The sequence below is a fragment of the Prionailurus bengalensis genome, chromosome B4 (assembly GCF_016509475.1).
Source record: "Prionailurus bengalensis isolate Pbe53 chromosome B4, Fcat_Pben_1.1_paternal_pri, whole genome shotgun sequence".
NCBI classification, from domain to species: Eukaryota; Metazoa; Chordata; class Mammalia; order Carnivora; family Felidae; genus Prionailurus; species Prionailurus bengalensis.
The window spans coordinates 121624125-121685072 of record NC_057358.1 but is presented as its reverse complement, the minus strand read 5'-3'; the positions used below and the strand labels follow the sequence as shown (position 1 = coordinate 121685072).

Below are 60948 nucleotides of genomic sequence, written 5' to 3'. Positions count from 1 at the left end.
GAACCTCAGCTCACTGCACACTGTCACCTGAAACGCCCATCAAGTTATCAAAGAAGGCAATGTAAAAACCCCAGGTGTATCTTCTTGTAAGGACCCGGACTGTTGAACCGGAAAGCGAAAAGTACAAGTGTTACGACTGACCTTCGACCCGCGCTCCCCCATCGGTCGCCTGTTTATTTAAATGGTGCGTCCCCTCGGGTGCCACCTGGTAACATTTAGGCCCAGCGCTCCCGGCGGATTTGCGGGACGCGGCTGGAGGCGCCAGTTCTCCCAGGTGTCCGCGGCGCCCGGCGACCCCGGCCACCCCGAGCCCGGCACCCCGGTGAGGGCTTGGCGTGGCTAGACGAGCTCGGCCGGCTGCGGTGGGTGCAGAGGCCTCCGCGCCTAGCCACGTCCCACCCTTCGCGGGGCGCTCGGAGCCGGCGGGGACCGATACCTGGAGGACGCCTCCAATCCCCGCGGGCGCCACGCCTGCCGCGCCCGCGGCGCGGGGAATAAGAAGTGAGCGCCCGGCCGCAGAGGTAAAGCTCGGGCTCGGGCTGTGCGCCGCGGGGCCACGGTTGGAACGCAGGACCCGGGAGACCGAGCGACCATGGACGCGCCGCGGGGCATCGGCACCTTTGTGGTGTGGGACTACGTGGTGTTCGCCGCGATGCTGCTCATCTCCGCCGCCATCGGCATCTACTACGCCTTCGTGGGGGGCGGCCAGCAGACCTCCAAGGACTTCTTGATGGGCGGCCGCAGCATGACAGCCGTGCCCGTGGCGCTGTCCCTCACCGCCAGCTTCATGTCGGCCGTCACCGTCCTGGGCACCCCCTCGGAGGTCTACCGTTTTGGGGCCATATTCAGCATCTTTGCCATCACTTACTTCTTCGTGGTGGCCATCAGCGCGGAGGTCTTCCTCCCGGTGTTCTACAAACTGGGAATTACCAGCACCTACGAGGTAAAGGGTGAGGGTGGGTTGGGGGGGAGCGGAGGGGGCAGGACTTTTCAGGCTCTTGCAGGGATTTTCCTGGGGGCAGACTCACCACCACCACATCGAAATATCTCCCTGTCCAGGTCCATTACCTCCCCTGCCCTCCCCTTTTGGGGAGAGGTGTCCTGTGAAGGCCACAAAAATCTTGGAATTTGCTCTCAGGAGCTCACTGACAAAGAGAGGCTTCCAAAGTAAACGGAGTGATTTGGATTAGTGCTCACTAAGGCGCTTTCTGCTTTAACATCTTTGATTCCGAGTCAAGGGGAAAGATTTAAAAACTTTTTATCTGGGGGAGGGTAAGTTGTTCAAATCTCAGCCTCTCCTCCTTGAAAGGAATCCCCTTGTTCCAGGTCCATAGGCACCACTCACTTTCCCAGGATCGTCTGGGAAGAATTTGCGCACTCTCCCCTCCTTGCCCCTCCACACACACACACACACACACACACACACACGCACGCACACCCTCCAGAGGCACATGCCCAAGTGGGTAAGGTGCTGTAACTCCTGTCCCAGTACCTACATTTGAGATCAGAGTCTACCCCTTACTAGCTGGGTAACCTTGAATGATTTATTGAACCTTTTGTGCCCATTTCTTTCATCTCAAAATGAAAATAATAATACCAACTACCTCATCTAGTTGTTGGGAGGATTAAATGAGATGATGCAAGGGTAACATTCAGAATAGTGTCAGGGGCTGGGTGAGTGCTGGAAAAACGTGGGCCATAAATATTTGTGGTGACAGTAGCAGACATGGTTATCTTGGGATAGCTGGGAAGATTTGGCTGAAAAGTTCTTAAACAGTTCTGCCTTTTCTCTCAGTGGAAAAATGATTAAGGAAGGCACTTGTTGGGGTGAGCACTGGGTGTTATATGTAAGTGATGAATCACTGGGTTCTACTCCTGAAACCAATACTACACTGTATGTTAACTAACTCCAATTTAAATCAATAAATAAAACCATCTTTCCTGCTGCACAGCTCCATTGGTTATAGGTTTTCTCCAGTTGTCTGCAGGAAAGGGCTTTGGAGAGGGAGGGAATGTTTGGTTTAATTTAAAGAACTGTTGAATGTGAGCGGGGTGGGGGTGCAGTTCAGCACCCTTAGTGGTCTCTTTATCCAGGCACTAACCCATGAGGCACATGGGCAAACCTGCAGAAGTTTCCTCTCGCACAGGTCATTATCCAGAGGGCTCTGACACTCATTCTTAGCCTTAAGTTCAGGTATTTTTTGCTCCAGTCCAGAGCCACTGGAAGGTGGTTTCCTAGTGAGGCTGGTTCAACTGGTGCTGGCTGCGGGGCCTCAATGGCACAACAAGTGTTAGTGACAAACTGCCTGGGCTGTGGTGATGCCATCCAGGGCGAGGCACCCCTGGGGCAGCAATGCCTTCCACTCACTCTGGTCATTGTGTTTGGGAGAGTTCGGTCATCATCCCAGAAGGGAGCAGAATGGAATTTCTCTGTTTTGCTCAAAATTAACAAACTGGCTGCCCCAGGCCAATCTTAATTTTCTGCCTTTTTTTTTTTTTGACCCTTAAAGTGTTTTGAAAGAAAATTAATTTAGCATTTGTGATGTTGAGAAGTCAAATACAATTCCAGATTCTAGCTTCTTTTGAAAATTTAGAAGCCTGGTGACACTGGGCTCACATTCCCTGGGGTGAATTCCATGATCAATTCCCAGTTTTACAGCCATTGTTCTCACTTCCTGTTAATTCTCCTAGCTTCATGGTTACTTTCTCATGATAGAGAAATCTTTATCTGCATTTTTGTCTTTCTCAAAAATGCAAAAGGGAACATGGACAGGGTGAAGGGAGTACTTGGTTTTGAGAGAGATGTGAGAGGACATATTTCTTAGTGGATGTGAGGAATAGTCCAACATTTTAATATATGAACACCTGGCCAATCCACTTGTGTATATTACTTTATGAGTCCTTAGGCAGTTTGAGTCTGTGAGCTCTGATCTATAGTCAACCAACTCCAAAACTCAGAAAGGGTTTGAAGAACCTGGCAAGAGGACTTCAGTCCCCAGAGATGAATGCTCCTCTCATAAACACTGACCCGTGCCTCCTCGGGACAGCAGCATTAATTCAACCAGAAAGAGATTACCCATACGCTTCCAGCAGTGGAGGCTGTTAGCAGAGTTCCAGCTAAAAATGGCAAGAAGTTAATGTTTACTGAATGCTTAATACATGTGTGGCACTGGGCTGCATGGTTTACACACATACATTATCTGACTCAATACTAAAACAATCCTTATAAGGGAAGTGCTAAGAGAGCCCCATTTTGCAGACAGAGAGACTCAGAGTAAGTTAAGCTACATAAGAGTGCGAAGCAAAGTAGACACATGCCTAGAGTCTGTGCAGTGGTGCATACTGGCTGCTTCTGAAGCCTCTGGTGAGTCTGTTATAACCCTTAAGCAGGGCTTACAAGAGTACAGAGAGAACAAGGGAAGTAGAACAGAACACACAGAGTTGTGGGCACGCTGGCAGCTTGCATGACTGGTGAGTGCCCAGCAGCTGGGGTCAGGGAAGTTAAGATAACGTGCTTTGTCCCTGACGATTGGCCATAGCAAACACTCCCCTGTAACTCTTTTCTATTTGTTTATATATGCCTCAGAGGGCACCACCTACACAGAATAAGTCCAGCACTGGGTGATATACCCTGGTATTCTTGCTCAAATATGAAATCTCTTCCTACTTATATTTCTTTAGCTAGAATTGGCTATTCAGAAGCATATCTGTTATCTATTTATTACTGCTTTTAAAGTATAGGCCTGATAGGTGTTAGCCACTTCCAGACCCACAGATAAGAATGTAATGCAGGAATACAATTTCGTTCACCACTTCTTCAGGATCTTTCTGGATCCACAAAATCTGTGTGTTGGAACTGAGTTGTCTAGGTATATATATATAACCTATAATCCCTAAATATATATGTATTTTTGTGAATTATATGTATTTATATATATTATTCATATGTATTTATTTATTTTTTTTATTTTTATTTTTTTTAATTTTTTTTTCAACGTTTATTTATTTTTGGGACAGAGAGAGACAGAGCATGAACGGGGGAGGGGCAGAGAGAGAGGGAGACACAGAATCAGAAACCGGCTCCAGGCTCCGAGCCATCAGCCCAGAGCCCGACGCGGGGCTCGAACTCCCGGACTGCGAGATCGTGACCTGGCTGAAGTCGGACGCTTAACCGACTGCGCCACCCAGGCGCCCCCATATGTATTTATTTTGAATACATATGTATGTTTATAATTATGCGTTATATTTATCTGTGGATTTGGATGCCAATTTTTAATGTCTTACTTTTGAATAACAAGTTACAATATTTCCCCATCCATTTATATCACTTGATAGTCTCCAAAGCCCTGCAAAGAGGGGAAATAATTAGTACTGTGATCCTCATTTTCAAGAGGAGGAGCCTAAGATTTCCAGTGACTTCCCCTAGCTTGTGGAGTCATGATTGGGACTGGGTCAAGGGCTGGAACTCCTCCCCAAAACTATGCTGTGCTGTGTTTTTTACCTGTTAATTGTTTTTTGAAGGTCCTACCATGCGTCAGTGCCACCCGCTCACTCTGAGTCTTAGAGACATGGTCAGTTTGCCTATTTATTTGGAATAATGTAGTGGTTCCCTGCCAAGATTTCGGCATCAAATGGTCCTAGACATGCATTGTGGCTGTGAGAATTGTTAGGTTGCAACTTTGGTGTTCTCTCTGAACCCCAGTGCCCTCTGCTCTGATGGGTAGTACTGGCCTCTGGGAATTGTTGGAAGGACAGTGTATATAGCAAGTACTCTACAACTGTCACCTGTGATTATGGAGCAAAAATATCTGGTGTCCTTGCCTCTGATTATTACTTAATGTCAATTTTTCCTTCCTCTTTCTTTTCCCCTGCTCTATGAAAAGACTTGTTTTCAGCTTTAAAATTCTCTCTACATGAGTAATATTCAAGTTAGAGAATGAGAACCTAGCTTTCTTCCAGCTCTAAAATTCTGACTCTAACTCTATAATATATTATGACATATACTATAGGAGATAAGCAGATTATATTTTAAGATGTCAAGGAAAGTAGGAAGAATTGGCAGTTGTTCATTGGCCCTGAATGGAAACTGACATAGACTGATTTAAATAAAAAATAATTTATTTGGGAGGATACAGGGGTAGCCCATCCGAGAGTGAAAAGATGAGCAAAGAGGCTGTGAAAAGGATGGAAGCCAGGATGGCCTCTTCAGGCCACTGTCAGGATCAGTCCTCTTTTGCTCCAGCCATTTCTGTCTTTATATTATGCCTCTAAGATTTAAGTATCCATTGGAGAGAGAAGCTGATTGCCTGAACTTGGGTCATATGACCATCCCTTGGTCAGAAGAGGCAGGGCACCTTGATAGACAGTTCCATCACAATTGCCTGCAGTGGGAAAGGTTGATTCCCAAATGGATCAGGGAAATATCTAAAGTACATACCAAGACAAAGGGGAGAATGGCACTTTGCTCATTCTATAAATGCAGAATATAATCCACTTATATATATTCTTGAAAAGTCAAAACTAGGGATGGAGAACAGATCAGTGATTGCCAAGGTTTAGGGGTAGGGGGAGAGTTTGACTACAAAGCAACAACATAACAGAGTTTTCTGGTGGTGATGGAATTGTCCTGTATGTATTAGAACCTAATGGACTGCACTTTAAAACAAGAGTTAATTTTGCCGTATATAAATAAAAAGAGTAGTAAAGTAGGAATACAGAATACAAATCTTATGAGGTTGCTTTAAATTTCTAACCCCTTTACTTCTTGAGGAGCTGATGTTTCACAACAGTATAAAGTTTTTGCGTATTAACCATTTTTCACTTTTTTGGAAACAGTATTTAGAGCTTCGATTTAACAAATGTGTTCGTCTCTGTGGAACAGTCCTCTTCATTGTTCTAACGGTAAGTTACTCTCCATTAGTTTGTTTTACCTTTTGTCATCTGAAATGTTTGAACTAAGGCACCTGGGCCAAGCTTATTTGGCAAATGAATGAAACATAAGAAAGAGATGTTGAAAATAGGAGACAAAAAAGCAAAAACACTTGCTGTTATACAGCATCAACTCTTAAGATATTAAACCGTGTTTCAGCAAATGCCCCACTTCTTGGAAAACAGAATGTTTCAAGTGAATGCTAAGTATTACATTAATCAACTAACAGTCATGTTGCTTCAGGAGCACATGCTTTTTCCTCTCCCACCTCTGCTTCTGCCCACCAAAGTGACTGAGATGTCATCATTACTGAAATGACAAAGATATTTGAAGGAGCTGTAGGAGCTGATGGTAGGAATTGTAACAAAGGGAAAACAAGTAGTATGTTTCATAGTGTTTTGCAACTTGTTGAGTACAGGTTTGTAAAAATTAACTGACATAGGAAGACACTAGGAAATTATTTCATTTGCTTGAAAGCATGCTTACAAAAGTGAATCAGTGCTCTCTTTTATTTATTTATTTTATTTATTTTTTTTTTTTTAATTTTTTTTTTCAACGTTTATTTATTTTTGGAACAGAGAGAGACAGAGCATGAACAGGGGAGGGGCAGAGAGAGAGGGAGACACAGAATCGGAAACAGGCTCCAGGCTCCGAGCCATCAGCCCAGAGCCTGACGCGGGGCTCGAACTCACGGGCCGCGAGATCGTGACCTGGCTGAAGTCGGACGCTTAACCGACTGCGCCACCCAGGCGCCCCTAGTGCTCTCTTTTAAAAAGCAGAAACTTATGCCCCAGTCGAAGTGGTCATCGAGTATAAAACAACAGAACTATGCACTCTGGAGTTTTTTTGTTGTTTTTTTTTTAATTTTTTTTTCAACGTTTATTTATTTTTGGGACAGAGAGAGACAGAGCATGAACGGGGGAGGGGCAGAGAGAGAGGGAGACACAGAATCGGAAACAGGCTCCAGGCTCCAAGCCATCAGCCCAGAGCCTGACGCGGGGCTCGAACTCGAACTCACGGACCACGTGATGGTGACCTGGCTGAAGTCGGACGCTTAACCGACTGCGCCACACAGGCGCCCCTGCACTCTGGAGTTTTTAAAGCCAAGTACAAGTCAGGTAATATAAGTAAATGCAAATATAGATTTACTGATTGCCACAAATGGAAAGCAAAGATTTGCCAAGCAGTGAATGACAGAGAACACTTCCCAGTCTTCATCCAGGTTGCTGGAGGCTTGTCATGATTATTGTCACATCATTTATATCGATCTTCCTCTTGACAGGTAAATGCTTTTTGGAGGGATGGGTTTGTTAATGGAGATCTAGGAAGGAGTTTTCATTCTCATCCCTATTGGTAATTCAATTCTCCAATCACAAGCAACCCTAAGCATTTGCTATAGCATAACAGAGTGCCTTTGTAAATTATTTAACTTGACTCCATTTTTTATCTCTGTAAATTGCATAACTCAGATTGGTCCTTAACACTTCCAGTGTAAAAGGAAGGAGCCCTTTGGGGTCTGGTAGAGATTCCAACAAAGAATTGAGGTCAGTATCTTGCATTTACCAACTGTTTAGTTCCTCTTTGGATCATTTTTAGAAATGCCTAAAGAGATGAAAAGTGGGGAACAAGTGTCAAGAAGGTGGCCTGTGGTCATGTTTTCAAATTTTCAAGTTGGTCCGGATAATGACTGTGGAAAGTTCATTACTACAAAAAGAAGAAAGCTTTACCATCTCCCACTTGAAGGACTTACTTCCATTGACCTATCCACGTAGTATAATCAAACATTCAAATACTACATAATATGGCTTTTTTCATCATTTGTCTTTATAGAGTAAACATGGAATCACAGAGAATCATAGAACCATATGTTTTTATAAAATAAATCACATAGAATATATATGAATATACAGGATACGATATACAGTATTTGAAAAATCTAATGCAGTGAAAATAATATCCTGAGAAAAAAAGACCACATTTATCATACTACTGTGCCCCAGATTCATAAATATTTGTTAGATATATGAATGAAAAATAATATAGAATATCAAAAAGATGGAATATAGTTTTTGTTGGCTTTCAGGGTTTTTTTAAGTTCAAATTTATAGTTTTGTTTAATTAGCATGCAAACTTTTTGAAACCAGTTTCCAAAATTATTACTGTTTTTCCCAATTAAGTATGCAGTGATTAACAATAGTTTGAAGGCATATGAATGAGGAACCATCTTTTTTTTTTTATTTTAGGTTTGTATTTTTTCTTTCCTTTCAATTGTTTAGATCGAGGAAAATTGATTTCAAGCTTCAGTTGATGGATCAATGACTATCTGCACTGAGCACCATGTGAAAAGTCCATATTTTTACTTTATTTTTTTATTTTTTATTTTTTATTTTTTTATTATTTTTTTATTTTTTATTTTTTTAAATTTTTTTTTCGACATTTATTTATTTTTGGGACAGAGAGAGACAGAGCATGAACGGGGGAGGGGCAGAGAGAGAGGGAGACACAGAATCGGAAACAGGCTCCAGGCTCTGAACCATCATCAGCCCAGAGCCCGACGCGGGGCTCGAACTCCCGGACCGCGAGATCGTGACCTGGCTGAAGTCGGACGCTTAACCTACTGCGCCACCCAGGCGCCCCTTTATTTTTTTATTTTTGAGAAGTCCGTATTTTTAACAAAATTGGCCATAAAAGATTTCCATAATCTATGACCACATCACAAACGGTAAAGAAGAATCAGCTTCACTTAAATAACATTTTCAAGTTACAGATTTTATCATGTATACTGAAACTACTGTTTTAATTCATAATTGAGTTTATAAAAAATTAATATTTTATTTTATAATTCATACAGTATATTTGGTTTTCTTTTTCCCCTAGATTCTCTATACTGGAATTGTTATTTATGCCCCTGCCCTGGCTTTGAATCAAGGTACATTTTAGAGTTAACAATTATGTCACCACATTTGGGGGTTCATTTTTAAATAGACTTTATTCTCTCCTTGGGGAGGGGGGAAGATGGAGGAATGCCTCCAGTAACCTGCATCAACTTGAGGGGAGCAAGATGGCTTTAAGTGTTTACTCTAGCAGCTTCTTCGAGTTCCTGGGTCAATAGCTCCAAAAGATCTATGATTAATAGGAGGGCAGACCTCACTGAGGAGTGAATCTTGGATGTACCAACCAGCCACGCTCCATTCCTTCAGAATGAACGCCCCCTGTAGTCTAAGTCATGAATGGCAGCACTTTCTTCCTTGGTAGATGTAACCAGGAGCCCATAGTCAAGAGGCTTCTGTGTTACTCAGCTCAGTTCCATCATGAAATCTGGCAGGGAGAGAAACTTTTCTTCTTTCCATTTCTAACATGGTCCAAAATTCAAGAGAGGGAGATCTGTGTGACTTGAAATATCAAATCTTTCCTAGTGACACAATGAAAGATGGCTATAGTATCCTTTTAAACAAATGTATGAAGATGGTGCTGATCAACAAACTACCCTTTGGATTTGGGCAGATAAAAGCCATGGAACTGGAGTAGTTTACTGAACCAAAGATGCCTGTTAGTTAGTCTTATCTGCAAAAGGCTTTCGGGGAACCCCATATCCTTTGAATTCTTATCAATCAGATGTGAATTTATCTCTAAAACTGCCTTGTAAAATGGACAAGTGGACTTTGATGGGAAAAATGTGATGCGGTTCCTGTGAGTTAATATAAAATGGAAGAACCCTGCTAAATCCACACTCTCATTTCTTGATTTCATGATAGACAGATAGTAATTGTAACCTAAGTTTATAAAGTATAACTATATCATTACGAAGAAGAATTCCATGATATAATGTGCTCTTGAATTTTGAATGACAGGCATGTTCCATGTCAATATTACCAACATCATGAGTGGGTCAATTTCATGTATAAAGAGCTGACTATAAGCTTCATAAGTTACCTATTGGCCTTAAGTGTAACTAAAGATGTTGGCTTTAGGGTTTTAAAGTACAGTTATGGCAGTAAGAGAGTACTGCTTTACATCTGTGAAGAAATTGAGGGCTCAGATCTTATCAGGTTATTGTGCCATTCACTAGGAATTAGGACCCGAGACTGCATTTTGACCGCTTGAATATCAATTGTGTATTTTACTGTGACCAAAGCAGTATATACCAGCATAAATATAGTACTGGCTGTGCAACAGATGCTCCAGAGAAACTTGTTTAACTGAAAGGGATCTTAACATTCTTTGGGTCTGATCATTTTCTTTTTACTTTTTTAAAAAATTATAGAAAAATTCAAACATATACTAGAAAAAAGAGAATAGCATAGTAAACTCTAGTGTATCCTTAACTCCACTAAAAATGATCAACTCTTGGTTTAATTCACTCTGTTTCACTCATTAGATTATTTTCCTGTAAATCTGAGATATTTTATCATTTCATCTGAATTCAGGGTCTTTTAAAAATAAGGATATGCTTTTTTTTTCTCCACTGAGGTAAAATTGACATATAACATTGTATTATACTATAATGATTCAATATTAGTATGTATTGCAAAATGACCACCACAATGTCTAGTTGACATCTGTCTCCATACATAGTTAAAAAATTTCTTTTTCTTGTGATGAGAGCAAATTGGTATTTATTCTCTTAGCAACTTTCAAATATGCATTATAGGATTATTAACTATAGTCAGCATGGTGTACATTACACCTCCAGGACTTAGGTATTTTATAACTGGACGTTTGTACCAGCATGTGTTTTGCAAATACAACTATACCATTTTCATATCTAAAATATTAAAATCATTTTTTTGATATCATCAATATGAAGTCAGTGTTCAGATATCCCTGATTTTCCCCCCTTTTTATTGTATTTCATCATATGCATCTCCAAAATCTGTTTATCCCATTCTCTTATTGATGGGCATTGGATTGTTTCCAGTTTTAGGCTACTCTGAATTAGAGCTACTAAGATCACTCTTGTTCAGGTTTTGTTTTGTCTGCTTTGTATTTGTTACAACCTCAAAGCAGAATGTGACTTGAGCACTACTTTTTCACTCACAAAACTTGCTGAATTACTTTTTGAATAGCTTTATAACATACCTACATAGGCTTGTAATTTTGCTACCTCAAACAATGTTTTTCTTTGGAAAACAAGCTCTATAGATAGTGACTCTCATCAAGTCAGTTCAGTTTAACATACTAGTTTTTAGAGGCCTGTGACATGTAGTAGACAACTACAGGAGATAGAAGATTTAAAAAGTAGATCCTAGAAGGTGAAAGGTATTTGAACCAATATTTTTCTTTTAAACATCAAGGGATAGCTCAGAACACTTCAGTTACAAAAAGTTTGGTCTTACTAAGGAATCTGCTAGGTAGCCAAACACTTCAGACCATGCAGTTAACGCTAGGTTACTTACATCTTGCAACAAATGCTACCTTGTCCTGTTAAAATAAGCCAACATGGAACTAGATAGAAAAGGAAAACTAGCTGGGTTTTAGTTCCTACTTATCACAGCATCACCCTCAGAAAGTGGTTCTTGTCCTGCCATACAGATTTTTAAAATGTTAACAAAAATGAAGAAAAATATCCTTGAATGTATTATCAGGGAGAATGAAGATAAAGTATTGAATACCTGTACAAGTAATTCTTGGGGCAGCGCTTACTCCAGTTCTTCCATGGGTGACGTGTCACCATCCCCCAGGAGGAGCAGCATCTCTTTGGTTACAGCAGCATTGCCATAATCAGCAGTGGGGTCATTTTCATCAATAACCAAGACCAAGTTTGATCGTCTTGTAGAACCTGTTAGCGTGTGTCTGGGGATTCTCTTTTGACACACATTTTTATTTCTAGTGGGTGAACACCTGGAAGCAGTATAGTTAAACATACACCTATTATGACCTAGCTCAGGGCAGGTTCATGTACAAAATTTAAGAGAAACTGGCAAATAGTTTTTCAAAATGAATGTACCATTTTACATGCCCACTCCACAATGAATGCATGTCTGAGTTACTCCACTTGTGCTCCTGCCTTGGCTTTGAATCAAGGTACATCTTAAAGTTACCACATTTGAGGCTAATTTATTATATAGGAAAACATTGACTTTTGTATATTAACCTTGTGTCCTGCAAACTTGCTATAATCACTAGTTCCAGGAGTTTTTTTTTAATATCAATGATCATGTCATCTATGAACAAAGAGAGTTTTATTTCTTCTTTCCCAATCTATATACCATTTATTTCCTTTCTTGTACAATGTTGAGAAGAAATAGCGAGAGAGGGCATCCTTGTCTTGTACCTGATGTTAGTGGGAAAGCTTTGAGTCTGTCACCATTAAATAGGGTGTTAGCTGTAGGATTTTTGTAGACAGCCTTTATCAAGTTGAGAAAGTTCCCTTCTATTCTTAGTTTATTGAGAGTTTTTATCATGAATGGATATTGGATTTTGTCAAATGCTTTTTCTGCATCTTTTGATATGATCATGTGATATTTCTTTTTCAGTCTGTTAATTTGATAGATTCCATTAATTGATTTGAAAATATCAAACGAGCCTTGCATACCGGGGATAAATCCCTCTTGGTCATGGTGTTTAATTCTTTTTATACTTTTTTTTGGATTCAATTTGCTGATCCTCAATTTGTTGAAGACTTTTGCATCGGTGTTCCTGGGAAATATTGGTTTGTAGTTTCTTTGTAATGTCTTACCTGGTTTTGGTATTAGGGAAATCCTGGCGTCATAGAGTGAGTTAGGAAGTATTCCCTCTGCGTCTATTCTCTGAAAGAGGTTATAGACAATTGGTATAATTTCTTCCTTAAATTGTTAGAAGTTACCAGTCAGCCTGCCTCACCTAGAGCTTTCTGTTTTGGAAGGTCTTTAATTACTGATTCAATTTCTTTAATAGATATAGACCCATTTAGATAATTTATTTCTTGTTGTATGACTTTTGGCCCATTGTGTCTTTCAAGGAATGGGTCTATTTTATCTAGATTATCACATTTGTGGGTAGAGTTGTGATCCTTCCATTTAAAAAGAATACAGTATGCCTCTCCACTTCTTAGGTAAATGGTGGCAAATTATACAACTTTTCTCCTTGGTTCCATCTTAGTAACATGCACAACTCATTTCGAGGAGTGGTAGAATAGTGTGTTTACTGAACCATGATGACCAATACTCTATGACCCCATTCAGTCTAGTTAACTTCCTCACAATATCAAGTTGTTTCTTAGCTTCATTACAATAGAAATGCTTTCTCATGTATTTTATTTAGCCAGTGTTGGATCTAGGGATGCTGTCTGAGGGTAGAAACTAGGTCCATTTAACTCATCAAGTAAAATTTTAAACTCCACTTGTTTGGGGACATTTTATGAGATTTGGACCTAGTTTTAGGCAAGAGTAGAGAGGTAGGGAGAAGATAGGTGCTCTACAAATGATATAGATTCCTAATGATGATTTTTTGAGAAGTATTTTTTTTTACACGTTTCACAGTTACTCATGCGTTTTCTTTTTTCCTTTCACAGTCACAGGATTTGATCTGTGGGGTGCAGTAGTGGCGACAGGTGTGGTCTGCACATTCTACTGCACACTGGTATGTCAAGGACATTATTTCTCTTTTCACTTTATCTGCTTGCTTTGCAAAATGGAAAATTCCAGTAGTTGTGTTCTGCAAACTGCATTGTTCATGTGTAATATCCTACTCTTATCTCCCACAAGTGTAACTTTTTGTAAGAAATATTCAATCTGGGGAAAAATTTGATTCTTTATAGAACATTGATCATAACTGAAACTTCTTTCTTTTATCTGAACCATTGTAGTGGTCCTGAATTTTGTCTTCTGATTCATCTTTACTGTTGCTAAATTATTATAGTTGTGTTCATATTATTCCTAGCCTCCAAAACCTGAGGTAGTTTCTCATTGCCTGTAGGAAGGAGTTACAGTCAAAATATATAACATCCATATAGTATGGACACTGCTATTATTATGGATGCTAGTTCTTAGCAGTGGTGCAACTCTCATGGCATCCTGACATACTAGGTCTTAAGACTTTAGTTGCTGGATCTTCTACAAGATGGGGATCTCCGGGAAGGGATGTTTCAGCCAAGGACATAGGAACTGGAGAGAGACTCTTGGCAAGTTTTTGGTAGTGGCTAGTACAAAATGATTTTAGTACTTCAACAACTGGTATGACCTTCTATATGCATACTTGATTGGATATCAGCCCTGCCTATGGGATAAAGTCCATGAAAATGCCTCTTGCAATTTGACTCTGAATTTTCTTCCCAACAATCTACCTATACCATTCCACTTTGCTTCAAAATGTATATCTGGCTACACTCAACATGCTATGTACTTTGACTTTTTATGCTTTTACCCATGCTGTTTTCTCTTCTGGGATGACCTTTCATCTTTGCCTCTGCTTCTGTCTGAAGGCTTGGCTCAAATCTCACCTTCTCTTGAGGGTTCTCCCAAGCTTACAATCTACGTTGAATGTACCTCTTGGCCCAGATCCATGTTTTCATTATTTTTATCCAACATAGCATATAAGCATGTAGATTATTAATAATGTCTGATAAAAGCATTAATCCTAATATACTTTTCTCCTCAAAGGGTGGTCTTAAAGCAGTTGTCTGGACAGATGTTTTTCAAGTTGGGATCATGGTAGCTGGATTTGCATCTGTGATTATACAGGCTGTAGTGATTCAAGGTGGGATCAGCACTATTCTAAATGATGCCTATAATGGTGGAAGATTGAACTTCTGGAAGTGAGTTGCTATTTACCTCCTGATCTATAGAATTGTCCTTTTTTTTCTATAAAAATAATCTTTTTATTGAAATAGTAAGTTTATATTAGACCTCTAACAAATAGACCTCTAAGAATATAGTACAAAAAATTGAAGCTGACAAGTTAATGTGTGAGGGGTTTCCACCAAGTCTTTAAGGGGTTGAAACAGTCAGTTGGTTAGTTACATGGTACTTAGAATGGTCCTTCTTCCTGAGAAAGGACTGATAGCAAAAGAGTAATTTTCTTCCAGATATTTAAATCTGGAATTGGTTAAAGGGTAGGGTAGGGTAATTAGAGAAGAGATAGTTGGGAAATAAGAAAAGGAAACCTTTCTTAAGAGAAAAACACCAGAAGACCATGCTGCCATTTTCATAGTTTTTTGTTTCAAGCAGCCTAGAGAATTTTTCTATTGATATTGCCCCAACAATATATAGTATATTATTATTATATTTATAATTGTATATATGTATTAAATGTTATATAAAATTATATGTTATTTCTAGAAAATTTACTAGAAAATTTATGACTAATGTTTCAAGTGTCAGTAGATTGTGTAATATAGCATATCTTAAGCAGTTATTCATGTTTCCTGGAGAAAGACCAGTGGGAAAACTAGACATTTCATCGCAAATATATCACACAACTTAAAACAATATTTAAAATACCTTCCATTGTGGTTCAGTAGTGTCATTCTTGTTATCATGTTCAATGTGGAAAGGGGCTTATTTTGACTTGGACCAGCATATTTCCTCTTTAAGAAGCCCTATTTTGAGACACACAAGCTGAAATCACCGGCAAGAAGAAAAAAAGAAAAGCATTTCTTACTTGGTGGCTCTCTTCTAGTTTTTGAAAATGGCACTAACGTTTGAGAAGAGATTTTTCAGAAATTGGACAGGGACAACATGTTAATTTTCAGAGATGAGTTGAATTATGACAAATCAATTTCAACTATTTTCTATTATTACTATGACTACTTCAAGATTCAGATTCCAAGGAAGAGCACCTCCAATTGTCCTAGCTTGGGCATGATTCCATACCTTAGTTGGGACAGAGCAGGACTTTGTATTGACAACCACTGAGACTATTTTATGGGGCAATGGTTGTTTCCCAAAGCGTATTTGGGTTGCCATTACTAGAGGATGGGAGAATGGATACCAAGAAGCAGAAACAATCAGTGGCCACGCAGAAGATCTTGATTACTCCCAAATCTCTTCTTAGTAGGCTTAGATTGAGGGGAGAAGGTTTGGAACCAATAATTTTTTCTGCAAGTTAATTGTCACTGTGTATAAAGGCAACCCATATTGCTGCATTGAAGTGACACCTTTTACATTGATGAGAGATTATTGAAAGTAAAAGATTAGACATTTTCATGATGTTTACTTTGGAGGCTGCCAAGCATTAAATAATAAGAAAAGCATTATTGTGTATCCTTGTTATTCAGATATGTTTGAGAATATGGTGGGCAAAATATCTGCTCTGGTGATAATAAGAGAAGGATTCTGTGTTGGTATTTTCTGTATGATCTATAGTTGTCATATATATTGTATATGGCCTAAAACCACTAAATTGTCTATTCTAAATCTTGTCTTACTTCCCTCAAGTAGCTCGCTGAGTCCTTTTGGCTCTTGATTTCCATTAGCTAATATAGTAGTTGCTTTCTCTGTAGGATAAAGGGTCAACACCCTTGAAACTCTTAAACTTTAATATGAAAGTTAGAGAATGGAATAGAGGCTCTTGTATTTCCATAAGAATGCCAGGATATGTATAAAATTAGAATACTTTCTTCAACTAATCTTAAATATAAGATTTGAGATGGATTTGCAGAATTTCACAATTTTTAGAAAGTTTCTTTGAAAGCCAATTTTGCAGAAATTTGTCAAGCTCATATTGTATATCATAGATGAATAGAATTATTCCTTCTAAGATAACACATTAAGAAAAGTTAAAAGGCATATCAAATGTGGAAGTTGAGCTTTCTTTGTGACAATATTTTGGGCTTAAGTATATGTCATAAAGTGACTTTTCACTATTAGCATTTAGCTTGTGCACACAGCATTTTAAGAAAGGATGATTACACTGACATAGTAATTTTAGAATGCAAAAGCCTTTAAACTGCATTATCTAACTGAGTTCTTGATCTTGAATATAAATTAGAAGTCTGACTGTACATGTGCTAGGAGAAGAATTACATATGCATTGTATAACAAAAAATTTTGTTAATTTTGTGTTCATTTCAGTACCATATCTATTGCTAGGGTGCACTTAGGAAATTCCCTCTCTTTATTGCTTTCTCTTTTTAGTTTCATATTTTTCTCTAATTACAGCATGGCAGACTTGTTTAAATAACAATTTACTAAAGCTACAGGAGAAAATTTTTATAAAATCTCAGAATAATTAGAACATTCATTTTTCCTCAGTCCCACCCAGAGTTTCCAATTCTCTGAAATTATCCACTTTTATTTCACGGAACTTAAGCTAGAAATATTTCTACCTCTTTTATTACTTAATAAATTTGTACATATTTATGTATGTATCCATATTTACATAGATATACATTGCTTGCTTCCAAAAACTATTCTAGGATAATTTTCTATAGTTTTTTTCCCTGATAGCTCAGATTTGTTTTCTGTTTCTTTTCATTTAGTTTTAATCCTAACCCTTTGCAAAGACATACATTCTGGACAATTGTTATAGGAGGGACCTTCACATGGACCAGCATCTATGGTGTCAACCAATCCCAAGTGCAGAGATATATTGCCTGTAAAAGCAGATTCCAGGCAAAAATGTAAGTCAAACTATGGTATAGAAATCATTAATAACCATCAGTTGTCTTTATTGAAATTCTTTCATTAGTCACACTTTGCTCAGGTTTAAGTCTTATGTATCATGAAATTCCAAGAGATAAATGATACTTAGTTATAAAAGGATCAAGTAAAACAAAGTGGTCCTGTATATTTTAAACCAGATAAATTGAAATATTTATATGAATTATTTACTAAAACAAATACGATCAAATAATGCATTTATTGTGTATCTATTTGTATAAGGAATTATGGAGGATAAAAAATTATAAATATATGGCTCTTATCATGAAGGAGCCTTAATATCTAGTTAGGAAGATATATGCAAATATGCAAAAAAGTGAAATAACACTAGAAATGTATAACAGTTCCATGGAAGGATAAAATGCTAGAAGAAATGGTCAAGGACATTATATTGACGGATGTGTTGGTGTGTTTTATTTTCAGACATAGTCATGGATTTATACCTCTGCTCTAACACTTGCTATTTGAGTGATCATGGGAAAGTTACTTAGTCTCCCTGAGTCTCAGTTTCTGAACTTACAAAATGAGCATAAGAAATATTATATATTTCATGAGAGGTATTGTAAAATGCTGTGTTCAGCACACACATGGTAGGGGGCCAGTAAATGTGAATTCCATTTTCTATCTCAGATCATAGGATGTGAAAGCAGAGGATGGGTGAGAGATTCCTCTCAAGCAGGCAGATCCTGAATAATGACCATATGTGGGCGGGTAGAGAATAGTGGGAGAGCATTCCAGATAGACATTGATTTGAACATAGCCCAGAAGTCAGAAGGATAACTTGATCAGGGAACTCTCAAGCCCATCATGGCTTGAAAAAAGAGTACAAATGGTGGCTGGTTCTTTCTCAGGAAGCCTCAGATCAGTGTGGTGACCACCATTCCCCATGCTGATAAATAAGGCTACCTGGACCCACATGCATTTAGGAACTTAAAAATTCCAAATAGCTTAAGAGTAACAGCATGATTAAAGTAGGATGAGGAATGGCAATTCTATTTCTATTCAAAGGAAAACATGAAAATATTGTGATGTCACATGTGATGTCACACTCAATATATTGAGGGTAAATTGGTTTAAACATGATCTGTCTTTGGAACATTCTGTAATAAAAGATCTACAAGAAAATCAGCACAGTAACTGGATATAGACTACCCCAAAAGTGAGCTTAGGGGTTCTGGTATTTTTAGGAACTTTGAAGGAATGTAATTTATACTTCCAGTAATCCACTGGACTTTAAATCTATGCTAGAGCTGATGCCTCTCCCAAATTAATTGTGCACATACTCTTCTGTTTCTTTGGGAACATGAAACTCAAAAAGCCCAATTTTATAACTAAAAGACCAGAATTGGAGCTTTAGAGCTTTCTTGATAAAAAACAATTTCCTTTGGAACGGCCCAGTGGGTCTCCTTAACAAGGCAGAATCCCTGAGCTCAGAGGAATCATTTTCTCCTACTTCTTTTTTTCTTTTTTTTATTAATTTGTTTTATTTTTTATTTTTTAAATGTACATCCAAATTAGTTAGCATATAGTGCAACAATGATTTCAGGAGTAGATTCCTTAGTGCCCCTTACCCATTTAGCCCATTCCCCCCTCTCAGAACCCCTCCTGTAACCCTCAGTTTGTTCTCCATATTTATGAGTCTCTTCTGTTTTGTCCCCCTCCGTTTTTATATTATTTTTGTTTCCCCTCCCTTATGTTCATCTGTTTTGTCTCTTAAAGTCCTCATATGAGTGAAGTCATATGATTTTTGTCTTTCTCTGACTGACTAATTTCACTTAGCATAATACCCTCCAGTTCCATCCATGTAGTTGCAAATGCATTTTCCCTTACTTTTTAACACTGGCTCCTTGGTAAGAATGAATCCTAGCCAGAAAGTTAAGACCTACTGACATTGATTGACCAAGGGCAGTATTAAATGTTGTTGATAAGAAATCTATTTGAATGGCACTAAAGTCAAATAAGACTATATAGTAAAGTATTAAACCCATGTATGAGCAAGGGTGTTAGAGCAGGAAAGCATCTGTGTAGATTTTCTGATGATTTGGAGATGAGATGCACTTATTACACTATTTTTAGACAATAACAAAACATAGAATAAATTTAGTCAATCAAGGGAAAAGGTTAGCAATCTGTGGCTTGGCACCTGTTGAAGGTGGCTTCTCCTGAAACAGACTCTGAGATGGAGGCTGGCATGCTACAGTCTGTTAGGAAATCACCACCTGTAGAAGAAAATGGAAAGGAAGCAGGGTTGACTGGAGGGAGAATTTGGATTGTTATGCATTCTCAGCCAAGGCCTTAGGGGAAGCTCTAAATTGGGCTGACTCATCAGATTTGTCCCAAATTAGGATGAGGGGACTTGTCCTTTAAACCTCTGAATCCACTAGTCATTGGACACAGGTGCCCCAGGGAAGGAGGCATGATATTGGGTGTTGTACTTCTCTTCAGCCTAGGGCAGCTTGTATCAGTATCCAGTACAGCACCCCTGGGAGAACAATATAGTCACCTTCTGAGAGAGAGAAATGTTAACTATTCAACTGATTATTAAGACATAGAACTCAATGACATTAATATTCATAATATCAATAATTACCATTTAACAAATGTTATTACATGCCAAGCTCTGTGATATGTACTATTTCATTTAGTCTTATAACTCTGTGAGGTAGGCGTTGTTATCTGTAGGTATAAATGAAGAAACTGAAGTTCACAGAGGCTAAATTACTTGCCTAGGGTCACATATGATAGATCAAACTAGCGTTTATGTTCAGGTTTGACTCCAGTGATGTTATATAAGCCTTTATACTCTCCCAGAGCACACATCATGTATTATAATGGTGAACATTGTTTGGGAAGGTACCTGTTCAAGGAATGCAGATTTGCCCTTCACATTTATTAGATGATATTACAAACCACATTTAAACAAGTTTGATGAGTTGCAATGTAGATGCTAACAATGTTTAGCAGTTTAGAATTGCATTACTTTTAAAAGGAAAGTGAGTAATGGTTACTGGTCTGTTGACTATTAAAAATCTTTATTTCATGATAGAAGTTCTGAAGTAATATAATTACATATGATTATAAAGCTGATAATGCCCATGGAACTCTGACCAGGAGAATATAGTTATTTAATAGAGAAACCCCCATCTATTCCATGTATTTCCAAATATATTGCTGATTGAGAGCTTAATGAGAAGGTTAGGCTAGAATAAAATAGATAGCAGTTTTGATAACCAAAAGATAATGTACATTTATTGAGTAATCATGAAGGTCTTTTCTGTTTATGTTACAAGTTTCCTAATCTTTAGGATGGAAATTACAATTGTCATTTGCTGACTTCTTTAGGTCTCTCTACATCAATCTTCTGGGACTCTGGGCAATCCTCACCTGCTCAGTGCTTTGTGGGCTCGCCCTATATTCCAGGTACCATGACTGTGATCCTTGGACAGCCAAGAAAGTGTCTGCACCAGACCAGGTTCAGTACCATGTCTTTCTTACATGTGCATTAAGGATACCCAGAAAGCTTATTAGCTGGGAGGAAAGAGTGTTCCTGTTTTTGTAGAGAAATAGCAAATGAATACAATGTAATTGTCTTTAATTTCTATAAAGCATTTGGCAAAAATTTATTTTAGCAAATATAGTAAGAATGAAGAATGCTGTATCCAAGATTAAAATAGTGAAATACCTGGAAAAATTTCAAGCCAAGGGATCAATAGAAATAGCTCAAGGCTGGGAGTAGAAATGTAAACACAGTTCAAGAAAAAAAAATCCATGCACAAACCATGGTAGTGTAGAATATTTTACGGTTATTCTCATATCACTTATTTATCAATGGCTTACCTTCCAGTTTTTAAATGATAGATAAACAGATCTAATGAGTGAACATTTACTAAGTACCAACTATGTGATGAGATTCTATGCTCAGCTTTGCATGCTTTATCTCTTTTAATTCTCACAACCCTATAATTCTAATTTTAGAGATGAGGAAATGAGTGGCTCTCAGAGAGGTTATATAACTTGCTCCAGGTTGCATAGCTAATAAATAAGAATAGCTGTAAGCACTTATCATACTGTTATAAGTGCTTTATATAGACTTCAACTCTGAATCCTTACAGCCACACTCTGAGGTAGATGCTATGATTATTTCTCTTTCAAAGATGAGGAAACTGAGAAACAGACAAATCATGTAACCAGCTAGTAAACCTGGAACCAAAATTCAAACTCAGGCAGGCTGCGACCAGAGTCCTAACTTTGAACCTCTGTGCCATATACAACCTTTCAGAAAGTGTAGCTAGAATTCAAATCCAGGGCTGCTAGACTCTAAAGCTTGAGTTCTTGTTCTCAGAGTTCTTGCCAAAATTCTTTTTTCTTTTAAATGTTTATTTTTGAGAGACAGAGTGTGCATGAGCAGGGGAAGGGCAGAGAGAGAGGGGGACAGAAGATCCAGATCAGGCTTTGCACTGACAGCAGAGAGCCTGATGTAGGGCTCGAACTCACGAACCATGAGATCATGACCTGAGCCAAAGTTGTCAGGAGCTTAGCCAACTGGGCCACCTAGACACCCCCACCCCCGCAAATTATTTTCTAAGACTTGTTTGTAAATCAGTGCCCAGGGGACTCATGAGAAAGAAGATAGACCTGCATTCTATGTTGGTGTAAATGCATCACATACTCCTAGAAAAATGCAACTTTGTGGGATTAGAAAATGAGAGCCTCAATGAGCTGTGCATCTCAACCCTATCTTCACGTGTGTCCTCCTGTTAATAAATAGATCTTTCCTATTTGCTCAGAGAATCTAAGAAGCATGTTTCTTCTGAAGATGGAGGCACTCTTCCCTTATGTTCTCTCTAGTGAAGAATATTTTGTTCTTTTTGTCAATGTTTATCGTTTGTAGTTTATATAATGAGGACAGTAGGGATGTTAAAAATGTTTCTCATTTATCTTATCCTACCCCTGGACAATCACAACAGAAAATGTCTACAATCTCCTAACCTTGAGACTCGTCATAGAATGACAATGGGGGTGGAGTGGGGTCTTGCATGCGTGCACCTGTCATTTTGAGAGCCTGTGCTGATTTTTTTTTTTTTTTTTTAAGAAAGGTTTCCTCCGAATTGGATGATTCCAGTGTTGTGTTGATTGTTAAGGAGTTAATCCAATTAACAGTTCACTGGGGATACAATGCACATAGGCACAGTCAGTAGAAAGTCAGGTCAAAATCTTAACCTGAGGAGAGCAAAGATATATTTCTGTGACACTCTTCTGGACCTCACCATGAGGAAGCAAGATTAGTGTTTAGATATAGTTTTACTACTTTTCTATATGTCGGTCTTGCTAGTTCTACCTATACCTGAGGGGGTCATTCAGAATATGAAATATTACCCCAAAAACTTTTGAGAAAGTTGATGATAGGGTAGAAGATTTTAGATCTTGTTATAGCAATAACAGTGGAAACTTGACTTTTGCTTTATATGGAATACTGCTTAAAGTGACACTTTTAAGATATCTTGGGAAAATTTGGTCTTGATTTCCTAGAGAGATAACTGCTATTCTCTCTTTCTGAGAATGAAAATTTAGTAAGCTTTGGATAAAGTGGAGAAATTCTTAAAACAACTCAACACAGACCCTTGTAACAGTGGGCTAATAGTAACAAACTATTGTTAAATGAAATCAAAGAGGCTGATAAGATAGGACATGCCATCTATCCACTCTATACTATCAGAGAAGGAATCAAGAATGTTTCAATGCAAATGAAGGGAATTTTTCCTAGAAAATTATCCTCTTAGTACCCTTTTGATTTAAAAATTAGTGTTGCCAAAAGACTGGCATGTAACATAGTACTGAAGTAATACACTTTCCCATCCTTATTTAATATTTTTTTTAAGTAACTTATCAAAAAGTAAGTTGATATCAGGAACTTTTCAAAAAGAAGCAAGTTTCAGAAACTTCCTGAGGGTACTCTTCACTTGTCACTATTTCTCATACTATATGCAGCTGTAATTACACTTTCAGTTCTGGGTAGTGATTGAAGTTCACAAAGATATCTTTGAGTCATCAAGTCAAGTTAAACTAATTTAACTATGCTGTTTGCTTAAGCATAGAGGTATGTAAAATATTTCCTTTAAATTGTTTTATTATTCTAAAGAATGAGAACAGCTACCTTTAAAAAAATTTTTTTTAATGTTTTTATTTATTTTTGAGACAGAGAGAGAGCATGAGCAGGGGAGGAGCAGAGAGAGAGGGAGACATAGAATCCAAAGCAGGCTCCAGGCTCTGAGCTGTCAGCACAGAGCCTGACACAGGGCTCAAACTCACGGACTGAGATCATGACCTGAGCTGAAGTTGGACGCTTAGCCAACTGAGCCACCCAGGTGCCCTGAGAACAGCTGCTTTTTAATCAAGCATTTACCATATTCCATGTACTATACTAAGAGCTCTACATTTAACTTTTATAGCAAGTATATGGGATTCGTATTATTACCCCTCATTTACAGATGAGGATACTGAGTCTTAGAGAAATTAAGTAACAAAAACCACTTCTGTCTGAATCTAGAATCTGTATCCTTAACTACTGTGCTATTCTTTTAAGTGTTAGCAGTTAAATAATATAATTTTTCATATTTAGAAATTTCAATTATGTGGAATAAGTTCCATTAGTTCTTGAAGAACACAAGATAAATGATACATTAATAATTTTATTTGGTAGCAAATAGTACTCAAGAGTAAATTTTGGAATTTTTCAGCTCATGCCTTATTTGGTACTGGACATTCTACAAGATTATCCGGGTCTTCCTGGACTTTTTGTGGCCTGTGCTTACAGTGGAACATTAAGGTATGAACTATGACTCTAACAGTACATGGTTTCCCTATTGGGATCTTTCTTTTGTTATTGGATATTTTGGGGGATAAAGCTGAATTCTGAAAATGAACACAAATAGGGCCAAGGGAGTAATCTACTCTGTGTATCCTGTTGTTCTCAGTTTCAGTCTTACCTCTGTGGACTAGCAGTCTATTATCCTCAGTCTCCACTTTTAACTTGGTCCCTGCTGTCTAATACATCATCACCTACCCTGGAGGGTCACTATAATAATGATCAGTTGGTGGTAGTTTTCACTGATTATCAAAAATGGGTACCTATGGTCTCAGTTTAAAATATATGGATAGATAAAGCATGGTCAAATGGAAAATTAGAATTAAAATCTCCTGTTACATGCTGAATAATATGCACTGTCCAAAGACTCTTGTTCTGTGTTTGAACTTACTTATTGCACTTTCTTCTAGTGTTTGTGCCAGGGATTTTTTTTTTTTTTGACAGAGAGAGTGAGAGAGCATGAGCAGAGGAGAGGAACAGAGGGAGAGAGAGAGAATCCTAAGTAGGCTCCACGCACAGAGCCCAGCACACAGGCCTTGATCCCATGACCCCAGGATCATAACCTGAGCAGAAATCAAGAGTTGGACGCTCAACCAACTAAGCTACCCAGGTGCCCCTGTGCCAGGAAATTCTTGATTAACATGTACAGTGTATGTTAGTGAGGATCCAAGAAATTAATATTATTGATATTTATGGCATATGTTAGTGAGGATTTATGATAGTCCTTTCTCTGCACAAAGAAAAATAAGTTTTAAAGTCACTATATAATAGTATTGTGTAGTCTGTAGATTGTTTCCATAGACACTGAGAATTTATTGCAAAATGGAAGCAACATAAAATTGTCCTTTCTCACTATTAAGCCTATGGATGTTGACTGAATCATTCTTGGATGATATCAGTTTCCAGAAAGAAGATGTTGTGATCATGAAAAATATAGTAGAAATCTGGTTATATTTCAGCAATGACAGTTTGTTTCCCCCTTTCTTATTCCTACTTAAAGTATTGTTAAAGTTAAAATATTATAAATCAAAAGTTTGATTTTCTCTTACAGCACAGTGTCCTCCAGTATTAATGCCTTAGCAGCAGTAACTGTGGAAGATCTAGTTAAACCTCACTTCAGATCACTCTCAGAAAGGTCTCTCTCTTGGATTTCCCAAGGACTGAGTAAGTTTCTATGTTCACAATTCTATTTTAGCCCTGGGAGATGATTTTTAGTGATACCAGAAATTCCTTTTCCTGGAAGACACAGAGTAAGAACCTCTGAGTGTAAGTGTATCTATGCATATGCATGCCTGTCACTAAACACAGTCATCCCATATTTGCAATCAAGATTTGGGAGACCCTTCAAGCGATTAATTGTCAGGGGGCCACAAAGAACAGTTTCCTTATTTGGCTGTCCTTCTTTTTGAACTTCTTCTTAGCTACAGAAAAAAATCCAACCCTTTTCCTTTCCAAACTTTAGCCCACGGTTTTAAGAAATACCCTTAGTTTGGAGGCAAGAGCCCACATTTTATTACCGAAGAGCTCACTGTCAGTTTAAAGTACATAGTCTGTGTGTATGAATTGAAGATAAACAGAGTGTTATGATTTTTGAACCATCTTGATTGTCTATTCTGTCTGTACATGTAGACTGCTCTAGAGATAGTCAATAAAATTGTACAGGGAAGGCTCATCTTCTATTTATAGATGTAGGACCTTATGAGGGGTTAAATATCAGTTGAATGGAAAGGTTTAAAGACTCCAGTTCCCAGATTTCCCAAATGTAACAATCTGACTCAAAGAAATCTGGCTAGTGTACTTCATTTTTTGTTTTTGACGTTTTGGTTATATGTATTCTGGAATGAATGACTAACAAACTTGTTTTTTCAAAAGAATCTTTAACTTCAACCCAATAACACTAATAGACTGCCAAAGAAATAGTAAATAATATTCTATTTTGAACCATAATTATATATGTAATTGTCTTGACTATCATCTGGAATAAGTACTTTATATTTTTCAGTATCCCTTACATTTTAAAAAAAAAATTTTTTTTTAATGTTTATTTATTTTTGAGAGAGACAGAGACAGAATGCAAATGGGTTAGGGGCAGAGACAGAGGGAGACACAGAATCTGAAACAGGCTCCAGGCTCCAAGTTGTTAGCACAGAACCCGATGTGGGTCTCGAACTCACGAGCTGTGAGATCATGACCTGAGCCAAAGTTGGACGCTCAACCGACTGAGCCACCCAGGCACCTGAGTGTGCCTTACATTTAAATAACATTGCATAATTTTATTAGGTGCCCAATTTTAATCCTGCAGCATAATTTCAGAATGATACAATGCTTCCCAAAGAGCATTTAGATTGGTTTGTTATAGGATTATCAAAACTGTGTGGTTTTCAATAGAAGCTTTTGAAGGCAGACAGACCTAATCTTGCTCACCAATTTATTAGCCTTAAGCAAACCCAATAACCTAATACAGCTTGAATTTCTTTATATGGAAAATGAAACAAAATGTGTTCACCTTGCGGGTACAATGAGGTTTAGAGATAATGCATATAAAACAAGAGGCACTAGCGTGTGCTCAAGGAAGGATGTTGATAATGATTAATAACAAATCAACTCTGCTAGTGTAGATGAGGTTTTTGTTTACTTTGAAGGGTTATATAAAGTCATTATCTTGAGATATGTACAGTAAAGGTATCATAGAGAAGAACATGGCAAATGATTTGAATGTGTTTCCAGTAACTTTGATACCAAAACCCATAATGGTGACCACCCATGAGCAATCAGATAGAGAAGAATCAAGCTAAATATGTTAGAAATATCATTTACATTAGGATTAAGAGGTATAAAAATGATTGTATCTCAAGCTCTTTGCAAAAACTTAATGTAAGGTTTCCATTCAGGTGCAGAAAGGTCATTTACCCAATATAATTAACAAAGGTGTGAATGCTAGTGTAAGTCAGATAGATATAAGGAATGCACTAATTTTATGATGAGCAAAGCTATCATTCATTTTTTTTGTTTTGAATTTTATGCGTGTGAAATTATATTGACTGATTTCAGGTGATTTGTGCTGAATGGAAGTCTTCAAAAATAAAAATCTGGGTGTGTGTATGTAAATTTTAATTTAATTTCAAAAGTAAAACATGTACTTGGAGAAAATCTGGAAAATATTGAAAGCCAAAAGAGAAAAAAAAAATCCCATAATCTATAATCTGGCCAGCAGTGGTGGCTTGAGAATTTCTATAAAGTTGTGGGGAAACAATTTGGTAGAAGGGGTAATATCATACTTGTCTTTGATGCTATCTTTCTTGGCTAGTTTAACAAGAAAGGGTTGGGTATGTTGATTGAGATAACAAGAGGGCTAAAGGTCCTAAACCACCCCTTGGTGTGGATGAACACTTCCTGGGAGAAATGGACACTTCAAATCAAAACACTCTAATTTCTGATGTTTATTAATCCTCTCCCCCATCATGCTGTACACAGCAGAGCTGGATTGTGTCCTGTTTCTGGCAAATTGAAAACAGAGACCTAAGCCTTCCTTTATAAACAAATGTTTATAGAGGATTAGATTAATAACACAATAGTTCTTAGCTTTAAAGTCCCCATAGTTAATGCTAGGGATTTTTCACTTATGTAATCTAATGTAATTAATCCTGAGACACAATATCAGTGTTTTCTTTCCTCTTTGCACTCTGCTGATCTTGTAAGAAAACACCCCTTCCTTTTTTTTTGGTCTGGCTTTGATGTATGTGGCCATTTTTCACCACAATCATCACAATCATATTAATTACTTTGAATCAAAGGTGTGGTAGCTTATTCTATTGAGAATTCGAATCCTCTGGGTCTGAATTTTATACTGGCTTTTATATCATCCATCTAGGTGTGATGTTTGGAGCTCTGTGTATTGGAATGGCTGCACTGGCATCACTAATGGGAGCTTTGCTGCAGGTAAGAGCTGATTCTGGAAGCTTTGAATCCTAATCACTGAATTCTTGTTTTTTAAATGTTGATGTGACCATCCTTCCAGACTTCTCTATTCATCTATGTGTACACATATCAAGGAACAGAGATGACTAAATTCTTTAAATTTTTTAAAATTAAACTTTCTATTTTCATATAATTTTAGATTTACATGCAATTTTAAGAAATAATACAGAAATATCTCATATACCCTTTACCTAGTTTTTCTCAGTGGCATGAGATTTAGAATGATGTTCTTTTTTTCCCCTTTCCCCATGGATGTCCAGTTGTAAAGGCTATCTTTCTTCCATTGACTTACACCTATATTAAAAATCGGTTAGGGGGCGCCTGGGTGGCTCAGTTGGTTGAGCATCCAACTTTGGCTCAGGTCATGTTCTCACTGCTTGTGAATTCGAGCCCCACCCTGCATCAGGCACTGTGCTGACAGCTCAGAGCCTGGAGCCTGCTTCAGATTCTGTGCCTCCCTCTCTCTCTTTACCCCTCCTCTGCTTACGCTGTGTCTCTGTCTCTCTCTCAAAAATAAATAAAACATTAAAAATTTTTTTTAAAAAACAGGCATATTTGTGTGGGTATATTTCTGGTTTCTTTTTTTTTTTTTTTTTTTTCGACATTTATTTATTTTTGGGACAGAGAGAGACAGAGCATGAACGGGGGAGGGGCAGAGAGAGAGGGAGACACAGAATCGGAAACAGGCTCCAGGCTCTGAGCCATCATCAGCCCAGAGCCTGACGCGGGGCTCGAACTCCCGGACCGCGAGATCGTGACCTGGCTGAAGTCGGACGCTTAACTGACTGCGCCACCCAGGCGCCCCTATTTCTGGTTTCTTTATTTTGTTCTATTGATCTGTGTGTCTATCCCTCTGTCAATACTACACAGTCTTGATTTGTATGGCTTTATAATAAGTCTAGAATCAGGTAAACTAATTTCCACTTTATTCTTATTTTTAAAAATTGTTTTAGCCATTCTAGTTCCTTTGCCTTTCCATATAAAGTTTAGAATAATCTTCTCTATATCTAAAAATATGTTATTTAGATTGTGATAGGATTGCATTAAATCTGTATATCATTTTGGGGAGAATTGACATCTTTATTATGCTGAATCTTTGAATCCATGAATGTAGTATATTTCTTCATTTAATTAGATCCCTGGTTTTTCTCATCACCATTGTGTAATTTTCAGTATACAAGTTGTGTATGTATTTAGTGATATTTACACCTCGGTATTTCATTTTAAGAATTTTAAAAAAGTTTTTATTTTAATTTCAGTTAGTTAACATACAGTGGTATATTAGATTCAGGTATACAGTATAGTGATTCAACAATTCCATACATTACCTGGTGCTCATCATGACAAGTGGATACCATAATCCCCATTACCTACTTAATCTATCCTCCTACCCACCTCCCCTCTGGTAACCATCAGTTTGTTCCCTATAGTTAAGAGTCTGTTTCTTGGTTCATTTCTCTCTCTCTCTCTCTCTCTCTCTCTCTCTCTCTCTCTCTCCCTCTCCCTCTTTCCCTTTGCTTGTTTGTTTTGTTTTAAATTCCACATATGGGTGAAGTCATATGGTATTTATCTTCCTCTGACTGACTTTTTTCACATAGCATTATACTCTCTAGCTCCATCCACATCATTGCAACTGGCAAGATTTCATTCTTTTTATGGTTGGCTAATATTCCACTACATATACATGCAAATACACACACAACACATATTTATCCTTTCAATGGACACTTGGGCTACTTCCATATCTTGGCTATTATAAACAATGGTGCTATAAACATAGGGGTACAGGTATCTCTTTGAATTAGTGTTCTTGTGTTCTTTGGGTAAATACCCAGTAGTACAATTACTGGATCATAGGGTAGTTCTATATTTAACTTTTTGAGGAACCTCCATACTGTTTGCCAGTATGCATGCCCAACAACAGTAGAATGCACCAGTTTCCATTCCCACCAATTGTTCACGATGGTTCCTTTTTCTCCACATCCTCATCAATACTTACTGTTTCTTGTGTTGTTTTTAGCCATTCTGATAGGTGTGAGGTGATATTTTATTGTAGTTTTGGTTTGTATTTCCCTGATGATAAGTGATGATGAGCATCTTTTCATGTGTCTGTTGGCCAATGTCTTTGGAGAAGTGTCTGTCCATGTCTTCCGCCCATTTTTTATTGGGTTGTTTGTTTTTTGGGTGTTGACTTTTAGAAGTTCTTTAAATATTTTGTATACTAATCCTTTATCAGATATGTCATTTGCAAATATCTTTTCCCATTCAGTAAGTTGCTTTTTAGATTTGTGCATTGATTTCTTCACTCTGCAGAAGCTTTTTATTTTGAGGTAGTCTCAATAGTTTATTTTTGCTTTTGTTTCCCTTGCCTCAGGGGACCTATGTAGAAACAAATTACTACAGCCATTGTCATCAAAATTAACTACCTGTGCGCTCTTCTAAGATTTTTAAAGACTTTTAAGTCTTTAATCCAGTTTGAATTTATTTTTCTGTATTGTGTAAGAAAGTGGTCCAGTTTCATTCTTTTGCATGTAGCTGTCCAGTTTTCCCAACACCATTTGTTGAAGAAAGAGACTGTCTTTTTCCCACTGGATATTCTTTCCCGCTTTGTTGAAGATTAATTGAGCATATAATTGTGGGTTTATTTCTGTGGTTTCTATTGTGTTTCATTTATCTTTTGTCTACTTTTGTGCCAGTACCATATATACTGTTTTGATTACTACAGCTTTGTAATATAACTTGAAGTCTGGAGTTGTGATTCCTCCAGCTTTGCTTTGCTTTTCTAAGATTGCTTTGACTATTTGGGGGTCTTTTGTGGTTCCATATAAATTTTAGAACTGTTTGTTGTAGTTCTGTGAAAAATGCTATTGGTATTTTGATAGGGATTGCATTAAATGTGTAGATTGCTAGGGTAGTCTAGACGTTTTAACAATATTTGTTCTTCTAATCCATGAGCATGGAATGTCTTTCTGTTTCTTTGTGTCATCTTCAATTTCTTTTATCACTTTTTTATAGTTTTCAGAGAACAGGTTTTTTACTTCTTTGGTTAGGTTTATTCCTAGTATCTTATTATTTTTGGTGAAATTGTAAGTGGGACTGTTTTCTTAATTTCTCTTTCTGCTGCTTCATTATCGCTGTATAGAAATGCAACAGATTTCTGTACATTGATTTTTGTATCCTGTAACTTTACTGAATTTGTTTATCAGTTCTAGGAGTTTTTGGGTGGAGTCTTTCAGGTTTCTATATATAAAATCATGTTATCTGCAAATATTGAAAGTTTTACTTTTTCCTTATCAATTTGGATGCCTTTTATTTCTTTTTGTTATCTGGTTCCTGTGGCGAGGACTTCCAGTACTACGTTGAATCAACTGGTGAGAATGGACATCCTTGCCTTGTTTCTGACCTGAAACAGTTTTTCCCCAGTAGATATGATATTAGCTATGGATTTTCTCATATATGGCCTTTATCTTGTTGAGGTGTGTTCTTTCTAAACCTACTTTGCTCAAGGTTTTTTTTATCATGAACAGATGTTGTATTTTGTGAAATATTTTTCCTACATCTATTGAAATTATTATGTAGTTCTTATTATTTCTTTTTACAAAATTTTTTTTATGTTTTTATTTTATTTTAGAGAGAGAGAGAGACAGAGTGAGAGTGGGGGAGGGGCAGAGAGAGAGGGAGACATAGAATCCAAAACAGGCTCCAGGCTCTGAGCCATCAGGACAGAGCCTGACATGGGGCTTGAACGCACGGACTGTGAGATCATGACCTGAGCCAAAGTCGGATGCTTAACCGACTGAGCCACCCAGGCGCCCCAACTTATTCTTTATTGACGTGACTTACCATATTGATTGATTTACAAATATTGAACCACCCTTGCAATCTAGTAATAAATTCCACTTGATTGTGGTGAATGTTTTTTTTTTCAATATATGAAATTTATTGTCAAATTGGTTTCCATACAACACCCAGTGCTCATCCCAAAATGTGCCCTCCTTAATGCCCATCACCTACTTTCCCCTCCCTTCCACCCCCCATCAACCCTCAGTTTATTCTCAGTTTTTAAGAGTCTCTTATGGTTTGCCTCATTCTTCTCTGTAACTTTTTTTCCCCTTCCCGTCCCCCATGGTCTTCTGTTAAGTTTCTCAGGATCCACATAAGAGTGAAAACATGTGGTATCTGTCTTTCTCTGTATGACTTATTTCACTTAGCATAACACTTTCCAGTTCCATCCACATTGCTACAAAAGGCCATATTTCATTCTTTCTAGTTGCCAAGTAGTATTCCATTGTATATATAAACCTCAACTTCTTTATCCATTCATCAGTTGATGGACATTTAAGCTCTTTCCATAATTTGGCTATTGTTGAAAGTGCTGCTATAAACATAGGGGTGTAAGTGCCCCTATGCATCAGCACTCTTGTATCCCTTGGGTAAATTCCTAGCAGTGCTATTGCTGGGTCATAGAGTAGATCTATTTTCAATTTTTTGAGGAACCTCCACACTGTTTTCCAGAGTGGCTGCACCAGTTTGCATTCCCAGCAACAGTGCAAGAAGGTTTCTGTTTCTCCACATCTTCGCCAGAATCTATAGTCTCCTGATTTCTTCATTTTAGCCACTCTGACTGGCGTGAGGTGATATCTGAGTGTGGTTTTGATTTGTATTTCCCTGATGAGGAGTGACATTGAGCATCTTTTCATGTGCCTATTGGCCATCTGGATGTCTTCTAGAGAAGTGTCTATTCATGTTTTCTGCCCATTTCTTCATTGGATTATTTTTTTTTTGGGGTGTGGAGTTTGGAGAGTTCTTTGTAGATTTTGGATACTAGCCCTTTGATATGTCATTTGCAAATATCTTTTCCCATTCCGTTGGTTGCCTTTTAGTTTTGTTGATTGTTTCTTTTGCAGTGCAGAAGATTTTTATCTTCATGAGGTTCCAATAGTTCATTTTTGCTTTTAATTCCCTTGTCTTTGGAGATGCGTCAAGTAAGAAATTGCTGTGACTGAGGTCAGAGAGGTTTTTTCCTGCTTTCTCCTCTAGGGTTTTGATGGTTTCCTGTCTCACATTCAGGTCCTTCATCCATTTTGAGTTTATTTTTGTAAATGGTATAAGAAGTGGTCTAGTTTTGGGGCGCCTGGGTGGCGCAGTCGGTTGAGCGTCCGACTTCAGCCAGGTCACGATCTCGCGGTCCGTGAGTTCGAGCCCCGCGTCGGGCTCTGGGCTGATGGCTCAGAGCCTGGAGCTTGTTTCTGATTCTGTGTCTCCCTCTCTCTCTGCCCCTCCCCCGTTCATGCTCTGTCTCTCTCTGTCCCAAAGATAAATAAACGTTGAAAAAAAAAAAAATTAAAAAAAAAGAAAAAAAAAGAAAAAAAAAAGAAGTGGTCTAGTTTCATTCTTCTGCATGTTGCTGTCCAGTTCTCCCAGCACCATTTATTAAAGAGACTGTCTTTTTTCCACCGGATATTCTTTCCTGCTTTGTCAAAGATTAGTTGGCCATACTTTTGTGGGTCCAATTCTGGACTCTCTGTTCTATTCCATTGGTCTATGTGTCCGTTTTTGTGCCAATACCATGCTCTCTTGATGATGACAGCTTTGTAGTAGAGGCTAAAGTTGGGGATTGTGATACCTCCCACTTTGGTCTTCTTCAATATTCCTTTGGCTATTCGGGGTATTTTGTGTTTCCATACAAATTTTAGGATTGCTTGTTCTAGCTTCAAGAAGAATGCTGGTGCATTTTGATTGGGATTACATTGAATGTGTAGATTGCCTTGGGTAGTATTGACATTTTAACAATATTTATTCTTCCAACCCATGAGCACGGAATGTTTTTCCATTTTTTTTTGTATCTTCTTCAATTTCCTTCATAAGCTTTCTATAGTTTTCAGCATACAGCTCTTTTACATATTTGGTTAGGTTTATTCCTAGGTATTTTATGCTTCTTGGTGCAATTGTGAATGGGATCAGTTTCTTTATTTGTCCTGCTGTTACTTCATTATTACTGTGTAATAATGTAACTGATTTCTGTACCTTAATTTTGTATCCTGCGACTTTGCTGAACTCATGTATCAGTTCTAGCAGACTTTTGGTGGAGTCTATTGGATTTTCGATGTACATTATCATGTCGTCTGCAAAAAGTGAAAGCTTGACTTCACCTTTGCCAATTTTGATGCCTTTGATTTCCTTTTGTTGTCTGATTGCTGATGCTAGAACTTCCAACACTATGTTAAACAACAACGGTGAGAGTGGACGTCCCTGTCGTGTTCCCGATCTCAGGGGGAAAGCTCTCAATTTTTCCCCATTGAGGATGTGGGCTTTTCATAAATGGCTTTTATGATGTTTAAGTATGTTCCTTCTATCCTGACTTTCTCGAGGGTTTTTATTAAGAAAGGATGCTGAATTTTGTCAAATGCTTTTTCTGCATTGATTGACAGGATCATATGGTTCTTATCTTTTCTTTTATTAATGTGATGTATCACATTGATTGATTTGTGAAAGTTGAACCAGACCTGCAGCCCAGGAATGAATCCCACTTGATCATGGTGAATAATTCTTTTTGTATGCTGTTGAATTCAATTTGCTAGTATCTTGTTGAGAATTTTTGCATCCATATTCATCAGGGATATTGGCCTGTAGTTCTCTTTTTTTTGCTGGGTCTCTGCCTGGTTTGGGAATCAAAGTAATGCTGGCTTCATAGAATGAGTCTGGAAGTTTTCCTTCCCTTTCTATTTTTTGGAACAGCTTGAGAAGGATAGGTATTATCTCTGCTTTAAATGTCTGGTAGAATTCCCCAGGGAAGCCATCTGGTCCTGGACTCTTATTTGTTGGGAGATTTTTGATAACTGATTCCATTTCTTCACTGGTGATGGGTCTGTTCAAGCTTTCTATTTCTTCCTGTTTGAGTTTTGGAAGTGTGTGGATGCTTAGGAATTTGTCCATTTCTTCCAGGTTGTCCAGTTTGTTGGCATATAATTTTTCATAGTATTCCCTGATAATTGCTTGTATTTCTGAGGGATTGGTTGTAATAATTCCATTTTCATTCATGATTTTATCTGTTTGGGTCCTCTCCCTTTTCTTTTTCAGAAACCTGGCTAGAGGTTTATCAATTTTGTGTCTTTTTTCAAAAAACCAACTCTTGATTTCATTGATGTGCTCTACAGTTTTTTTAGATTCTATATTATTTATTTCTGTTCTGATCTTTATTATCTCTCTTCTTCTGCTGGGTTTTGGCTGTCTTTGCTGTTCTGCTTCTATTTCCTTTAGGTGTGCTGTTAGATTTTGTATTTGGGATTTTTCTTGTTTCTTGAGATAGGCCTGGATTGCAATGTATTTTCCTCTCAGGACTACCTTCGCTGCATCCCAAAGCATTTGGATTGTTGTATTTTCATTTTCATTTGTTTCCATATATTTTTTAATTTCTTCTCTAATTGCCTGGTTGATGCACTCATTCTTTAGTAGGGTGTTCTTTAAACTCTATGCTTTTGTAGGTTTTCCAGATTTTTCCTGTGGTTGATTTCAAGTTTCATAGCATTGTGGTCTGAAAGTGTGCATGGTATGATCTCAATTCTTGTATACTTATGAAGGGCTGCTTTGTGACCCAGAATATGATCTATCTTGGAGAATGTTCCATGTGCACTCGAGAAGAAAGTATATTCTGTTGCTTTGGGATGAAGAGTTCTAAATGTATCTGTCAAGTCCATCTCATCCAATGTCTCATTCAGGGCCCTTGTTTCTTTATTGCTCCTGTGTCTAGATGATCTATCCATTGTTGTAAGTGGAGTATTAAAGTTCCCTGCAATTACCACATTGTTATCAATAAGGTTGCTTATGTTTGTGATTAATTGTTTTATATATTTGGGGGCTCCCATATTCGGTGCACAGACATATATAATTGTTAGCTCTTCCTGATGGATAGACCCTGTAATTTTTATGTAATTCCCTTCTTCATCTCTTGTTATAACCTTTAATTTAAAGTCTAGTTTGTCTGATATAAGTATGGCTACTCTAACTTTCTTTTGACTTCCAGTAGCATGATAGATAGTTCTCCATCCCCTCACTTTCAATCTGAAGGTGTCCTCAGGTCTAAAATGAGTCTCTTGTAGACAGCAAATAGATGGGTCTTGTTTTTTTATCCATTCTGATACCCTATGTTTTTTGGTTGGAGCATTTAATGCATTTACATTCAGTGTTATTAATTGAAATATATGGGTTTAGAGTCATTGTTATATCTGTAGGTTTCATACTTGTAGTGATGTTTATGGTACTTTGTGGTCCTTGCAACATTTCACTCACAGAGTCCCCCTTAGGATCTCTTGTAGGGCTGGTTTAGTGGTGATGAAGTCCTTCAGTTTTTGTTTGGGAAAACCTTTATCTCTCCTTCTATTCTGAATGACAGACTTGCTGGATAAAGGATTCTTGGCTGCATATTTTTTCTGTTCATCACATTGAAGATTTCCTGCCATTCCTTTCTGGCCTGCCAAGTTTCAGTAGATAGACCTGCTACTACCCTTATGTGTCTACCTTTGTATGTTAGGGCTCATTTATCCTTAGCTGCTTTAAGAATTCTCTCTTATCCTTGTATTTTGCCAGTTTCACTATGATATGTCGTGCAGAAGATGGATTCATGTTACGACTGAAGGGAGTTCTCTGTGCCTCTTGGATTTCAGTGCCTGTTTCCTTCCCCAATCAGGGAAGTTCTCAGCTATGATTTGTTCAAGTATACCATCAGCCCCTTTCTCTCTCTCTCTCTTCTTCTTCTGGAATTCCTAGGATACGGATATTGTTCTGTTTGATTGCATCACTTAGTTCTCCAGTTCTCCCCTCATACTCCTGGATTTTTTTAAATCTTTTTCTCAGCCTCCTCTTTTTCCATAGTTTTATCTTCTAGTTCACCTATTCTCTCCTCTGCCTTTTCAATCTGTGCTATTGCCGTCTCCATTTTATTTTGCACCTCACTGATAGCATAATCATAGCATTAATTCCTCATGACTATTTTTTAGTCCCTTGATCTCTGTGGCAATAGATTCTCTGCTGTCCTCTATGCTTTTTTCAAGACCAGGGATTAATTTTATGACTATTATTCTAAATTCTTGTTATATTGCTTAAATTGGTTTTGATCAATTTGTTAGTTGTCACTACTTCCTGGAGTTTCTTTTGAGGAGAATTCTTCCGTTTCATCATTTTGGCAAGTCCCTGTGGTAGCTCCAAACTGCAGGGCACTTCCCCTGTGCTGTCCAGAGAAACTTGTGTTGGTGGGTGGGGCCGCAGTCAGAACTGATGTCTGCCCCCAGCCCACTGCTGGGGCCACAGTCAGACTGGTGTGTACCTTATCTTCCCCTCTCCCAGGGGCAGGACTCACTGTGGAGTGGCATGGCCCCTGTCTGGGCTGCTTGCACACTGCCAGGCTTGTGGTGCTGCTTTGATGGGATCTGGCCAAGGGTGTGTTAGCCCAGGTGGATCCGCAAGGTGAACAGGGGAGGGAGGGGCAGGCTTAGCTCGCTTTGCCCTCCGTGGTCCCCTGTGGGAGGGGCCCTGCAGCATCAGGAGGGAGGCAGGCCCATCCCAGGGTTAGATCCACAGAAGCACAGCGTTGGGCGTTTGCGCGGTGCAAGCAAGCAAGTTCGGTGACAGGAACTGGTTCCCTCTGGAATTTCGGCTGGGGGATAGGAGAGGGAAATGGTGCTTGCCAGTGCCTTTGTTCCCCCGCTGAGCTGTGTCCTTCTGGGGCTCAACAACTCTCCCTCCAGGCGTCCTCTCGCCCTCCCCACTCTCTGAGAGCAGAGCTGTTGACTTTTAACATTCCAGATGTTAAGTCCCGCTGGCTTTCAGAACTCAGGCAGTCCGGCCCCTCCACTTTTGCAAGCCAGACTTTGGGGGCTCTGCCTTCCTGTGGGCTGCCCCTCCACCGCCACAGCTGCCTCCCACCAGTCCGTGTAGCACACAGCGCCTCTCCACCCTTCCTACCCTCTTCTGTGGGCCTCTGGTCTACACTTGGCTCCGGAGAGTCCATTCTGCTAGTCTTCTGGCAGTTTTCTGGGTTATTTAGGCAGATGTGGGTGGAGTCTAAGCAATCAACAGGACGAGGTGAGTCCAGCGTCCTCCTACACTGCCATCTTCTATTCTTCAAGTTTCAACTTAAACATCCTTTCTGTTCCCTGCATACGTTTAAGTTTCCCTCTGCCACATATTCTTAGAACACTTTGTGTTTCTCTTACCATATTCTTATTTCTATTATCATATTATATTGTAGTGATTTACTTCATGTCTGTTTTACTAAATAGTGTATAATTCCATGAAAAAATTTTGACATTGTTGTCTAACACTGTATCAAACATCTGGTGTCTACTGCAGTGTTCAAGACATTTAATAAATTCAGCTTGAATGTGCCTATTTTGTACTTGTTCATAAATATCCACTTATCAGATCACTCCAAATGCTCCCTGGACCTTCTCTGGGCACCTAGGCTCCCTGTCTGGGACTCCTGGACCTCCCCATGTTCCAGAAAGTTGAAGATCAATGCTGGACAAAGCAGGTCGTCCAGACTCCTTCTTTAGACCTAAGGCGTGGGTCCATTCTGGTTGATTATTGCTTAAGGCATACCAGTTGTTAAAATAGCTTAATCTTATCTTGACTATATGAGTGAATGAATTATGTCCAGATGCACCAAGCTTATCTAGTACAGTTAAGCCATAACCAGCAAAAGTCCTCTGAATGTGCTTTCCTCCATAGTCTGCTTTATTGCTTATTCTTCTGTAGTCTGCATTATTGCTTATAGCTCTTAATTTCCCTTTTTATCATATATCAACTCTGGCCTGAGTATATACAGTGGGGTGTTCTAGGTATGTCATCATAACTCTAAGCCAGTTTTTGCTTGCTTCCTCTCTAACTTAAGTATTATTTCCTGAGATAGATCTTTTTGGGGATATATTCCTTGTGTCTCCAAAACTGGCTCACAGGTCACACTGTCATAGCCTGATTCGTGGGCCATGTGACTTATTTCACATTATGCACTGAAGTCTATCTCCCTTCCTCCTGGGCTCTGGTTCAAGAGAAGTTGTGAAATGATTCCTTAGGATAATATTCTGAGCCCATATTCTTCTCAAACAATAGTTCTTTGTCATCTGTATCCACACTCCCTTCTATAGTCCAAAAGGTAGGCTTTGTAACTGTTGTTAACCTAAGACTGCCGTCTGTATCCTATAAGATTTTTCTTGACTCAATGTTTTTTCTTTGATTTGCTCATTCTGTTTTATCAAGCCCCTTTACTCTGTAGACAAACTAATGTGTTCCCTAATTCTTCTTATATGGTTCTGTCCACTATTAAAAATTAGCCATTGGATTATTGGGAACTCACATCTCTTGGAATTTTTAGCTATTTGCATATCTCCATTGTTCACATTGTAATTTCTTTTGACATCTATACATCAAAACAAAGGTTACAGTTAGCCAATTACATTTTAAATCTTTCTACATGATTTGATCAATCTTTTTTTTTTTTTTTAAATCCTGGTTTTCATTCTAATTCCATTCTTAGGGAACCAAAGATGGTGTTGGGTTTCATTGCCATCTCTGTTCACTTAGGAGTACTTATCCACAGTTTTATTTTGCAGAAGATTTTGAGAATCAAAGCACAAAGGAGTAATGTGATTGATTATTAACACCTGCAAAAACAGTTGGGAGGAGTAGTGTCCCTCTTGTCTTATGCATTCATATAGGTGCTCCCATTGTCTCATGACTCTCTACCTTCTTTATGTTTTGCTTCCTTTATTGAGGTGCCTGAATGAACAGATTAATAATTGAGACTGAGAAACAGAAGCTTCTAAGTTCTGATGACCTATTTGCCAATGATAAGGCTGCCATGATTTTCTGGAAGAGGCTGACTAAGTTCTCATTCTGATGAAATTTATTTGAAACTTTTTAACTTGGTATTTGAGACTACTAGTTGTTGACTTTTTGTTATTTTTGTAGGCAGCCCTCAGTATATTTGGCATGATTGGTGGACCACTTCTGGGCTTGTTTGCTTTGGGCATTTTGGTTCCCTTTGCCAACTCAATTGTAAGTATAAAGAGTGAATATGTGTAAAGCTTAATTTCCCAAATATAGTAGTGGCTCAATTTTTTGTCAGTTGTAAAGATATAGTTCCTTTGATATCTGTCATTAGTGACTTGATGACTTAATTACTCATATTGACTTTGCTGGGGTGTACAATAAATTACTATGCACTGGGATTGTGCATATGTATAGCTAAATGGAAATTGCCAAAACAACATATATTATGTAACTAAATATTTATATAATTAATAATATATAATATATTCTATAATTATATAATTAAAATATAATATAGAATATTATATAATATAACTAAAGCATATATGTTATGAAACATATTATATGTAATATATTATGAATATTATATAACTAAAGGAGCAACTTTTCTGTGCATTTATCTTTTTGCCCTTCTTGAAAATTAATCACTAGGATTTAAAGAAAGGAGATCAACAGGCTCAGATATGAAAGATTTAAGGGCAATAGAGCTGAGGATACTTGTGACTAGCCAGAGTATAGCAAAGAGAAGCAATAAGATAAGATATTCACCACCTTGACCAGAGAGTTTATATTCCTGATATTTAAAGCTATAGCTCCAACACCATGGTTCTGGCCCCAAAGGGGTGATCATAATTGGGAATAGTATCCAGAATAAGATAATATCTCTCTTCTACATAGACATATCTGTGCTTTGAAGTACTAGATTTTGTTTGGAGTAAATGAAATTGAAATTATTTCTCTGAAAGCCAAGGGAAACCCCATCTAATCAGGCCTGCTATAGGCTGAAATTCAGGAAAAACTGATAATGCATGTTTTGTTGTTTCAGACAGATGTAGAATAACCACAAAACTATGACTTTACATTTAGAATTCCATTTTCTTCATGAGGCATTAGGGATTGGTAAGGCAGCTACTAATAAAGGCTGTTACCATTATTACTAATAATTCTCAGAGAAATAATTCTCAACAGATGGTAGCTGTACTTGTGGTGAGCATAACATAATATATATAGACATTAAATCACTGTGTTTCAGTACCCCTGAAACTAATGTAACATTGTGTGTCAAGTGTACACAAATAAAAACTTCACAAAAATAATAATTCTAACTAATAATAATAATTCTCAATGAAATATCATATGAAGCGCAAGTTTTGTAGAAATTAATCACAGTCAAAGAGAATGGTTCATATCAACCTCAGAATGTTGAAGCTTTGGTTAGACTCTTTGCATTTTGAAATGCACAGTGCTTTTTGAGTGTTTGAAACATTAAAACAGGATTGACTTTTGGTTTTTGACATTTACTGCCACCATGGGGTGCCTCCAGAAAAGCTGTAGCAGACAAGGTCCCACATATCCTTTTTTCAAGAGAAGTATGATATTATCCCTGTCATAGGAGGTACCTCTTTTTACTGCATCCACATTTTTCACCAGAATATCTACCCTTACCTTGGAGTGGACTTCCTGCCTCCCTCTCTTCCTCCTACTTTCTCACCCGTTCTCCCCTTCTCCTTTTCTCCTTCTCTTCCTTTGCTTCTCTTCTTCCTTCCCTTTTCTCCCTTGTTCCCTCCCCTCTTCTTATTCATTCATTGAACATTTATGAGCTGAGTACTGTCCTGGGAATAGAGAGCACTGAATATTTCTGCTTTCACAGGTTTTATAATTTTGCGGATCTTTGAACAAACCGTATACAATGCTGAGAATAAGCAAGTCTGGCCTGTCGACAGGTGGCCACACTACTATTCCAACCTCATAATATTGAAAAAATATTTATTGCACTCCTGTATATGTCCAGCACTGTCATAAGTGTCATAAGTTTTGGGGTACCAAAAACAAAGAAATCTAATTCTGCTTTCAAGGTTCACAGCTTAATGAAGGAGCTCACAGTCTTCGTCCCTAACACAAATCCTCTGATCTGGTCATCAGCCTTTATTTTCTCCCATCAGTGCACCATTCTTTTTTCCTACCCTATGATTTTGCTTATGTTTTCCCCCTGACTTCAAATATTCTACCCTGTCCTTTCTATGGGGATCCTGAGGCACAAGCTGCATTGTCTGGTCAGTATTATTTTTTTTTAAGTTTATTTATTTATTTTTGAGCGAGAAAGAAAGTAAGAGTGGTGGAGGGGCAGAGAGAGAGGGAAAGAGAGAGAATCCCAAGCAGGCTCCACACTGTTAGCATGGATCCTGATGTGGGGCTTGAAACTACTAGCTGTGACATCATGACCTGAGCCAAAGTCAGACGGTTAACTGACTGAGCCAACCAGGCGCCCCTGGTCAATATTCTTAAAGGAAGGGGCAAAATTTCACCACAGGGGAAGAGGCTTCCTAGCTCAAGTTTTGCTTTTGTCCCCATCATTTGGAACTAGGGCTTAAATCATTCAAAGTCCAGCAGAACATCTGGATTACTGATGAAAAACAGAAGTGGGGACTCCAAGTTTTCCAAGGACTGGGAAACCAGCTGTCTTCAGAGAGGACATCCCTACCTGTCTTTAGAAATACTAAGTGTGGGGCGCCTGGGTGGCGCAGTCGGTTAAGCGTCCGACTTCAGCCAGGTCACGATCTCGCGGTCCGGGAGTTCGAGCCCCGCGTCGGGCTCTGGGCTGATGGCTCAGAGCCTGGAGCCTGTTTCCGTTTCTGTGTCTCCCTCTCTCTCTGCCCCTCCCCCGTTCATGCTCTGTCTCTCTCTGTTCCAAAAATAAATAAACGTTGAAAAAAAAAAAAAAGAAATACTAAGTGTGGTTATATGCACTATGGCAGTCATTTGTGAAAACTGCTCTGGTTTCCCCTAATTACCCTGAAGCACAATTATAATCGTGCATGTTGTTAAGTATAGGAATAAACTCTGTGTATGATTTCTCCTTCATAATCTGTTGTTCATATGGCATACCATTTGTTTACAGACTAAATAAAAATATAGGGGGCAATTGGTCTGGGGTCAGCGGTGTGACTGTTGTAGTTATTTGGGTGTGAAGAAAGCAGGAGGCCAGAGCAGAGTGCTAGCTATGGAACAGAGTAGAAGAAATGGAATTATGAGATCAACTAAAAGAAAAATGGGCAGGAATTGGTGATTGGCTAGGTAGGGTTATGGAAAAGGGAATGGGGTTACAGACTCCCCAGGGCTCTGGGCTAAAGGACCAGTGGCCCCTGCCACTCTTGACAAGAGGCAGAGATCTTGGGAGAGGGATGATTTTAGGAGAAAAGCTGGTAAATCTGACTTGGACCACGTTGAGCTTAACCTTCTAATGTTAATTTCCATCTCAAAGCAAGCTGTGTTATTTTTTCTTTTAAAAGCACTCTTGTTTTGCAGGGAGCACTTGCTGGTCTTCTGGCTGGATTTGTTGTTTCTTTGTGGGTAGGAATTGGAGCTCAACTGTATCCTCCACTGCCTGAGAGAACTATGCCACTAAGCCTTGAAACCTATGGCTGTAACAGCACATACAATGTGACAAATTGGGTGACAACCACAGAAATGCCATTTTCTACTAGTGCTTTTCAAGTATATGGTGCTGAAAGGTATTGAATTAAGCTTTGTAATGTCATATTTTTAAGAAATGTATGTGACAGGTAGAGAACAGTTGCTTTCTGTCTTGCCTGCAGTGCTGTGATTTTTCTCTGATCTGAAATGGGTAGAGCCCTTGTGGCTTGCTGGCTATGGTATTTTGCTCAGAAACAGCAAAAATTGCTATATGTTCTTAATTTTGATACACTTCTGTCATGCTTACAGATCTGGAGAAGACTTGAATTGTAACAAAAAAAATCTATTATGGGTAAATGCTACCAAATATCAGCTCTAGTTGAATGAAAAATTGTCTTTGTCAACTAAAAACCTTTTAAAATGAAAAGTACCATTATAAAAGAACATTGCTTCTATAGTCTTTGAGGTATAGCTTTTACAGACTAAAAGCTACAATCATCTAAATATGTTAGATTATTGCTATTTGTTTAAGTTTAAAGATTCCAAACCTTTAGAACATTAGCAATGAGTTACAGCTGTGATATTCTTACTAGAGTTTTCTGTATGTGGTATACTTTTAGGCTTGTGGATCCTTATGTTGTCTGGTTTAATGAAATGTTGTGGGTCTGCTAATAGGTGAGTGTTTTATTATATAGTGGATGTTGAGGGCAAGACTTTCTATAGTGGACAATTATATGTACAGCCTTAAAGCATAAACCCCAATAGAAATGTTCAAGGAGTACGGAGATGAGGTTGTTGTCCCCCAATTATTGCCCCCAGCTCCAGCTTTCTTGGAATGAAGCCATTAAGGACTCATGCCCACTTTAGCTGGACACCCTCCTGAGAGAAGGAATGTGACTGTTACAATTAGTGATTCATGTTCCAAAGAAAATATAACTATGAGAATGCCTGCTAATGGAAGTTCAAGGCTGGCAAATGCTTCATAAATAGAAAGAAAAGGTAGTTCCAGAGCCTGAGGCATATTTGGGGGAGGTCTGACTAGGTGGGGTGCTGTGGGGTGAGGGGCAAGGAAGTGCAAGGAGCAGTTTGGACAAGGATGAAAGCACTAATGTGCATGTGTAGAGGCAAGTTGTTACAGTCAGAAAGGGAGAAGAAAATAATGGAATGGTATGTGGGAGGACATTCAGGATGTACTTGTTTCACAGTTTTGCTTAGCATTTGTCCTGGTTGTGTAAGTATCTCTCTTAATTTAAGAGTCTGAGGCAAAATAGTTATTTGGATTCTGAAACAAATAAATTAACTGAGGTTTAGTATATACCTGGTACCATAATAATTACTTTTATAGGTTAGCTTATTTATAAAATAACAGGTAATAAGCAAGAATTTTTAAGAATGAATACATACTCAACTCTGGGCTGGCCATTTCTGTGATATCCCTAGAAAGTCTTCCCCTTTCACTGTGGTTCCTGCCTTCCAGGAAATTATGATTTAGCTGGAGAGAGTATGCTAATGTACACAAAACAATCAATCCAGTAAGCACAGTAAGTATAAACTAAGTATAAAACTAGCACATGATAAATAGTAATAACTACTTGATAAATACTTGTTAAAAGAATGAATATAAACAAGGTTGGAGTGAGTAGCAGGAAGACTTTGGAGGGGTAGGACTTGAAGGATGCGGAGGCTGGCTAGACAGAGGTCTGGAAAGTCATTCTTAACACAGAAAATGACCAGAAGGGAAATTGGACAAGAAGATACACAAACAATGCTTGTGGTAAGTGGTATTCATAGGTGATCAAGAGAGCCAGCAGAAGGAAGAGCTTAACTCTTCCTGAGTGGAGTGAAGGAGACCTTCTTAGAGGATTACATAAATTGGAATTAGTCAGGTGAACAGGTTGGGCAGAGGGACCAAAGGAAGAAGAAAATCGCACAGTGAAGGAATAGTGTATGCAAAGGCATGAAGTTCTGAAGCCACGTGGCACCTTAGGAAATCACACCTAGTCAATGTCACTAGAGTACGAGGGGAGTAAAGTTCACAGCTGAAGATGAAATAAAATACCCTTTGGTCGTCTAGATTCTGCATTTCCATTACCCACATTCAGTTTTTATTAAGTTCCCAATGCTTGATGTGTATATATTGATAGCTTGTTGTAGTTTTAATTTGCATTTCCCTTATGATCAGTTACATTTGATACCTTTTAATATATTTATTGGCCATTTCCATTTGAATATTTACTTTAGTCACTTGTCTGTTGAAATCTTTGATCCATTTTTAAATGCATTCTCAGTTTTTTTCTTATTTATTTAGGAGTTCTTTTTTAATGTTTATTTTTGAGAGAGACAGAATGCGAGTGGATTAGGGGCAGAGACAGAGGGAGACACAAAATCCGAAGCAGGCTCCAGGTTCTGAGCTGTCAGCACAGAGCCCAACAGGGGCTCAAACTCATGAGCTGTGGGATCATGACCTGAGTTGAAGTCGGACACTGAACCCACTGAGCCACCCAGGCGCCCCTAGGAGTTCTTGATATATTCTAGATACAAAATATATTTTGAAAATATTTTTCTCCCACTTTGTGGATTGCCTTTTTACTCTTTTAGTGATACTTTTGGTGGCCAGAAATGTTTTCATTTTAATTATGTTCAACTTTATCAGTCTTTTTCCTATATGTTCAGTCTTCTGTGTATCCCAATTACATCTTTGCCTATCCTGAGGTCATAAAGAGATTCTTCAAATTTTTAATTTAAATGCTTTATTGTTAGTTAACTGTTTCCATTTATGAATGTAATCTCCTTTGGAATTGATTTCTGTGGGTGCTGTGATCCAGACTCATTTTTTTCCCATATGGATATTCGATTAACCAAGTAACACTTATTGGAAAGAACTTCCCTTTACCCCATTACAAAGTACTGTCAACTTTGACATAAACCAGATCATTATTTTCTTGTGGGTCTGTTTCTTGATTCTCTCTTCTGTTCTACTTTGTCTGTTTTTTGTTTTTGTTTTTTGTTTGTTTGTTTTTTCTCCCAGTAATACCACATCTTAATTTCAATAGCTCACCTCAGTGTGTTTCCATCTTTCTGGGATCTTGGCCCCTCAAGTTCTAATTGTTGTGACTCTCTGGTATCTTAAAAAAAAATTTGCCTGCTCTTTCCCCCAGTTCTTATACATTATTCTTGGCAGAATTGTTGGTCTAAATCAAGCTACTCTATTAAAGCTGAAAATGAGATCCTATAATAATCATTTTAGAAACAGATTAGATCATGTCACTCCTCCATTTAAAGTACTTCCCTGAGAGCCACTGCTCAGAGAGTAAAATCCAAACTTCATACAAGTCTAACAACAAAAAAGAAATCTGTCTTCCTCTTGTTTTGTGTAACTCTGTCTGTTGCTCACTATGCTTTAGTCAGCTGGTGTTTACCTCTCTCTAGGATGCTTTCCTCAAGAACTTTCCTCCAGGTCTCAGTTCAAATGTCACTTCTTCCTAAAGGCTTTCTCTGACTCCATCTTGCAGTGTAGTTCCTTCTTTCCACTCTGTTAATATCACATTACCTTGTTTTATTTTCCTTACAGCACTTTCCACCAGTGGAAATTATTATATTTATTAGTTTACTTGTTTATTTTATTTCTCTCCCCATTAGAATGTAAACCTTATGAAGGCAGGAACCCTGTCAGCCGTTTTTATGGTATACTTTTTAATGATAAGAACAGTGCCTGGGACATAAAGCAAAGTTGAACGAATACACATGGACATTTAGCATTATAGTGTATGGTCAAGGTTAAGCCAGGGTTTTAATATTTTTCCCTCAGGCTTTTAATTCTTGATCCAATAAGATAAAATTGGAACTGCAGATTATGACATTAAAAACATTATTAAATATTTTATTTTGATTTTGCCATGCATGAAGATTATTGAGACTGCTCTTAGTTGCTAGTAGCATTACATGAAATTTTACAGTTATGCTTTTGTTCTTTCTCAGGACTCCACTGATGGATAACTGGTATTCTTTATCATATCTCTACCTCAGCACTCTTGGAACTTTGGTAACATTATTCATGGGAATGCTAATCAGTTTACCAACAGGTAACTATCTAAACCTTAGTATTGTATTTACCTCCATATCAGTTTTTACTATATCTGTTTTATAGCTGCTGATGTTATTTTACTATAGTCCTGTTAACAACTAGTTTAATTACTTGTTCCATTTTCCTCATGGGAAATTTGAGGGCCTACACTTGAAAGCAGAAGATTCTCTTTGAGCCTTTGCTCCACCATGTACCAGCTGCATGAACTTAGGGAAGACTGTATAGCTACTCTGAGGCTTAGTTTTCTTCTGTGTAAATTAAGGTTAGTGGTGATTGACTTCCCTATCTCACAGGTTGCTGTAAGATAAAAATAAGGTCTTTAAAATATTATATGTAGTTACTACAATGCTTGGGATTTTACACATATTATTACAACAGTCCTGCATCAGATCTTTTCATTGTCCTATGCTGACTTTTTGTAAACTTTAAAGAAGTATACACAGGTAAGGAATGATTGCTACAATTGTTATATCTAAACATAGTATGAAGCTTTTTTCAGATTCCATAAATTTTAAAAACATTATTTAAAAACTGTCAGTGAGGAGCCTGCTTGGGATTTCTTTCTCCCTCTCTTTCTGCCCCTCTTCCACTCATTCTCTCGCTCTCAAAATAGATAAATACACTTAAAAAAACATTATTTTTTAAAAAACAAATTGATAATACACGTGGTACATACACTGCTCTCTGGGATTGCTATAGAACTGTTATTCTGGAACTTCATGTCCTTATTCTGCGAGTTCCATCTGTCTCCCTCCTGTGTTGTATTCCCTGCTGCCTGTATCCCATTATTCCTAATTCTTGTTTATCCCCTTAATTGAATGGAGCACATCCTTTTAGCATGTTCTTGAGAAAGTGTAGACAAGAGATTTTGAAAATGTAGTACCTCTGGAAAAAAGTGTCTTTAATTCTCCCTTATACTTGATTGATCATTTGTTTGAGTAGAGAATCCTAGGTTGAAAATAACTTTCTTGTTTCTGAAAAGATGTCTTTTTTTTTTAAGTTTGTTTTTTTTAATGTAATTTATTGTCAAGTTGGCTAACATACAGTGTATACAGTGTGCTCTTGGTTTTGGGGGTAGATTTCCATGATTCATCACTTCCATACAACACTCATCCCAACAAGTATCCTCCTCAATGCCCACCACCATTTTTCCCTCTCCCCCGCAACCCTCCCATGAACCCTCAGTTTGTTCTCTGCATTTAAGAATTTCTTATGGTTTGCCTCCTTCCTTCTCTGTTTGTAACTATTTTTTTCTCCTTCCCTTCCCCCATGGTCTTCTGTTAAGTTTCTCAAGTTATACATGTGAGTGAAAACATATTAAGTTTATTTATTTATTTTGAGAGAGAAAGAGAGAGAGTGTGTGTGTGCAAATCTGCAAGCAGGAGAGGGGCAGAGAGGGAGGGAGAGAATTGCAAGCAGGCTCTGTGCTGTCAGGGCCGACCCCGACGCAGGGCTCAATCTCATGCAGGACTCTGCTCTGTCTCACAAACTATGAGATCATGACCTGAGCTGAAATCAAGAGTCAGACACTCAACCGACTGAACCACCCAGGTGCCCCTCTGAGAGGATGTCTTAACTTTCTTCTAGTTCACTGTGTTGTTATTAAGATGCCAGTGCCATGCTACCTGCTGGCCCTTTGTATGTGACCCATTTCACAATGATTGCTTTGCCCTAAGGCCTCAGTAGGATCTTTTCAAACTGAGGACTCATGCCCTTCAGTTCTAAGGCATTTCCCCATATTATTTCTTTTGTAATTTCTTGTGATTTTCTGTTTTCTCTTTATGGAAACTCTTGTTAGTCAAATGTTTGAGTCCCAGACAGTTATTCTAATTTTCTTCTCTTTTCTCTCCTATTTTCCATAACTGTGTCTTTTAGGTCTACTACATGGGATACTTTTTCAATTTACTTTTCCATAATTCTCAAAGGAGCATTCTGATCCAGTTTTGAGAATAATCTGTAAAGGAAGGAGGGCAGGTAGGAAGCTATTACAGTAAGTCAGGTGAACGATCTTGGTGGCTGACAGCAGGATAGTAGGGTAGTTGGTGAGAAGTGCTGGGCTCCCCGATTTCCTACATTCCCTCACACATGTACTTCCATAGCAACCAGACTGGGGGAAGGCAGCTCACTGCCCTTTTCCTCAAATGTGCAATAACTAGTAAGAAATCCTATACTTTTGTCCTAGGACGTCTGATGTCTTTGTTTGCTTTATGCTGCAAGGCTACCATCACTGTGCCACTTGATAGTAGAAGAAATTCTAAGTAGAAAGTAGTAGAAGAAATTCTACTATCAATTATGATTTTGTAACTCCTGAATAGCACTGCCTTTCAAGCTTCTGTGATACTTGTATTTATAATTAATAAATGATATCAATAGTTAGTAGTAATATTAATATATCAACAATGATATTGCAATGTATAATTCTTATGCATTTATGATAAAGTTTGTAGCTATTTATTACCTTTCAAACAGCTGTTTTTAACTATTTTCTTTCTTTTCAAAAAGGACTGTGGCTTTTTTCATAAATAAATTTACCAGCACAGTAGATTTATTCTTTTTGTCTGTTTTGATATATTTTAAGACAGATTTTAAACTTTTCCCACAAATAGCTCAATTATTCAGATCAAGAATACACATCAACAGTCTCCTTGTGCTATTTGACGTTAGGTTCTTATTCAACCCATTCCTTTTTCTTTAAGAAAATGGAATATCAATATGATTTCACTCATTTGTAGAATTTAAGAAACAAAACAGATGAACATATGGAATGAAGAAAAAAAGAGAGGGAGAGAGGAAAGCAAACCATTAGAGACTCTTAAAGATAGAGAACAAACTGAGGGTTGATGGAGGGAGGTGTATGGGGGCTGGATTAGATGCGTGACAGGTGTTAAGGAGGGTGCTTGTTGTGATGACCACTGGGTGTTATATGTAAGTGATGAATCATGGAATTCTACTTCTGAAATCAATATTTCACTGTATGTTAACTAACTAGAATTTAAATAAATATTTGAAAAGAAAAAAAAAAGAAAATGGAGTATCAGAATATTCCCTTTCAACATTTCCTTTTTTTTCCTTAAAAGTTTTTATTCTGATAACCATATACAACCATATCTTTTGTTTTATAAAGTAATGCTATACCCAGTTGAGCAGGCATCCAGTGATAAGAAGCAATACAACTTCATTAATTTCATATGGCTTATTCCCATTTCACAACAGCAGTGAGCACCTTGAGAAAAACAAACAAACAAATTAGAAACACGAAATCCTAACACTTCTGGGGAAATAAATTTAAAGATCTACTGCAGGATACTAGGAATCTGTAACAATTCAGGCCATACAGACTTGGTTGGCATTTCAGTTTCACCTAACCATGTACCCACCGTAAGTGGGCCTGTCTCTTCATCAGTAAGTGGGGTAAATAATACCCTAAGTAGACTGTGAGCTATGAGTACAGTAACTGTTTTACTCATCTCTGTCTCCCCAGCACCTAGTAGAGTCTCTAGCACATGGTGGTTACTCAACAATGTTGACTTGATTAGTTTAAAGTTGATCCCATTTCTGGAAGAGCAGAGGTTCCCATAATTAAAAGCCTAATATTTGTACCAAAGTGATGGCACTCAAATATTAGATAGCATAAAGATCACTTTGGAAATTTGGTAAAAATCAGGATTCAGTGGCCCTACCCCAGAGTTTCTAACTGGGTTAGTCCAGGTTGGAGTTCAGGAGTCTGTGTTTTAAGTACATCTCCTAGTTGTACTTTTTACTAAAGTAGTTTGAGGAGCACACAGTTTTAAAAAGCTGTCTTTGATCTACAAATAAAATAATTTGTATCTACAAATAATTTTTGTAAAGCAAAATGTTAGGGAAGAGGAGTTGAATCCAACACAATCATCATACTGATTTTCATTTAACCAATTTATTTGACATTTCATAATTTCCTGCACGTCTTCACATACATCTACATTCACAGCCTTGAAACTGGAGGAATGCAACTCCGCTGCCTGAAGCAGAGGCAGATGGTTTGATATTTTATTGGTAGATCAGAGAGGATGCTTTTAAACCAGTTTCCCTATGAGTACTGGGCTCTTTCTCAGGTTAAGCACCATATGAGTAGGCGGCTTGCATTTAAGAGCCATCTATTCATTTTTATTTTTTATTATTTAAAAAAAATTATGTTTTTATTTTATTTTTGAGAGAGAGAGTGCAAGCAGGGGAGGGGCAGAGAGAGAGGGAGACACAGAATTTGAAGCATGCTCCAGGCTCTGAGCTGTCGGCACAGAGCCTGACTTGGCGCTCAAACTCACGGACTGTGAGATCATGACCTGAGCTGAAGTCGGACACTTAATCGACTGAGTCCCCCAGGCACCCCATCTCATTTGTTTTTAAACACCAGACTCATATTTATCATAGTGAGAGGCTTGCAGAATCTGAGTGTGACTAAGGGAAGGGAAATGGTGAGCCAAGTCTCCAGCACTGCTTAAAAGATTCTCTTTCTCTTTGTGTTTTATAAGTGCATAGAGTTGAATGCACCCAAGTCAAATGCTTGTATGATGGGCCATCACTGGGTAGTTACAGTTATCTTTCTAACAATGTAAACAATGTAAATGTTTTTCAGGAGGAAGAAAACAAAACTTAGACCGCAGATTCCTACTAACCAAAGAGGACTTTCTTTCCAATTTTGACATTTTTAAGAAAGTAAGTTGGCTTTCTTTCTCCTTCAATTAGTAAGACTGTGCTTTTACCCCCAAGATAGAATACTAGTTAGTCCTTAGACTCTCTTTTGAACTCTGATAGACAAGGAACATAATTGACCTATTCTTTGATGATGTATTTCTGTTATATATCTCGTCCTCAGTAGACTACGAAGCTGATTTAGAGAAAGAAAAACAGTAACAATTATTTAGAATTGAATAGTTACTTTTTTCTAATCACTGTATTAACATTTTCTTTTAGAAGAAGCATACTTTAAGCTATAAATCTCATCCGATAGAAGATGGTGGAACTGATAACCCTGCCTTCAACCATATTGAATTGAACTTCACAGACCAAAGTGGCAAGATCAATGGGACTCGTTTGTGAAGCAGCTGTGATATTAGATGATCTTAAACAGTGTCCCAATTTGATATATTTTCTAAGAAAATTGGGTTGGGTTTAGATTTTTTTTGAAGGGGTGGTTCTATAATGAGTAAAGTTTGGGGGGAAATTTTTGTTAAAGCAAAGTCTTGACTCTTCAGTTCCTAGACTCAATAATTGATGCTACTCTGGAGTTAAGAGTTTCAGTGTCAGTGTTTTCCTCTATTTCCCTTTTATTTTAATGAGGCTGCAGTTGTGAGAATTATGACCACATATGTGCTGATAGATTAATACGCACATACTTACTGGTCAAAAGCATATTCTTAAATTTGGTCATTCATAAAAGTATTTTCCATGCATTTGGTGCTAGCATATCAGTTTTAGGATTTACCAAAATCATAAGTAATACTAAAAAGAGCTTTCTCTCTTCTACTACATACTCTATTTTTTAGAAAACAATGGGGTGACAGATCTATGTTATCTAGATCTTTGCTTCACATTGATCCATATCAGCTCTATCAGGGAATGTATTAACCTTGGAACCAATTCTGGCTCAGGAAGGTGATAATCAAGAAGCATCCTGTTTGGGATGGAGCAATGATCAAGGTCTTCTTGGTGTTGTGTATCTATTCTTGTGCCTTTCAGCTAATTATCTAGAGCTCCTAACCATTGGGGGCTTATATTGCCTTAGACTCTGGTTCTTTTTTTTTTTTTTTTTTAATGTTTATTTACTTTTGAGAGAAAAAGAGAGACAGAAGCATGAGCAAGGGAGTGGCAGAGAGAGGGAGACACAGAATCCAAAGCAGACTCCAGGCTCTCAGCTGTCAGCACAGAGACTGTCATGGGGCTCTAATTCACAGACTGCAAGATCATAACCTGAGCTGAAGATGGAAGCTTAACCGACTGATCCACCCAGGCGCCCTAGACTCTGGTTCTTATATGCAATCCTAGTTTTGGACCCAACTGCGGTTTTGTTGTACAACTTTACTTTGCTTGCCTTCCTAATTTCCTGTTTACTCTGTTACCTTGGGCTTGGGTATATCTTTAGACACCCAATATGAATCATGCTACCCCAGGTTTAGAACCATGCTACTCCTGGTTCACTAAGTCCCAGACTATAAATTATAAACTCCTATGAGCCTGATACTGACTAAAGTACTTTCACTATAGGTACTTAAGGATTTGGTGACCCAAGAACATTTACATGATTAAAATGGTTAAGCTGCATGGAATTACTTGATTATGTTGAATGATATTAATTTGAATGTCAACTAATTTGTAGTCAATTAAATTTAAAAGTAAATATGCTTAGAAGTCTTGTATTCTAGTGTATTCATCTAGTTGAAGAGCTAAATTACATAGGCAAACACTACAATTTTTTTTTAATGTTCTGGAATTACTAACTATATGCTTTGTTCCATGGTTTAAAACTTCAAGTAGCAATCTCAAAATTTATTTTGCTTATGTTGCTACGTTTCTAGCTAAGAGTTTGGTCACAGGCTTTTATCAATAACTTATATTTTTCTACAGTTCCCCCATTAGATGCTGTATAGATTTTTTTTCTTTACAGTGTTTTCAAATAATGTGAGAAACATTTAGGTACATTAAAAATGTTTTATATTTAAATACTTTTTTCTTATTTTCTGATACTTAGGTGAGCATGCTCTGTACGTTTAGAGATTGTCAATTGAAAACATTAAGAAATAAAATAAATAGGAAGTAGCATTTATCTAAAGCAAAGAGATTTATATAACATTTAAATTAATGATGTGTTCATATATTTCATACATGTATAGATGTTATTTTTCATCAATATATTTGTCAGCATACATCAAACTTTGTAAATCTTTCTACAATTTTTTAATGAGTAGTTAGATATGATCTTATTTATTTTATGCAAGTGTGATTTGAACTACTGTTAATTATTTAATAAGTGAAAGTGCATATGTGTGTAGAATGCTTCAAATTTGGAAATCAAAGTCTACTTTTTAAATAATTTTTTCTCTTATCTAACTGCCAAGGGATTATGCAGTATATATTTTTTAATTTTTTTAATGTTTTTATTTATTTTTGAGAGAGAGAGAGCATGAGCAGGGGAGGGCAGAGAGAGAGAGAGAGGGAGACACAGAATCTGAAGCAGGCTCCAGGCTCTGAGCTGGCAGCACAGAGCCCGATGTGAAGCTTGAACTCACAAACCACGAGATCATGACTTGAGCCGAAGTCTGACCTCAACCGACTGAGTCACCCAGGCGCCCTTATGCAGTGTATTCTTCATGAGAGATATGGTACTTCCATTCTTGTCCACTTTCTTTAACAAAGTATATCTTTGTGACGTTGGGAACTGTTAATATTTTACCTTTATAAATACATCACAGTGACAGACAGGACTCTTAAGAAATCAAAGTACTGTTATTAATTATGAAAAATATTTTATCTTATCTGAATATTTGGGCAAAACCAAATAGGGGTAAAATGTTAATATAATGTAAATAAAATCACCTAATGTTCTTAATTATTTTGAAACACAACAATCCTAACAGGAGGGAAAAGCCACATAAGTTGTCTATTTTCATTTTGCCACTGACAAGTTGTATATGACCTTGAATTTATCCTTAATCTCCTCTAATGATGGAATTTAACACTAAACTTAACTACCTCACGAAATAATGTGAGTATAAAAGATCAGACAGCACTTTATTAGCTTAAATAGTGTTACTTAAAATGTCAATATGATTGGAAATCAAAATTTGAGACAAAGGTCACTTGCTAGTTTAAAAAAAAAGTGAACTGTTAATAATGTGGAGATAGTTCTTTCTCTAAAAAACATGTGTCATTGAAATGTTGAACTATATTTAGGAATAAGCAGGATTATTTGAACAGAAGAATGGAAACTTTAAAGAATGCTACAGATCAATCATATTCACTTCATAAAGAAATGAAAATGTTATATGTAAGATGTGAAATGGTATAAGTGTATATGCACCTGTTTGATTGCTTATGCTTTAATTTCCTCTCTAGACCAGTGGTTCTAATGGGGCAATTTGGCATCAGAGGGGACATTTGGAAATATCTAGATACATTTTTGGTTGTCACAGCTGGTGATGAGATGCTACTGGCATCTAGTGGATAGAATTCAGGGACTCTGCTAAATATTCTATGATACGTTGGACAGCCCCTCTCCATGACAAAAAATGATCCTGCCCCAGATATCAATAGTGCTGAGTCTGAGAATTCTTGCCCTAGAGGCTAAGATTGTAATCTTGATTTTCCCAAAGTCACACATGCTGGTTGTGTTCCTTTAGGGAAATTGCCTTGACTCTTCTATCTGATCATTCATATCTACAGATGAGGTTTAAAGTGTCACTAGCTTGCAGAATATTATGATAGAGAGTAATGACCATGTGTTTTCATAGCATTTAAAAAATATTAAGGAATATAAAATTGTGAATAATTATGAGAATGACTCTTAAGAAAGTTTCATTTAGCAACATGATTTCCAACATTAACACACATTAACGTGAAGGAAATGTTAAATCATAAATATAAAGATTTCATAATTTTGTTTTATTTATAAAAACACCAGAAAGTATAGCTTATTTTTTAACAACTCGATGTCTGTCCATGATGTAGACACAAGGGACAGGGATAGGCTTGAGGTCAGGGGAGTGACTCCTTATGTTGATTCTTATAGGAGATTCTGAGTTTTTTCCAGTAACAGTTATTAATAACAGAATCAACTGAGTGCATGCACATGTACTGAAAATTCACTGCACAATTTAGTTATTATAAAATTTACTTTTATATTTAAGTTGTATGCTATTGTGAAAAATCTTGAGGGAATTGAATATTGCAATGTATAACATGTTTGCTTTTCTGATTTTTCAACTTGCTGATTAAACTATCTACAAGTGTCTTTGCAGTTGTGTGTTCTTGGGGAAGAAAATGTCAAATTGAATGTAATTAAGTTTATCAACTTTTACAGAGAGTTATTTGCATTCTACCACATAAAGGACTCTCTCTGTATATAACACCTAGATTATAAAAGTGTAAGCAAATAAACATGCAGAACTTTTCACTGAAAAATATTTTGTTTTAAGTAATTAACACTGTATTTGAAAATAAAAAGTAACATCTTTAATACTGAAAATTTCTTAGCCATTATTTCTTTGAATATTCCCCCACTTCCCCAGCTCCTGTTCTGTAACTCTTTAACTCCCATTACATGAATGGTATACCTCTTTATCCTGTCCTCCAGGTCTCCTAATCTGGTTCATATTTTCTATATTTAAAAATTTCAGGATGTATCACATAAATATAAACAAAAGGACATTGCATTTTATTTTCTTTTCAGCTGTTTCTAATTTGCTATTTAATCTGTCCATTTAATCTTCCATTTCAGTGACTACTTTCTTCATTTTCTGAGTTGGGTGTGCTTTTTCAAATTTTTCAAAACTTCTTTTATTCCTAATGTTGGATTTTTTCATTAAGATTCCCAATTATTCTCTTATCTCTAATAATTAAAAAAAATTTTTTTTTCAACATTTATTTATTTTTGGGGACAGAGAGAGACAGAGCATGAACGGGGGAGGGGCAGAGAGAGAGGGAGACACAGAATCGGAAACAGGCTCCAGGCTCTGAGCCATCAGCCCAGAGCCCGACGCGGGGCTCGAACTCCCGGACCGCGAGATCGTGACCTGGCTGAAGTCGGACGCTTAACCGACTGCGCCACCCAGGCGCCCCTCTAATAATTTTTTTAATGTTTATTTTTGAGAGAGAGAGAGAGTGCAAGCAGGAGAGGGGCAGAGAGAAAAGGAGACACAGAATCTGAAGCATCACAGAGCTATCCTCATAGAGCCTGACGCAGGGCTTGAACTCACAAACTGTGAGATCATGATCTGAGCCAAAGCTGGGTACTTAACCGACTGAGCCACCCAGGCACCCCTTATCTCTAGTAATTTTAACCATATTTATTGCTCCTTTATGTTAACTGAAATTCTTGATGTGCTAATTCTTCTTCTTGTTCATTTACTTACTCTCCATCAGGGTAGTTTCTTTCCTTGTGTAGTTGACCTTTAACAAAGTTTATTTTCAGTAGGGTTTTTGTTTCTTGTTTTTTTTTGAGAGAGAGACAGCATGAGAACAAGCTAGGGAGAGAGAGAATCTTAAGCAGGTTTCATGCTGTGCACAGAGCCTGACGTGTGCTGAGCCCAATGCGAGCTTGATCCCATGACCCTGGGATCATGACCTGAGCCAAAATCAAGAGTCAGATGCTTAACCAACTGAGCCACCCAGGCACCCCAGTAGGGATTGTTTTTTTTTTTTTTTTTCTAGTGAGAGTTTCCTGGGCTCCAGTTAGTGGAAGAGTATTTACAGAGAAGTTTTAAATTAGTTTGGGCTGTGCCCTTGTTTTAATTGCCTTCTACCAATTTACATCATTATCTCAGGTTAGGGCTTCTCTCTTAGGTTCACAGTATCAATTTTCATCCTATATCCATGCATGGCACAGAGTTTAGGGTTGGAGCCTCAGTTTCTTTGTTCTCCATCAAAGACTTGGAGAGAAAGACTTTAAAATTCCCTTTTAAATAATGGAGCAGTTCTTCAAGTCTTCAGGCTTTCAGTGATTTTGGAATAGAGTTCTTACTCTTCTACATTCTGGAAGTGGAAACCTCATCTTTGTCCCCATGAGGACCTAAGAACTCATCAAGAACTATACCTCCAAAGGTTATTCAACATCTGCTGGTACCATTGCTATGGTTTAGACTTTTTTTTTTAATTGAGTAAAATTGGGGGCCGCCTGGGTGGTTCAGTAGGTTAAGCATCCGACTTTGGTTCAGGTCATGATCTCACGGTTCGTGGGTTTGAGCCCTGTGTCCGGCTCTATGCTGACAGCTCAGAGCCTGGAGCCTGCTTCAGATTCTGTCTCTTTGTCTGTCTCTCTCTCTCTGTCCCTTCCCCACTCATGCTCTGTCTCTGTCTCTCTCTCAAAAATAAAATAAACATTAAAAAATTAATTGAGGGATGCCTGGGCGGCTAAGTCACTTGAGTGTCTGACTTCAGTTTGGGTCATGATCTCACAGTCCCATGAGTTCAAGCCCCGAGTCAGGTTCTGTGTTGTTAGCTCAGAGCCTGGAGTCTGCTTCAGATTGTGTCTCCCTCTCTCTCTGCCCCTCCCCCACTCATGCTATCTCTCTGTCTCAAAAATAAACATTAAAAAAATATTCATTGAGGTAAAATTGGTATATATTAGTTTTAGGTGTGTATCATAACTTTAAATTTGCATACAATTAAAGTGATCACCATAATTAGTTACCATCCATCACCAAACGACTTCCCCTCTCCACCCTTATTGCCCACCTCCCAACCCCCTTCCCCTCTGACAACCATCAATCATTTTTCTTTCCAATATTGGGGCTGGTGTTTCCCTTTTTTTGTTTTTTAAGTTTCTATATTTTGAGAGAGAGAGAGAGAGAGAGAGAGAGAGAGAGATACAGCTTGAGTGGGGGAGGGGCAGAGAGAGGGAAAGAAAGAGAATCCCAAGCAGGCTCCACATTGTCAACACAGAGCCCAATGCGGGGCTCGAGCTCACGAACTGTGAGATCATGACCTGAGCTGAAATCAAGAGTTGGATCATTAACCAACTAAGCCATCCAGGTGCTCCCCAAGTTTGACTATGTATTAAAATTTTTGTTTTGTGAATTTTATCCAGAATTTCTGTGTGTTTAGAGCAGATTTGTATCAGTATGAACCACAAATTTTTGAAAGTTCTGTTGTTATTATTTTCATTTGCTTAATCTTGGGCTATGGAGGCATAAGGAGATATTCATGACACATGGCAATTTCAAAACAATGTGCAAAATAGGATAGTCTAGTATAAACTGAACAATTGAGTGGTGAGGCACATATTTTTATATAAAACCTTTATCGAGATATAATTCACATACCATACAATCAACCAATTTGAAATGTACAATTCAATGGTTATTATATTTCCAGAGTTATACAACACTTACCACAATCTTAGAACATTTCATCACCTACAAAAAAGCCCCACATCCACTGTAGTCTCTCTCCATTTTCTCCCAGCCCTCTTAGCCCTAAGTGACTACTGATCTCCTTTCTGTGTCTACAGATTATTCTGGACATTTAATGTGAGTGAAATTACATAATATCTTATCTTTTGTGACTGACTTCTTTCATATTGCAGGTTTTCAGTGTTAATCCATGTTGTAGCATATATCAGTATTTCCTTCATTTTTATGGCCTTGTAATAACCCATTGTTTGGCTATACCACATTTTATTTATCTGCCTCTCAGCTGAAAGACATTTCTATTTTTCCACTTTTAGGCTGTTATGAATAATGATGCTTTGAACACTGTGTACAAGTTTTTGTATGGACATTTGTTTTCATTTCTCTTGAGTGTGTGCCTATCGGTGGAATTGCTGGGTCCTATGATAATTCTATGCTTAATCATTTGCGAAACTGCCAGACTGTTTTCCAAAATGGTTGCACCATTTTACATTTCTTATTTTAGTATATGTGCTGCTGAAGCGAGCACTCCATTTTACATTTCTACCAGCAGTATATAAGGGTTCTAATGTCTCCACATCCTGACCAATGCTTAGCATTAACTATATTTTTTATTATAGCCATTCTAGTGGGTATGAAGTAGTATCTCCTCATCGTTTTGATCTGCATTTCCCTGATAGCTAATAATGTTGAGCATCTTTTTATTTTTATGGGTCATCTCTTTGGAGACATGTCTGTTTAGCTCCTTTGCCCATTTTTAATTGACTTGTCTTTTTATTATTGAGTTGTGAGAGGTTTTGGATATTCTAGATATAAGTCCCTTATCAGATATATAATCTGCAAACATTTTCTTCCATTCTGAGGGTTGGAGAGTTTTCTTTTGATTGGGAGTGTCTGAGTTACAGAGAAAAGTCATGTGAGAACTGAACAGAAGAAAAATATAGTATGATTTTGAA

The 60948-nt window shown here is 37.8% G+C and overlaps 1 protein-coding gene across 1 annotated transcript; it reads left to right on the top strand.

Moving 5' to 3' along the window:
• Positions 1 to 468: 468 nt before the first annotated feature.
• SLC5A8 (solute carrier family 5 member 8) lies at positions 469 to 53580 on the top strand. The gene is made up of 15 exons (XM_043562313.1): positions 469 to 943; positions 5836 to 5901; positions 8807 to 8858; positions 13422 to 13489; positions 14509 to 14663; positions 17328 to 17468; positions 20851 to 20980; positions 24246 to 24334; positions 25425 to 25537; positions 28245 to 28312; positions 40316 to 40402; positions 43703 to 43908; positions 47789 to 47892; positions 52507 to 52586; positions 52845 to 53580. The coding sequence occupies exons 1-15, from the start codon at positions 593 to 595 to the stop codon at positions 52968 to 52970; spliced, it is 1836 nt and encodes a 611-aa protein (XP_043418248.1). The 5' UTR covers positions 469 to 592; the 3' UTR covers positions 52971 to 53580.
• The last annotated feature ends 7368 nt before the right edge of the window (positions 53581 to 60948 follow it).

Coding starts and splice junctions, on each gene's coding strand:
- SLC5A8 (XM_043562313.1), top strand. CDS start 593: ATGGACGCGCCGCGGGGCATCGGCACCTTTGTGGTGTGGGACTACGTG. Junction 17,469..20,850: donor AGCAGATTCCAGGCAAAAAT/GTAAGTCAAACT, acceptor TGACTTCTTTAG/GTCTCTCTACATCAATCTTC. Junction 47,893..52,506: donor GCTAATCAGTTTACCAACAG/GTAACTATCTAA, acceptor AATGTTTTTCAG/GAGGAAGAAAACAAAACTTA.